A 72,089-nucleotide genomic window follows, 5' to 3' on the forward strand; every position below is an offset into this window, starting at 1 on the left:
CATGTAACCAAAATGTATCACCCAGTGAACCAGTAAGTTTCCCTGTCTGTTAAATTAGACTTTCATTCCTTTTTCTTGAAGCCAAGTATCTTGATTAATAAAATTATGGATGCAGAAATGTATAAAATAAAGTTTTAGCCCTTGAATAATTTTGTCTGATTAGAAAGACTTATAAAACAATAGTGCCAACATAATATGAACGCATTATTTGTGGTGTATGCATGGTGAAATGGGACCAAAGAGAAGAAGGAAACTTGACTCAAAGGCACTGATGAGGGCTTGAAAGAGTGATATTTGAGCTGGGTGTTGAACTATGTGAGGGTTGTCACCAAGACAAGATGAGACAAGAGAGATTGGTTATACCAAATTAATTGCTATTTTCAAATCATAGAGATCATAAAATCTTGGTGTATTCAGAAACTGTAAGAAGTTCTGTATTTCTGATATTGTAAAAGCTAAAAAGAAATAGATGGTAGATGCATGATTGTTGGATTGTATGAGTTTGGGTGCAATTTAAAAGCATTGTACCTGTAGAAAAAACCACCCATTCATGAACATAAAAAAAAAAAATCCATGGAATTAAAAAATTCTGAAAAAATATATATAATAAAATAAGAATTCTGGAGAGCCATTTCTGAGCTATTTGAGAAGTCTTTACTTGGCCTTGAGCCAAGGAGATTTTGGTTTGACATTGCAAACTATTTTGTGACTCTTCCCCACTTAATGAATTGCACTATGCACCTGACCCCTGTCTTTACTCAGATAGGAAGACTGACCTTGTAGCTCCGGAGTTGGGTGTGACCCATTGGGAACTGAACAGCCTACTTCCTATCTTATTTGGTGAAGAACATTCTGCAGAAAGCCTTTGAAGTTCCCTAAGTTCAAAGAACCTGCCTGTCCTTGCTTTCTAAAATTACTTTCTGTGTCATGTGTGTGTGTGTGTGTGTGTGTGTGTGTGTGTTTTCACTCTCAGCCAGACTGCTTCACACAGAACCACCCCAAATTCCATCACCCACAGGGGGGCGAGATAGGATTTTTAAACGACGTTAACCTACAAATAAATATAAAGACCTTCCACCACTTCCCTGCCATCCATGTATATACCAGCAGAGCTCCTAGAACTTTTATATGCTGGCTTAAGTAATGGAGGAATGAAATTGGAAGGCAAAAAATAATAAGTTATAAGAGTAGAGACCTCATTGAGGAACCAAAGGCTACATCTGAAAAGTGTAAAGATGAGAAGAAAAAGAGGAAAAAAGAAAAGCTAGTGAAAACTGAGTTCTAGGGATTTTAAGAATGTTAAATACATGAGCTTAGAAGCTAGAGACCAGAAACTGAGAATAGCTATGATATTGTGTGAGATAAGAGAAAAAAAGATGGGGAAAGTATATTTAAAATCATGGCTGTGTGTTTTGAATATAGTTTCCTCTGCTTCTGGAGCTATTAATAAATGTTTTCAATGAGTTTCTCATTGTTATTAAATGTTTCTTTTGGATAGGACTCCTAAAAAGAGTGCTCAGTTTTTATTAGCTTATATGAAAGTAAAGCACTTCTCTATATCATCAGTTTAGAAAGCTTATAAAGTGTGTATTTCAAATCCTTAGGTTAGTGAGGCTAATATCTATATATAGAAGAGTATGACAGTCATTTTGTATGTCAGCTTGATTTTGCCATATTGCTTATAAATTTCATCAAATATTGTCTAGATGTCACCATGGAGGTATTTTTTTAAGATAAGTTTAACATTTAAACCAGTAGATTCTGAGTAAAGCAGATTACTTCCATAGCATGAGTGATGGGTGGGTCTTGTCTAATAAGTTGAAGATTTTAAGAGATTAAAAGGATAAAAGTCCCTAGAGGAAGAGGAAATTCTGCTGAAAGATTCAATATATATATTTTTTGCTTTCCTACAAATTTCATAATAATAAGGTTTCTTTTGATCTACAACGAATTTTTGTGCATTTCCTTTGATTCATCTTAACAACACTGACAATAAATAATGGTTGAGAGAGAATGTCATTAATTTAGTTTTAGGAAAAAACACTGAGTGTACTTCCTGAATTTACTGAAGAGCCTAAAAATGTTTTTAAAGACTGTCTCGGGTCTTCTATAAGACTCAAATCAATAAGCCAATCTCGTCAAATATCTTTGAGAAAGTTGGAGAGTGTGTAGACATTAAAAACACAAACTCAGTTGGGTGTGATGGTGCTGTCTGTAGTCCCAGCTGCTTGAGTGGCCTCGTTGTAGATCACTTGAGCCAACTACTAGGCTACTAGGCAGTAGTAGACCATGCCTCAAATGAAACAACCACTAACCAACCCCCAAATTCACACAAATACACAACAATATGAAAAACTCTATGTCATTTTGTAGCTAACTAATTTAAATTCAGCTTCAAACAATGGGTGGGACTTACAGGAAAAGAGAGGTAGGCTTCCAGAAATTCTCCTTGTGCATCCTTATATCTTCCAGTGCACTTAGGACAATCTTAAAAAGTCCTACAAACACAGAATCTTACAATCTACTTTTTAATAAAATAAAAGATAATTTCTGCACTTTCTAATGACATCAACAACCAATGCATATTTGCTGGTCCTAACACTTTAGTAGCATCTACTCTGCCAGCTGGGAATGAGTGGTTTTGTTTAGTAAAGTTCCTGAAGCAATGTTGAACCTTTATGACCTTCTCATGAGACAGGAACAGCAAATCTCTCTGGTGTTATTATTAGGGAAAAATACTGGTGAAACAGTGCCAGAGACTTTCTTTTCAAAGAACAAAATAGACTCATAATTGGAAAAGCATTTTTGGTGCTGCTGACCCTACAAAAGATTAAAATTAAACTCTAGAATAACAAGGAGTAAAATCAGTTAACACTTTAAAATATTTTAGTTTTCCCTTATGTAATCCATGTCCTCATCAGCGTGCGATGAATGCCACAAGATAATTACATAACATGTGACAACAATAAATATCATTTAAATATGTGAAAAAATTAAAGCAGATATAATAATCACTATTGTTTCTGAATGCAGAGTACATGCAAGGAACTATGTTAGTGTTTTAATACACACAATCTTATTTATTGCCTTGAATAAGAATATAAAGCAAATTTTACTATCCACATTTTAAAAATGAGCAACTGAGGTGTGGTGAACGTAAGTAACTTGCCTAGAAAAAATAGAGCTGGTATGTTTGTAGGTCTGAAAATTTGAACCAGTTCTGTGTTTCCAAAGACTGTACTTTTATTCAACAGCTATTTATCCTCATCACCATTTTTGGTGACATAAAAATAAATAAAATAATACAACAATAGTAAAAACAATCTATATGAAAAATGATGGATGCATTTTTGTCTATCAAGTAAAAGAAAGTAAGTTTTTCTTAAAGGAAAATTTACTGGATTTATCAGTATAAAAATTTAAAAAGCATAAATTACGTAAGCCTAAGCTTTGACTTTGGCTATATTGAGAACCTGGGCAACACAAACAAAAGATCACTGAACTTTACTTTTAGAAATCTAAAGCATGGATATTATTACTAAGAATATGTGGCTAATGACTTTTTCCCATGTTTACTTGATTCTTTGATCTTTCAAAGGAGTGTTTTCTAGAAATATGAGAGTCTACTTTTATTATCACATAGTCATCTTCTGAATAGGATGAGATGTTGTATATTGTTACTGAATTTGAAGTTCATGCTGGAATTTACTTAAGGCTAAGCTTGTTATGCAGTTGGATCCATGTACAATTGGGCATGCTATATGACAACTCTACTGTAGATGGGAATAAATATAGACTTCCTTCCATCTGGGTATATTTTAGATTTCAGAACAAATAGAAACCATACCACAGCAGGAAGAATACTGATGAGTAGATGTTTTAGGCTTGCAGAAGCTTCAATTAATTTACTCCTTCATTGTGATGCACTCATTCATTTAATATTTATTCAGCATCTACTAGGTACTAGTGCACTGCTGTAGGCACTAAGATATAGCAATGAATAAAATAGACTAAAATTAAAATCTCTGCCTTAGAGAAGTGTATTCACTCCTAGTAAGATAGGTCATAAACATTGCAAACTCATAACACACCCCTTTACAGCAACATTTTTCTGTAAAGGACCAGATAATAAATGATCAGTGATCCTAGATTACACATGATCTTGCCCAGGTCTTTGATTCAATAACTTGAAAAGAGCAGGAACAAATAGTTAAACTATTTAAGGAAAGACTTTGTGAGTGAACCGAGACAACTTCATTTTGCAGATGAATTCTATGAGATCCTGGGTCAAGATAACAAACTGATAGCAGAACCAGGATTGGAACCTGTTATTTCTATCTCCTGATACAGTCCCTTCTGCTTATGTATTTTACCTCTACTGTGCTGGGAGTCACGGAACTGACTGTAATCTTGTGCCATGTGTAATAGAACATTTTTCTTTGGTTTCTTGGGGTCCAGATACTAGTAGTTTTAAGAACTCATCCATTCTATTACCACCACCTCACCAGCACTACTGTCACCATTGCCCCCATTGCCAGTGTCACTGCCACCACAACCACCACCACTAGCAGCATCATTAATGTTGTTACCACCACCATCACCACCAGCCGTCTCCAACACAGGAAATAACTAAGGGTCATTACAGACAGTCTGGAGGTCACAAAGTTGGGTTTATTGGCTTGGTGTGGCAGATTCTGGGAAGAGGGTTTGTGAGGAACTTCTTGTAGGTTTTGATTCATGCTGGGAACGCTGAGGAAGAATCACAAAGCAGAAATCCATTCTGGATTGCATGCCATCAAGAAATGGGCAACTTAATGATTGTCTTTTTTTTTTTTCCCATCCATTTTATCCATTGGTGAGAAGCTTATTAGCAGGGCTATTGTTATTTGGTAAAGAAGTGGCAATCACTTATGTTAGCACAAAGAGAGCAGGGTAATGATTTTTTTTTTTTAATTGTGAATGGCCTGGTTATAGTCTTGTTTTCAGCAATTGTTTTTTCATTTGTTCGGTTTACCTGCATTTTCTTATTTCAATAGCAATACATGTCCACTATTAGAAATGCTAAAATTCAGAGAGGACAAAGAAGAAATTAACATCATCTATCCAGAGATAACCATAACTAACAATTTAGCATGCATCACTTTTTCTGCATATAAATGCACATACATGAGGTTACAATATATATTTTAACTGGAACTAAATTTTTCATTTATTAAATGACAAGTTTCCAGAAAAGAAATCAACATTTTTAATGATCTCAAAGGCATTTACTGTGTGATTTAGCTATACTTTATTTAACCTATTAGTTACTTACGTAAAAGAGGGTTTCTTTGCTTTTCTTCATCTCTTTTTTTTCTGTTTTAAGAACATACACAAATCTTTGTGTACATCCTAATACTTTTCTTGAGATTAATTTCTAGAAATAAGAATATTAGATTAAAGTACATGCATTTGTGATGCTTTAAGCTCTTTTGTAAATTTCCATCAGAAAATTTGTATGAATTTTTACTCACACATGAAGTGGATAAGAATATTTGCAGCTGTAGTACAACATCTGAAAATCTAATGTTTTTTTTTTTTTTTTTTTTTTTTTTTTTTTTTACATAGAATTCATCCACACTTCCCATCAGATTCAATTAATTTTTTTGAATATCTCATGTGGGATAGTCACTGTACCAGGTCCCAAATATACAAGGAATAATCTGTCCTTTTTCATAAACCAGCATCTTTATTTGTCAAAATCTAGATATATGGCCATCAACTGCTTTTGCATGAAAAGGTGAGAAGGTAGGTAAATCTTGTTAGATGAATTTTATTGAAGAAAAATTCTATTTCTACTGTGGCCTTGACCATAATAAATGCATTACAAATAATCTATCATCATCTTCAATGTGTGACATAATTCACATTTTCTCCAAATATTTATGGCCCATATTTTAAATAAGGCAATGTGCTAAATTTTGTCAAATCCATTCATATTGCAAATATCTATTGGACTACTAAGAAAATTGTAGTAATCATCATAAAATATATTACTGGATCACAGGCAATCTCTGAACTATTATTCTCGACCACTTCCCTTCCAAAAAAAGTTGTTGAATGGTAAGTCCCATATTCTCCTTGCTATACTGTTGAACTAGTGGCATCTGTCAAGTTGTTACTGAAAGCAATAGCAGTATGACCACCTAAAGGTTGCATTAGATAACTTTGAAACAAAGCTACATGTTGGAAATCAAAATGAAAATTAGGGTAGATAATTGCAAAGCAAGATAATTTTTATCTTAAATTTTATTTTCTGCTACATTCTCTGAGATTGGGGACTGGCTTTATTATTAATCAGATTCTTCCTACAAAACCTGTGTAACCTTGAGCAATCTACACTGTCTTGAAATTCAATCAAATGTGTGCACTTTTCATTTCACTTTAATATCTTTTTTCCAATTCAGTGCATGTCAGTAAACACTATTAGACGTTTGTACTAACAGCTGTAGCTAATGTTTTAAATTAAAAGGATCTTATAAAAGTTTATACTTTAAAAAGATAATTCCATTTGATATTTATCTATGTTTATAAGTGAAATATATCCACTAATGTCAAACTTAGGTTGTTTTCTCAATACTTTCTTTTGCTTTTTGCATCGTGCTAAATTTCTTTTGCATGAAACTTACTTAAGCTATAATCTATTTTTTGAAAGAAATCATTATAATGACCATAATTTGTATTTTTTTACAGGCAGTTTAATTTTTAGAGTAGTACTGAATCATTCTAAAAATTTTGGATCAAAAGCAGAATATAAAATGCACTTAGCATGTGAAATATTATATCTTTGATATACTATCATTGTGTCCACATTGTTCTAAAGTAATTTTTAAAAAATATTCCTTTTTTTTTAGTTGTAGTTGGACACAATACCTTTATTTTATTTTATTTTTATGTGGTGCTGAGGCTCGGATCCAGTGTCTCCCACTTGCTAGGTGAGCACTCTACCGCTGAGCCCCAACCCCAGCCCCCTAAAGTATTTTTTTATATTATATATTTATCAGTTATAATAATGATAAATATATATAATAGATGAATTTTAGTAGGTCTAGAGAGCCATAACCATACATAACATGCATAAATCTTTGTCTGCTCTATTTTGATTTTTAAATTGCTACATTGTAAGTTAAAGTGACAACTAAAATCATCTTTGGCATCATAAATTTTAAATGTGCTAATAAATTAGTTGAGTAAAATTTGTTGCTTTTATGTAATTTTCTGAGTTTTTGTGCATACAGAAGTATCAGTTCAAAGATTTTGATGTAACTTATTACTGAGACAATTTTGAATGGCACTAATTGTTTGGTATATATATTTTGTAAATGAAGTGAATTTGAAGTAACTCTCACACTTTGCTATACTTTTAGTTATTCATAAAAGATACAAAGTTTGACAAAATCTCTCTACACACATAGTTCATTGTGTCAAAAATGTATATATGTATATACACACACACACACACACACACACACACACACATATATGGAGAGAGAATTTTTAAAGGTTTTTCTTTATTTTGAAGTTAATTTATAGTAAACTTCTTTTTTGGTATATGTGATACATATTTTGCTAAAACATAGATTCTAAGATACAAAATGTTTGATCAAACACACACACACACACACACACACTCTCACATGCACACAAATTCGCTCATGTTGCCTCAATGTAACCAGCTTCTCCTCCACTTCAGGCCTTAGCAACCATTGATCTGATCTCTGCCCAATAGTGCTTGCCTTTTCCAGAATGTCTTGTCAATGAAACCATACAGTGTATAGTCTTTGGGCCTGACTGCTTTCACTTGGAGTAATGCATCTGCAGTCCATTTGGATTACTGCATCCATTGGAAGCTCATTTTTGTAATTGTGCAATATTACATTGAACACACAACTTTTTTTTCACTAATGAAGAGATATTTTGTATACAACTTTTAGTGATTATGAATAAAGTGCTTTAAAACATGAGTTTACCACTGTTAGCGTGAATAAAAGTGTTCCTTTCTCTTATATAAATAGCTATGAGTAGGATTGCTGGATCATATCCTAAGCTATGTTTAACTTTTTTAAAAAAATTTTAAGATGTTGATGGATCTTTATATAATTCATTTATTTATATGTGGTGCTGAGAATCAAACCCAGTGCCTTGCACATGTTAGGCAAGCTCTCTACCACTGAGCCACAACCCCAGCCTCTTATGTTTAACTTTTTAAGAAACAGCCAGCCAAACTCTTTTCCAAAAGGCTGTGCCACTTTGCATGCCCACCATCAATGTATGAGAGTCCCAGCAGCACTGTGTCCTCACTGGACTTAATTTTGTCCATCTGTTAAATTAACGTGTAGTGGCATCTCATTGTGTTTTTTATGTAAATTTTTTTAAAATTTATATGTAACAGCAGAATGCATTACAATTCTTATTACATATATAGAACACAATTTTTCATATCTCTGGTTGTATACATAGTATACTCACACCAGTTTGTGTCTTCCCATACATGTACTTTGGATAGTAATGATCATCACATTCAATCATCATTAATTACCCCATACCCCCTCCCTTCCCCTCCAACCCCTCTGCCCTATCTGGAGTTCGTCTATACCTCCCATGCTCCCGCTCCCTATCCCACTATGAATCAGCCTCCTTATATCAAAGAAAACATTCAGCATTTATTTTTTTGGGATTGGCTAATTTCACTTAGCATTATCTTCTCTAACTCCATCCATTTACCTGCAAATGCCATGATTTTTATTCTCTTTTATTGCTGAGTAATGTTCCATTGAGTATATATGCCACATTTTTTTTATCCATTCATCTATTGAAGGGCATTTAGGTTGCTTTCACAGTTGATCTATTGTGAATTGTGCTGCTATGAACATTGATATGGCTGTGTCCCTGTAGTATGCTGGTTTTAAGTCCTTTGGGTATAGACCAAGGAGAGGGATAGCTGGGTCAAATGGTGGTTCCATTTCCAATTTTCCAAAAAATCTCCATACTGTTTTCCATACTGGCTGTACCAATTTGCAGTCCCACCAGCAGTGTATGAGTGTACCTTTTTCCTCACATCCTCACCAACACTTATTGTTATTTGTATGCATAATAGTTGCCATTCTGACTGGAGTGAGATGAAATCTTACAGTGGTTTTAACTTGCATTTCTCTAATTGCTAGAGATGATGAACTTTTTTTCATGTATTTGTTGATTGATTGTATATCATCTTCTGAGAAGTGTCTCTTTAGGTCCTTGGACCATTTATTGATTGGATTATTTTTTGGGTGTTCATTTTCCTAATGGCTAATGATATTGAGCTTATTTTACATCTCTATATCTTCTTGCCCATTTTTTTTTTAAATTCTGAAATTTTAACACTGAACAGTGTCTTTCATCAACTAAGAGGGTTTTTTTTTAATAAAGTCCAATTTATCAATTTTTAAAAATTTTATGGCTCACATTTTTGGTATCATATATAAAAACTCACTTTTCCTAATTAAAAGCCTCAGGATTTTTGTCTTGTGTATTCTTCTACATGTTTTCTTTGGGTGACTTAATATTCAAGTCATCCTAGTAGAACCTTGCTGATTCTGTTAGGTTCTTGAACAATTTTATCTCAATTCTGAGACCACTCCAAATGAAAGTGTTTTATAAATACTAGAGGGCTATGGACTTTAAAAAGTATTTCCTTCTGTGTAAATCACGTAAGTACAAACTACTATACAAATATATGGTGATTACAACCTTGCTCCTCATTCCTGGAACTCCCTGTACTTCTGCTCTAGCATGGTAGAATAAAGCATCATGCTTAAGAATTCTGGATCCTATCTTTAAATTTCATGGAATATTTTGAGAAGGACTGGTGTTAGTCTTCTGTAGAGGTCTGGTAGAACTCAGCTGAAAATCTATCAGGTCCTGGACTTTTCTGATTTGGAAGGCTTTTAATTGCTGTTTCAAGTTCATTACTTGATATTGTTATGTTTAGGTTTTCTGTATCTTCCTGATTCAATTTGAGAAGTTGATAGTGTCTAGAAATCTGTCAGTGTCTTCTGGATTTTTCCAATTTATGAAGTATAAATTTTCAAAATAGGTTATGATAAACCACTGGATATCAGAAGTGTCTGGTGATATTTCTTTTTCAGCTTGGATCCTATTTGTTTCTTCTCACTCTTTTCTTTGGTTAGTTTGGGTAAAGGTTTGTTAATCTTATTTATCTATTCAAAGAACCAACTCCTTGTTGCATTGATCCTGTGCATTATTTACTTATTCTCAATTTCATTGATTTCAGTTCTGATCTTAGTTATTTTTGGTCTTCTGCTAGTTTTGGGGTAAGTTTATTATTTTTCTAAGGCTGTGAGATGGAGCATATAAATTTATTTATTTGGGATCTCCCTAATTTTTTAAATGCAAAGACTCAGGATTATAATTTTCCTTTTAGAACTGCTTCAAGATTCACACTGTCTCAGATTTTTACATGTTGTATCACTGTGTCATTTTGTTTCTAAAAATTTCTTGATTTCTATTCTCATTTATTCTTTGATCCATTCTTCATTTAAGAGAGTATTGTTCAATCTTTATGTGGTTTGTATTATTTTTCTTGCTATTGATTTCTAGATTTATTCCATTATGATATGATAGGATACATGGGATTATATCAATTTTTTTGTATTTGCTAAGATTTGTTTTGTGGCCTAGAATATGATCTATTTTGGAAAAAGTTCCAGGTGCAGCTGAGAAGAAAGTAAATTCAGCTTTTTTAGGGGTCAAATATTCTGTAGATGCTCATTTGGTTCATTTGATTTATAGTATTGTTTGAATTGGAGATACCTTTTTAAATTTTATGTTTTGATATATTGTCTATTGGTGATAAGGGTGTGTTGAAATCACCCAGTTGTAATGTGTTGGGGGTCTATGTGGGATTTAATGTCATAAAGTATTTTTTCCATGCAAATGAGTTCAGTGACTGTTTTAGTCAATTTTTTTTTTTGATGCGACTAAAAGACCTGACAAGAGCAATTTTAGAGGAGAACAAGTTTATTTGGGGATTCATGGTTTTAGAAGTTTCACTTCATAGGAGGCTGGCTCCACTGCTTGGGACTCAAGGTGAGGCAGAACATCATGGCAGAAGAGTGTGGTGGGGGGAAGTGGCTCACATGATTAGGAAGAAGAAAGAGGGTCCACTAGCCAGATGCAAAATATATATGTTAAAGATACTCCCGCAATGACCCACCTCCTCCAGCCATAACCTATCTGCCTTCAGTTACCACTCAGATAATTGCATTGGGGGGATTTATTCACTGATTTGATTAAGGCTCACATAACCCAATCATCTCTGCTCTAAACTTTTTTGAATTGTCTCACACATGATCCTTTGGGGAATACTTAATATCAAAACCATAACATTGACATTTGGGCCATAAAAGTCTAGTATCATTATTATCTTCTTTTTGGATTGTTCCCTTTACTAGAATGTAATGGCCTCTTTGTTGCTTCTGAAACGGAGAATATCAAGCCAAACTCAGAAACTCAAAGTTCAAATATTTTCTCTCACATGTGGAAGCCAGAGTAAAATAAAGGAAAGGGGAGGGGAGGATAGGATAATATAAAGAACCAATAGAATATAAATTAATAGATGAGTGAAAAGGCAGTGGAGTAGAGGAAGGAGAATGGAAGACAGGAGGGAAGATAGGAGAGAAAAGGGGGGTGTCATAAACTGAAATTGATTTCCAAGCACGTATGGATTTGTCAGGATGAACTCAACTGCTATGTCTAACTAAAAAGCTCAAATTAAAAGAAAAAAATAAGAAAAAACAATAAAAATTCTGGATCCTACTTGGCTTTGGATAAATCTGGTTCTGGTACTTGCTAGCTGAGGAATTTGGGGAAGCCTATATACTTCAAGTACCAGTTTCCTCACCTGTAAATTGAGGTTCTTGCTTCATGAATAACGTGATTCTCATAAGATGCTAAGCACAAAGCCCAGTTCTCCATTCTCTTGGCAAATCATTGCTGGTGGTGCTGATAACAGTTGTCATATCTTATGTAAACCATCGATTATGGAATCACATGTCAGTCCAGGATCTGAGGTCATTTTCTTCTTGCTGGTCTTGCCTGCTGGTGACCAGAATGCCGGACCCCCCTACCTGTAGGCACTGTTCTTGCTAGTTCCTTCTGATGATAGTCATCTCAGGGTGGGCCACAAGACACCATATCTACAGACACTAGACTCCACCTGCCCCATCTGTCCTTCTCCACCTCTCACTCTTCCTTAGGTTTCCTTCAAGTTGATGCTAATGTCTAGAATCCAGGTCCTGTGGTGACCTCGACTCCTCTCACCAACTCTCAAACTCTCCAGCAGGTATGTTTTCACTACTTTAATTTATTTTTTTAAAGTTGTCCACTTTTTCTTTAAGATTAAAAAAAAAAGCTAAACTAAACAAAAAAAAAAATAGAACTCATCATTAATGCATTGTTGGTTTCTAGAATAAAATAATCTCTCAATGAAGTCTAGGAAATGCATACCAAGTCATTTATGTAAACTTTTAACTCATTTTGATTAAATGGCTGTTATGAGGGGATTTAGGTTACTTTACATAGTTTACCTTCACTTTCAATTTTCCATGGGATGGTGTTGAGGAAATTACAGGCTGGTGATAATTTGGTCACAATGGGTGTTGAAAAGTTTTATTTTCTAGACTGGTGGGTGTGTAAAAAGCCTGACTATTTTGTCTATAAAACCAACTGCTGAACTGTACAGAGGTTTATTGTCTCAGGTCACATAGATTTCTTTTGTGAGAGTCTTTGTTTGGGAGTTGGAGATACTGCTTACATCCATCTGTGGTGTTTTTGAATATCACCATTTTCTTCCTTTGTAAAGACAGGAGATTTTTTGTGTGTTTTGAAGTCTGTTTTCATCTTCTTTCATCTCTTCTCACTCTCAAAACTAAACTAAGGATGTGAAGGATGTACCATCTCCTTTTGCCTCCCACCAGAGAGCTGCGATTTTTTTTCAGAGAAAGAGATGGAAGTGTGCTTTGATTGCTGCGAAGGGGCAATTGTGACATCTACCTGCAAAGTTAAGCACAAGGAGAGATCAAATGCTCTGATTTGAAGTCCGTTGTGTGTGTTCATAGCACATGTGAGAAAAATGTAAAATCAAGCATTCAGTTCTAGAAGCAAACTAAAACCCAGATGACAATGTGGTTAGAGCAAAATGCTATAGGAACTTGAGAAAATGACATGTCCTAAACTGCTAGAAGATGAATGCTAATCATTTATCATCAAGTGTATTGATGTGTTAAAAGGTGCAAGCAGGAATCCACTTCTTAGGCTCTTGAGCCTCCAAGCCCTTAGCTCCTGCCTGCAGTTTCATGGAAAGTATCTGGGAACCGTGTGCTACTTCATAGTTGGAAGCAGAGTCAGAGTGGGCGCCAACTGTCTACCTTATTGAATGAACACTGACAAGTGTCAGAGAATCATGTTATTAGTCTAAATTCACTCATTCAACTCCTACCCTGAAGAGGGTTAAGGAGTGAGAGTTTTAAACAAAAGTGTATTTAACTTGTTTAATCTTTGTGCAGTCCAATACGGCCTGGGTTGCCTTCTGTTATTCTCCTGCACAGAGCTCTTACTGCCCTTCATATATTGCCGTCTCTTTCATTTTGGGGTACTTTAATGATTATAATATGGTTTGAAGTGTGATTTTTATGATTCGTGATATCACTCTGATATGTATCAAAGCTGTGTGCTGAAAGGAGGTGAGATCTTGAAGGCAGGATAAGCAGAGCACCTAGTCCTGTCAGGGAGGTTTTGACATGGAATTCTGTGTTACAAGATTAGGAGGATGCACTATGAGTTCCAGCTCAGAGTTAGACTCAGCACACCATTGGATAAACATCTTAAAATTGAAGGGCAGATCATAGATGTTAGTTCCTGCACTATTCTTTAGGAGAGATGGTTACATGTTAAGGTATTGGGACACACTTAGGATTATGGATGGTGTGCTTTAAATTCATTTTTTCTTTTAACATGAGTGCTCACTGTGTACTAGGAACCTGCTGTCTGAATGTTTTACACATACTAACCCTTATCATCTTCCTTAGAAATCTATGGGGGCTGGTGTTGTAGCTCAGTGGTAGAGTGCTTGCCTCACACATGGAAGGCACTGAGTTTGATCGTCAGCACCACGTAAAAATAAAATAAAGGTATTGTGTCCATCTAGAACAAAAAAAAAGTAAAATTAGAAAAATATGTGAAGTAAGCGATATCCCCATTTTATAGATAAAAATAACTTGAGATATTATATAATTTAGCTCATAAGACAAAACAGTCATTATAGTTTCCAACGGTTCTAAAAAGTCACATGGGCTTAATTTTCCCAATTCAGCTTAGCTGTGCAGGGAAACCACGTCTCATGAAATGGGTCTCAGTATTAATAACAACTACCCTTACTAGTCCCTTCTTAGAATCTGATAAGGTGGCAAAACTGTCAGCTAAGATGTATAATGACCATGTGCCCAGAAGGACCAACAGGATGTGGATGGTGCTAAAGGCTGAAAGTGCCAAGGTAACATCACTTATCCCTGGAACAACAACAACAAAAACACCTCACTTATTCTTTCACAATTATCAGAGAAGGGACTGTATAGTGAAATGCATTAGAACAGGACATCCTATTGTCTGCCTGCTGCTCCTTCTCCCCATGTATTTCACTCCTGACTACCACAGTTTGTTTTACCTTCTGGCCCTCATCCTTTCTTGGGATCTACTCTTGTCTCTGGTCTAGGAGTGATTACTGACTCCACTGGCCTTCAAATTAGCATGGCCCCTTGGCTTTGGTTCGGCCTCCAACCAAGTAGTGTCTTTGGCTCCTTGTCAGCTGATTGCTCTCAGCTGGTCCTTGTCATGTGATTGCTCTCTGCTTCTCTGTGAGGCAGCCCTGGGAATGTGGGTCAAGCCTGGTGTCTGTCTAACCCTGTGCTTCTAATACTAGCCTGGTAGGCATGGTGTTGTTATGAGGTTTTCCACTAAAATTTGCTTATTACTATTAAACTGGTTTCCATGATATGAGCTCTACATATGAACTCTACAGGTCATACACCTCCCTAGGGAAGAGGAAATAGGGCTATGAGGATGAGAATGGTGGTCAGCAAGTGAGATCATAGCTATCTTTCTGTTTGACTCCAGTTGGACTCCTGACCTACTCTTGTTAGGTCTTCATCATCATTTCACAGAGATTTTATGCAGCATCTAGAAATGCATGCCCCTCAGGAATTTATATTTAATTAGGGAAGCAAGGATATCCTTGTTTTACACAGATCAAGATCAAATTAACTCATTCAGTAACTGATTTTAGGCCTCTGTCACAGAATGCGTGACTTTAAGTCAATTAATTAACTCTTCAATTTAGACAAGTATGTAAGTATCCTCGGGTGGGGGGACACTGATAGCAACTATTATTACATTTTATGGAGCAAGGTAGAGAAATGGGAAGCCCCAGCCATGAGTGGAATTGTGGAATAGTGCAAAGCTCTCAGGCAGGAAAACAAGTGGATTTGGGTTTAAATAATGACTCAAATTCTTGGTAGCTGCAAGGCCTTTTGAAGTCACTTCCTATGGTTTTAATGTTGCTGTTTGTGGGGTGTTGCTACCAGTGTTGCCCCATTTTGGTAAACATTGGAAAGCTAAGATATGTGAAGCACCTGGCTTATGGCTTAGCGTACAGCACGTGCTCAGTAAATAACTAGATGCTGTAATTACGGAAAGTAACAGCCTCTCCAGGGATGTTGTGTTTTATCTTGAGAGCTCTGGAGAAGCACTGAAAGTGTTTGAGAAGTAGCAGGATATAACCGTATCTATGTCTTTGGGAGGACTCTAACTGCAGTTTAAGAATAAATCGAGGGAAGCAGAGATATTATATATAATAAGATGAAGGCCTTTTGCGGTAATACCAGAAGCCTTGGCAGTGCAGATGGAGAAGAGATTGATTTAAGAGTTGTTTTAAGGTGGGATAATAGGATTATAGTTTCCTGATTGAAGAACGTTCAGCTTTATTGAGAAAAAGCTAGTATGGGCTAGGGGTAGGTTAGAAATTACAGGACAAGTATGACTCACAGAGAGTGGGCTAACTAGTTAACAGGCACCGTGTCCTTCAACTGTCTGCAGAGGGCTGTCATCAGCTGGGGACCATCGTCCCCCCCAGTGGGGCCAACTCTCAAGAAGGGGCTCTAACTCCTGTTGTTCCTTGTTTTTACTAGCCTGGGTAAGCAATTGATACACAGTTAAAATTTGAATGCCAAAATACTTAGGGGAGTCACAGAAAGATATTTTGCAGCTTTCTATCAACTGTCCTGGGTATCAAATTCCTGGTCTGATAGGACTTGACACCCTGTGGAAAGTTGAAAACAGTAGAACCATCTCCCACAGAAAATGAGGAGATACTATTCTCAGGTACTGTGTTGTCCGGCAATGGGGAGGGAGCCTCCAAGATCAAGGAGAAACTCTCATTCATCTTTCTGAATGAGGACACAATGGAGTGGAAGAATACATGTTGCATTTTCGCAATTATGGCAAGAGGAAAAAAGGAGAAAACATGGGTGTGCGCCGAAGCTGTTAATTTCACAATGAAGTTTTCTATTTTCCTGAAGAGTAGGTCAGGGCATTTGCCAGGAGGCAGGCGAATAGTATCCGGTTCAGAGAATTGAGGAAGGTGGAAAAGTTAAAATTAGTCATTATGGAGGACAGGAGAGAGCTTTGCCTAAGGAAAAACTTTAGGACTGCTGGACAGTTCAAGGTCATGAATTTTTAATGGAAGCAACCTAAGTAAATCTGATTTTTTTTCCTAGCAGTGTTGGATCAACAGTTCAAGTATAAATATGTAGAAGGCAGACTTTGGGTGAATCAGGGTTGAAATTTTATCAGATAGCATTGTGGTCAGGGTTATTACACTTAATATTTTGGATAGAGGATAGTTGTGATGATAAGAGTACTTAGAGTGTGGCTACAGGGCTTGAAGTCTGCAGTGGAATGACTAAAAAAAGGGTAATGGAAAGGAGACAGTGAGAAACTAAGAGCCAAAGAACTGTGTCTTAGATACCAAAGGCGGATTAAGTACCAAGGATACAGGAAAGTACTTTTTGCTGGAGAATGAATCATCCATGGGTAGAATCTAGGACATATGAAGGAACATCGCCACAAGGTAGGGGGGTATTTCATGGTTCCTCCTTTTACTTGTACCTCAAGGGGGCCTCTTCTTTCCTTTAGCTTGAACTATTCAGGGATAGATGGGAATCTGGAGTTATCATGGCTACAAATATAGTTGTCCCTTGGTACACATGGGGGGTTGGTTTCAGGTCCCCTGTGGATACCAAAGACTGAGGATACTCAAATTTCTTGTATAAAATGGTATTGTATTTGCATATAACCTAGGTACATCCTCCCCCGTACTTTAAATCATCTCTAAATTACTTACAATACATAATACAATGTAAACACAATGCAATTAGTTGCTATGCTGCATTATTTAGGGAATAATGATAAAAAAATTTCTACATGGTCATCAGGGAGGCATTTTTTTTTCCTCCTGAATATTTTCAATCTTGGTTGAACCCAAGAATGTGGAACCCATGGATACATTGGGTAACTTTCATAAGCATATTAAGTGTGATTCAAAGGATTCAAAACCTTACATGTGAATAGTTTTCTTACAAAGAGGATGACTTAAAAACGTAACTCAAAGTTAAGGGAAGAGAGGCTGGGCTCTCAATGACAGGAGACAGTAAAATGAAGAAATAGAAGTACTTGAAGAGGAACATGGCCTCTGATGGGGCAAACACAGGGCCATGGTGGGTCTCCACACAGCTGCTTAGCTTTCCTCTATCTATGGTTATAATCAGATCCCTCCTCCCTGCAGATCCATCCTTCCTGGAGAGTGCTCCACCTGGATGCAAAGTACATTCATTTGCTTTCCTAACTCTCCACCCTAGAATGGAGGGCAGAGCACCTAGAGAGATGATGGTGGATGGGAAAGTTTGGCTTTTGACCAGGGTTGGATCATAGAAAACTGGCTTTAAATCTGCTTCTGAAATGTGGAGAACAGAAACTCACAAAACTTCTGCAATTAGAATTTTTTCTGAAGGTAATTTTGAGAAAGATAGCTTGGAACCACACTATGGAAAGCTTTAAATTTCAAGACAGGGAACTGTCTTTGAATTTTAGAATTCTAGAATTTCAGAATAAGATTCTCTCCCTTGGGAACAGACAGGTAATATATGGGAAGAAGCGCTTTTAGAAGGTTCCCTAGATATTGGTGAGTGGGTAGATTGTATATTTATGTCACCCAAATCCACAGGAAAATTGTCTTTTGTCTTTTATATCTTCATTATCAATATATCTTGTGCTTTCTTCTTAAATAATGTCTTAAATATACTTCTATTTTTTTCTTATTCTTATTCAATTTTCTTGTTCCACTATCATTTTGTTTTTCTCTTTATTTGCTTTTGGACCCCCAACTTTCTATTCATTTTAAAATCCCTAAATTATTTTTTTCATCTCAGTAACTTTTGTTGATAAAGGTCATTCATTGACCTACTCAAAAGACTTTATCAATGGTCTCATTTCAATTGAAATCTCCAATTATGAATTCAAGGTTCTTCTGTCCCTGTCCCAATTTAATATCTTAGGGCATCTCTTTTACTGTGTGTTCCCAAGTGAGATGAAGTTTGGGGCCATTCCCTTCAGCAAATTTCTGCTTTTCATATTACCAAGCAACTTAGGCATCTTCTGTAGTGTTCTTCCCATGGTGAAGCCTCAGCGGTGCACTAGCAGGCCAGGATTAGCAATCAGCCAAATGGATGCATGCCCACTCATCCACACTGGCAAAGCAAGAGCTGCACATCTCTGTGACCACAAAATACTCCATCTTGAAGTACTTTTTTTTTATAAGTCTACTCCCACATGTTTTAGAATAACTAAATGGAATTGAGGACTTATCTTCAACTTTCACATCTTACCTACTGAGGTAAGGGTTGAATATATATGCCTATATTTGAATATACATGCCCAGATGGGGTTCAAGACCTGACCTATTGGGAGTAGATTCTGAGTGGACTTGGACAAATCTGCAATCTCCTAAAACTTAAATGTGAAAAATTTGTTTATGTGTACTTATGGCACATGTTTTTCCATAAAGAGATATTCTATAGTTTTTTTTAAAAGCTATTTTGCTTTCTTTATTGTCATAAAGGTAAATGAGCTGATTTGGTTATAGAGGCTCTTTTGGCTGGGAATGCCAGTAGCTAATGAGGTTCAATATGGTGAGTCTCACTATCAGGTTGAAAAGAAAGAAATCTCAGATCAAGCTCTTACTCACATATCAATCTTTATTAAACAATCAAACATTAACAAGCAGGCAGAAAACAGATTATGTAACAGGATCTGTCAGCTTGAAGAAGGCCCTGTTTGCTGTCCTTTTATCACTTCAACCTCTACATTAGATAAAAGGTTCACTGAGGACAACTTACAGCATTTCTGGAGGCTGAGTTTTGGTACTTTCCTAGTTGTGTTGATTGACCTTGGCTTCACACAGGAATCCTTGCTGATTAAGCTCTGCAACCTCTCCTGAGAACTCAGGCTACACACCACTGGGTTCTTATGTCTTATTCCTGTGCGGTGTGGGAGGGAGGGTGGAACTCACAGTACTGCAGCCGGTGAATACATATTGAGTATCTTTAGCTTTACCAATGGCAGCCCACTTCTAACACTTGCCATGCTAATTAATGATTAGTAATTTCACAAATAAAATCCCTTTTCTGATAGCTTCTATATTCAGATGATAATCAAGCTATGGAGAGAAGAAGCACATGTTATGATCATTTCTGATTTGTGGATTTCAGATAAATGTATATAACCTCCACGGAGTATAGATATGTCATTAGGGATACTATCCCTAGAGTGGAATCATAAATTGCATTGTACATACATCATATTATATCATCAATGCTGAAACATTTAAAAACAATTGATATTTATGCATATAACACACATAAATTTTGTATAAATGCAGATGTATCATATATTTCATTTTTAATTTAATTTTTTTCTTTGGCATCTAATAAACAATAATCATGCTATGCCTATTTATCTGTAATCTTCCTTTAAAAATTTATTTTAAAAATCTAAGCAACTAAAATTTCATGTAAGTACCACAAATTCACCCATTTTAAGTGCACATTTCAATGACTTTTAATAACTTTATTGGGTTGTGCCATCGCTATCGTCTGTTTTAAACATTTTCATCATCTCAGTATGCTCTTTCCGTGATTCACAGTTAATTCCTATTCCCACACTTAACCTGAAATACCGTTGTTCTACTTTCTGTGTCTGTAGATTTTCATATCTTTCATTTCTTAATAATGTGCAACAGAAATCCCTCCAGATCAAATGGTAAGCCTTTAACACATTGTTTTGAAATTCTGCACATTTTTTCATGATGCAGGTATGTCATGATTTATTCGGTTCTTTCCCTTTTGATACTAATTAGTGAATGTGAGCATACTTTCCATGGTTTTAGGCTTTTGGATTTTTTTTCTGTGTATTTTCATTCAGAATCTTTGCCATTTTTTTTTCCTGTTAGAATGTTTGCCTTTCAGTTGACTTTATAAGAATCATTATATGATATGGATATTGGTCTTTTGTCTATTGTCTGTATTAAATTTTTTATAAACCTATTAATTTCTAATTGCCTTGTATTATGTTCAGAGAGTGTCACCTATACATTTTATTTTAAAAAACTCGTTAAGGTTGTCTTTTTGACCAATATGAGTAATTTTTGTAAATATTCCATGGATAATACATTTACTGAAACTTTTGATTCTATTGAAGTGTATGGGGTTTTTTGTACTTATATGTAATGTATTATTCAATTCTTATACAACCCAAATTATGTCCCCTAGATGGGTCCAGCTGACAAAAGCATATTGACGAGTTTCACAATATTGCCTTTTTATTCTCTTTATGTTATCTTGGCACTTCAGAAAATGTTTTGGCTTTGTGAGTTAGCACTGATGTTGGTTCTTCTACACCCGTTTAAGGTAGTTACAACCTCAGACTGACTTTTCCACTCTCATGTAGTAACTACTTATACTTCATAATTATATGATGTCCATTTTATCTGAATAATATATTTAATGGTAAATCCTTTTTGATTGAGATTGCTGTCTTCCTTCCACCTCACTTTCTATTTTGTGTTCCTGTTTCTATTTTGTATTTATATGATATCCTTTTCCCTGCCCTTTCATTTTACATTTAAACAAATGCTTATTTTACAAAAGTCTGTAGCTGGCTTTTCCCCTCTGCCTCCCTTCACTGCTAGAGACTCTTAAAATTTATTTCGTCTCACTTTCTCTTCTTGATTTAGACTTTACTTTTATTTCCATATTTCCTTTTTCTTTATTGTTTCTGCTGTGCTCCTGCTTCTATTCAATCTGCCCACCTTCTCTCTTGTTAATTTAGAAATACTTTTCCATCTTATCTTTTATTATATTGGATTGGGTTTACTTTTCCCTCTCCTACCTAATTTCTTTGTTTTTGGTGGTACACTTTAGCAACAATACTACTGATAACTCATCTTTATTTTTTCCTTGATTAAGAAATGTTCTGAAGTGTTCCTAGAGATAGTATAAAGGTAATATGTTCTCTGAAGTCTTATATATCCTAAAATATTTTTTCACCTCAATCAGAAATTGAGATACCATTTGGGTGTATGATTCTTGGATTATAATTGTTTCCTAGCTGTGATTTTTGTAGATGCTGCTCCCCTGGCTACTAGTTACTCCACTCCTATGATGGAATGTCTGATACTAGTCTGACTTTAATTTTCACTTTAGCTTAGTTAGTCTTTCAGTTGTAAAGTCTAAAACATTTTTAAGAACCCTTCAGAGTTCCAGAAATTACCAGGGTATGGTTAGTTATCTTTTTCATTAAGCCAGTCCTTAGTGAGCCCTTGGAATTTGCAGACTCAGGTCTATTACCACTGTTAGGAAATTTTCCTTCTAATATTTGTTTATTTGATTTTCTTCTACCTGTTCTTATTTCTCCTCTAATGATATTCTCCTTTATGTTTTCTGAACTTGTCCTTTAATTTTCTTAACTTATTTTTCCCCTGGTGATTTTCATCTCTGTAGCTTGCTCTGTTTTTTAAAATGATGTGAGATTTTTCACACTTGATCTTCTAAGTCACTAATTTGGGCATCAGTAGTGCATTATTCTCTAACTCATGTGTGGAATTTTCAAGTTGGAAAATTATATCTGTTAGCCCAGAAATCTTTATGCTTCACTCAAAAAAATTTTTTTCAAGTGCATGTATTTTTATTCAGCTCTTAATTTATCTCCTCTAGCAATTCTTATCACCAGATACTTGATTGTCTTTCTTGATCATCAACCCTAGCATTCCAGCCCTTTTCATAGAATGAATGCTTTTCTTAGATTTGCCAGGCTCAGGTCTGTCAATTTCAGTGTGTTAAACAGGAATTGTGTATTAAAGATATTTAAGATTGTGCATAGTTGTGTAGGTTATTTAGCCCTGTTGAGTTGCTGGCAGATATTCCCTGGTTTCTGGTCTCTCTGCTCGCTTCTAACTTCTTGGGTTATCTGATTCATCTCTCAGCTTTCTGGAGTAAGAAACCTGGCTCATTGTTTGGAAACATCTGATCTATGAGAAACACGTCTCTTCACAGGCCACAACACTTTGTCCTTGGTTCTAACCTCTGAAGCTATTTTTCAGGCACTTGTCCAGACATAGGGAATGAAGTTTCTCTCCAATTCTTTCTAGGATGACCACAACAGAGTTCAAATCTTACTTAAACAAAGCTACCATAAGTCTCAGCAGGCCAGAAACCCAGCATGATTTGGGACTTCTAAGGGACCAATAAATATAGCATCATTATTTATGGAACATAAAGTAATTGCTCCATGTGCTCTAAGACTTTAAAAATACATCTTGTGTGAATGATGTAGTGGTGGGAAAGGATGAGAAAGGAGTCACTGTCATGTTGTCCTGTATTCATCATCCCTTGTCCATTGCTTTGATTGGAATTTCAAAGTGGTCTGTGACCCAGAAAGTAACTGCTTCTCAGATGTAACTTATATTCCAAAGCTATGCCTTCTCCATGCCTTTAGTGCATTTATCTCAGAATGACTTCATAGATGGATGACAATAACTATTAGGATTCATAAGACTGTTAACTAACCATCTAATATACCAGACAGTTGGCTATGGTTTCTACCTATTACAACTGATTTTTTTTTTAACTAGGGAAAAACATCATAAATACAGCTTACTATATGGGTTCTGAGAGATACCTATTCCTTTTAATAAAAAAAGAAGTACATCTCAAACCCTCTGCTGTCTTTGATCTTTAAAGTGTCTAAATGCCTTAATATTATAAAATTATTTTTAAAGCGTTTCTTTCAGTTAACACATCTGAAAGACACTGATTAGGAAAAATAAGTTCAGAAATCTTGACTGGGTGTTAACACTTCACACTTCATGATGCAAAAAAAACTTTAAAGTTCTTTCAGTTCAATTTGTCATTAATGCCAAGTGGTTAGTTAGATTCTACCTTAATTCCCTGGAGTGCCTAACCCAATACCCCATGGACATCCAATCCATTTATTGTAAAACTCTGTTTAAAAGGTCTTGATATATTGGTCTTGGACCTATCTCTTTGCAACTCTGACCATTGATCCAAGTTCTACCTTTGGAATGTCAATTTTGCAGAATATCACTCTTGTAAAAATACTTTATCATCTCAACAAAAGCATAGGTCCTTAGAGTGTAATCTAAAGAGGTGTATATATTTAAATTCTATATTAAATGAAAACATATGAAAGTTTGAATTTTCATGTAGTATTAAATTTGAACATTTTGAACCAGTTAGGCAAGACATGGAGACTGAATCTGATTTCAGGAAATTTTATTATAGAGCCCAAGATTTTAATGCTAGAAAGAAATTTATACATTACCACCTAACCCATTAAAATATTTTCCTTAGAGGGACACAGAAGTTTGATAGAAGTAGTTTCTCTTAAAGATGAATGCCTTTTCTACTTGAAATTATGATCTTCTTATACCTTATGCCTTAGTTGAAAAGACCACTTATGAATAATTACAGATTACCATCCCTGTTGGAATGCTTTTACTAAAAAGACAAAAACAAAAACAAATGAGGATGTGGAGAAAGGGAGCTCTCAGACACTGTTGGCAGAAATGTAAATCAGTATAGTCATCATGGAAAATGGTATGGAGTTTTCCCCAAAAAACTGGAAATAGAACTACCATATTATCCAGCAGTCCCACTCCTAAATACGTATCAAATCAAATGAAATCAGTATGTTAAAGAGACATCCACACTTCCATGTTTATTGCAGCACAGTTCACAGTAGTCAAGAAATGGAATCATCCCACGTGTTCGTCAACAGATGAATGAAGAAAATGTGTCATATGTGAACAATGGAGAATTATTCAGATATAAAATTATGACATTTGGTCATTTGCATACCATTGTGGTTAATGGGTATAAGATGCAGTTTGTTAGAAGGAATAATTTCTAATCTCTAATACAGAAAGATGGTTAGGGTTGACAGCAATTAATTGAATACTTTAAAGCAGCTAATAGAATTTTGAATGTTTCCAACAGAAAGAAATGAAATGTACCTGAGATGATAGATAAGCCAATCACTCAGATCTTATCATGGCACTTTTTTTGTGTGTGTGTATATATATATAAATGTTTTATATCTATATCTCTCTCTATATATAAATGTGTATATATATATACATATATATATAAATGTTACATATATATAAATGTTACACCCCACAAATATGTTCAATTACTATATATCAAGTTAAAATAACAATATACATTTAAAAGAATAACTAGAGATTAAAGAAGGATTGAATAGATGTTGAAAGATATCCAAGAGTAACGGAATAATTTATAAATGTTGGAAACTGACATAGATTTTAGATGTTAAAGAAACATACATGATATCATTTTTATAATTTATTTTAGTTGTTGATAGACCTTTAGTTAATTAATTGATTAATTAATATGCAGTGCTAAGAATCAACCAGTGCCTCACATATGCTAGGGGGAGCGCTCTACCACCAAGCCACAACCCCAGCCCCATAATATATTTATGGAAGAAAAATTCATTCCTGCCAGGTGCTATTGCTGTAGTATTTTAAAAATAAATCCATTCTTAATAGATCTTGTCCATAAGAAACTTGCAAACTTCTTAGAGAGATAAAACTTAAATAATTACCTAATATTCAGTGTTATGTAAACCTGGCCCAATATGAAAAATGATAGAGAAAATAATTTCTAAAATTCTTGATAGCTTGCAAGCTAATAACAGTGCTAAAATGCCTAACTTGATGTTATTATTTTTTTGACAAGAAAGAAAATCTAATGCTAAAAATTAAAAATACCTAATAAAAGTTTCTGTTATTAAAGAGTAGGTAAGAACATTGTAAAAAATGTATCTTAATTAGCGTCTCTAGATGACATGTGCCTGTGCTATTACAATAAGGAATTTACCTGTTGAATTATTTACAGGTGAAAAAATAGGAAGAACCAGAAAAGATTTCAAAGGAGATTGGAAAAAAACAGCACAAAATAAAACTCTTCTTTAGCTTCTGGAAGTGCTCAGGGAAGATGACTCAAAATCCACTTACTTCCCTCGGTGGAGGTGTTCCTCCTTTTAAGGTGTTTAAAAGGCTGCTCTCCTCCTCCTGGTTGGAGGCGCACACGTGGAACTCTCATTGCTTCATCAACCTTATCATTTATCATGGACTGAGCTATGCCTGGCCTGTCTGCTCACATATGGTGGTGTACAATAATATGAACTCAAAGCTGTTAAAACAGAAACACACCTGGACATTTCTACCAAAACAATTCTTTATTTTTATTACTTGTGTCATCACTGTAGAATACAAAAACCTCTGGTTCCCAGCTCCTTAAGGGCTGGATCTATGATCCATTTGTCTTCGGGTTCTTACTGAGGCCACACTTTAGCTTCACTGTCCTTCTTTCCTTGAGCATTTGAAGAATCTCTGGCCAGGAGGTTCAATATTTATTGAACAAAACCAAAAGAAATCAAAATGAGCAAAATAGTTGTATATGGCATCATCCCACTCAGTACATAAACAATCTTCCTCCCTTAGTGAACACAATATTTTAACTGTGAAGAGGTGACCAATTGCAAGACTATTTCTCAGTTATACTAGTGGGTATAAAAATACCATGTGATTTCACTTCATCAATGCAGTGGACAAAGAAGAATTATTGTTTCTTTTACTTTGTGGCTCTGGTGAGTCCTCAGGAAGTGTAGTTGAAAAATCAATTTTCCAGGCTGAAGTCTTTGCTGGTCACAGTTCAGGGATTAGAGAAATCCAATTTGAGGAAAATATTGGTCTGCCTGAAGGCTCCCTTGTAGCTTATCTCTTTGAAGTGCTAAGATAACTTCCCTTCTGGGTGAATATACCAGCTAGGATTTTTACCTGCTAATATAGAACTTCCCACCTTGCCCCTTATATAGTAAATGGCCAAACCTCTGGATTTTTACCTTCATCAGAAAGAAAGCATGTCTTTGCTTCACAAAAGGGCTTAAATGTGTAACAATTGCTATCTTGATGCTGTGAAAGCCTCCTGATATGGGCGTTATTTGAGGAACCTGGGTCTAAAGGACATGCTCTCCATTCAGTTGTCTGGAAAGACTGATCTACACCCTTGTAGTGTAATACTAAATGTAGGATGTTTGGTCATAGATAAGTCTTGGTAAAACCAAATTCCATAAGGAGTTCATAGTTAAGGTTGACTAGCTAGTTTTTATATTCTGGGTATCAAAATCTTGACTCTCTAGATGAGACCCCCCTCATGGAAGATTCTGTAGGCAAATGCATAGAGGAAACCAGCTGACCTAACAGCCGACACTCTCAATTCAAATTATAAGTAGCTTATTCCTAATATAAACTCTGCTGTTTTTGTTAAGGAACTGAAAATTGTCCAGTTTCTCTCTTGGGTAAGTGGGGCTTGTTATGGTTTGGATGTGAGGCGTCCCCCAAAAGCTCATTTGTGAAACAATGCAAGAAGGTTCAGAGGAGGAATGATTGGGTTATGAGAGTCAACCCAATTAGAGAATTATTCCCTTGATGGGACTAATTGAGTAGTAACTGAAGGCTGGTAGGGTGTGGTTGGAGGAGGTGGGGCATTGCCAACGTGGCTGTGGGGTATATATTTTGTATTTGGCTAGTGGAGTCTCTTCCTGCTTTCTGATCATCGTGTGAGCTGTTTCCCTCCAATAAACTCTTCTGCCACGATGTTTTGCTTCATATCCAGCTCGGGGAATGAAGCCAGCTGCCTATGGACCAAACCTCTGAAACCGTGAGCCCCTAAATAAACTTTTCCTTCTCTACAATTTGTGATGGTTGCCTCTTTTAGTCACAGGGGTGAAAAGGCTGACGGCAACAGGGCTCCTGGTAGTAGCATACTCGGATCTATATGAAGAGTATATTGTCAGCACTTACTTGTGGGGAAAAAGTTGTTCAATAATTATTTGTTGGAAAACTATATATCCTAGCATTAGTACTATAATTGTCTTTGCATATTCTGTATCCCTAAGGAGAAACTGCCTTGTGGTTCTATCTATCATAGGACACTTGATTCAAGTGTCTCATGCAAGAACAACTTTAGAAACCAGTGAGTTGGAAAGACAATGGCATCTTAGCATAGTTTTTCTCATAACCATGGGTTTGTTGAACTGACCTGGATGTTAGCATACAGAATTGTTCTGTTTAAAATTAAAAATACTTATTCCTAAAATGAAAGTTCAAGTTTTTAGGCACGAATGATAAAGCCAAGAGGTTTTTTTCCTGCATTCTGGATTTTATGTTGATCTGTCTCCTATCATCTGCAAGGTAAATATTTTAAGATCCAAACCAGACAGAAAACTTCTTGATTTTACTCACTCTGTGTCAGCTGCTAAGAACTTGATATTTCTTACACTGAAAATGCTTTGTTTAGTCCATAAAGATTTGATGTTTCCATTAAACCATTCACATTTGAAGTTCTCCTCCTTTTGATGTTGGAGGAATTTAACAGGAGTCATAGTTGTTGCTGTGTAGCAACAGCAGGGGGTGCCTCTGGGAGCTGGAGATGCATTCTATAGTTGGCCATGGCTGTAGGAGGCAGTGTGAGTATCTGCTGGCTACACACTCTCTAGAAGGCTTTCTTCCATTGCTCAAATGATTAACTTTTTCTTCAAATCCTTCTTGCTTATCTTTCATCATGGCTTCACCAACAAAGAAAGATGGTATGATTCTTAGGAGGGTGGCTTAAACAGGTATGTAGTGAACTTTTTAACTCTTTTATATCCACATGGTCAGTTTGTATGTATGCCTTCTTCTTTGTGTGTGTCTATGAGAAATAGTTATACTGCCTGTAATCTATTAAGAGGATGAAATCAATAATCATCACAAATCTGCCCTAGAACCAGACATGATGCCATAGTTCTCAATAACTCAGTGATTGATAAAGTGCCTGCCTTAAAAGTAATGGCAATCTCTTTAAGATCTTCCAGGTGAGAACCATAGGGAGATCTGTCTTAGGGACTGTATCTACCCACCTTTATTTCCTTTGATCTTCCATTTCTGAGAGTTTGTCTTCTCTGCCCTTGCCTCTGCAAGAAAAGCCTTAGAACCAATCTTAATCTCACCCACAGTTGTTTTTTTTTTTTTTTCTATAGAAACTCTGAATTGCATATCAGGGCCAGAGAATTGTTCTAGAAACTCAGTTGCCCCTATTTACATGGAGGACACCCAATAGCAACTTGGCCCCTTATACAGTGAGATGCCGATTCTCATCAGGAACTTTAGACATCACTCCTGATCTGGTCAACATCTTGATTCTCAAGAGAAGATTGGGGTTCCTTCTTCAAAGAAGCATTCTATGTTCCTTAGAGCCTTACAAGGTGCACTGATTTATTATCCTGGATCACTGGACAAAAAAGTCAAATCACCTGGGTGTATATTGAAAAATGCTTTTATTTCTTCTGCTTCTGGTGAAGCTGTATCCATAGAAGTTTGTACAACCCCTAGGTTTCCACCTGCTTTCAATTCTCTAGAATAATTTTGCTCTATACCAGACTACCCAGGGACTCGCAACTGTCTATTAGCAAAGGAAGAACTTGAACCCAGCTCTCTTATCAGTTCATAGCTCTTTCCTTTGACTCTGGCAACACAATTTATTTAATACATCTGTAAGTCATAAAATAGGAAAATGATGGAAAGCATTGGGTATATTATGTTTCTTTATTTTTCAGTTTCACTGAGGAGTTTCGGTTTTGGAAAAAGAAGTGTAGAGAATTCACAATGAAGAGATAATTTTGTTTTGTGTTTTGATTGAGCTGAAATATTCATCTACTTTGATTTTCAGCTCAAAAGCTCCTAAAGTGATCAGCAGCAGTTCATTCAAGAGTGTACTACCTCTTTGAAGACAGAATAAAATATATTTGTCTTTGAAATACAGCAAGGGACTAGTAGAAATGATGGCTTCTTTATGACGAAACAAACACACTCTGGTATGAGAAGCCTGATCAGTACAGCTTGCTGAGTTGTCTTGATAATCAGTATGCCACACTGCATAAATGATAGGGCTCCTACAATGTATTTGGTAAATTGTACTCACTTCGACTTCTGACCAATTTTATCACAATGCTTTGTAGGTACTAATATTGACTTGAAAATTGTTTTAAAATATAGAGAAAAATCTAGTATGACATTTGCACTATCATAATGTGCAAATACAACTGGATTCTTTTCTTCCTTTGTCTTTGCCCACAAGAAAATTATTTGCTAAAAGGGAAAAATTAATTATCTGCTAAGTAGAACAAGGATTGTTGAAAACTGTTATTCAAAATGATTGTCTTCTACACAATTGCTATTTCTAAATCATTGAATGTTAAAGATAGGAGTTTCAAACAATAGCCAATGAGCCAAACCTAGTCCAATGCTTATTTTGAAAAAAATGTTCAGTTAGAACAAAGCCATACACATTCAGTTATACGTTTTCTATGGCTGTTATCATATACATTGGCTAAGTTGAGTAGCTGCAATACAGGATGTATGGCACACAAAGTCTAATGTGTTTATTATCTGGAAATTTACAGGAAAAGTTTGCTAATCTCTCCATTAGAATAGTGATTTTTTTAAATTGCAATTTCATTGCCATCAGTTTATTCTACTTATAATTCTTTTAACCATCATCTTTTTTTGAGCTGTTAATTTATTTCCTAATTAGAAATGACATCATAGCCATTTCCAGCTGTAAAGATGCCTATTTTATATTCTTTTGATCAAAAATAGAGAATTATGTAGTCTCAACAACAAGGAACAGGCTGTCTTTATTGAACAGAATAAGTAAAAATCTCTGGATACCATGAAGGTAATGCTAAGAGGAAAGTTCATTGCATTAAGCTCATTAATTAAAAGAAGAAAAAGTCAACCAATAAATGACTTGACATTACATCTCAAAGCTCTAGAAAAAGAACAAACCAACACCAAAAGTAGAAGAAGACAGGAAATAATTAAAATTAGGGCTGAAATCAATGAAACTGAAGTAAAAGACACAATGCAAAAAAACTGATAAAACAGAAAGCTGGTTATTTTAAAAAATAAATGGAATCAACAAACCCTTAGCCACTCTGATGAAAAGAAGAGAGAAAAAACTCAATTACCAAAATTTGTGATGACAAAGGAAATATCATGATAGACACTATTTAAATCCATAATATAATTAGACACTATTTTGAAAATTTATACTCCAGTAAAATAGAAAACCTCAAAGACACTGACACATTTCTAGAGGCATACAATCAACCCAAACTGAGTCAAGAGGACATATACATTGGCTAATCTGTTTTTCAATTTAAACAGATCAATTTCAAGCAAGGAAATAGAAGATGCCATCAAAAGCCTACCAACCTAGAAAAGCCCAGGACCAGATGGATTCACAGCTGAGTTGTACAAGACCTACAAGTCAAGAGGACATATACATTGGCTAATCTGTTTTTCAATTTAAACAGATCAATTTCAAGCAAGGAAATAGAAGATGCCATCAAAAGCCTACCAACCTAGAAAAGCCCAGGACCAGATGGATTCACAGCTGAGTTGTACAAGACCTACAAGGAAGAATTGATACCAATACTTCTTAAATTATTCCATCAAATACTAAAGGTGAGAAGCTTTCCAAACTCATTCTATGAGGCTAGTATTATCCTGATACCAAAACCAGACAGACACATATGAAGAAAAGAAAAATTTAGACCAATATTCCTGATGAACATAGATGCAAAAATTCTCAATAAAATTCTGGCAAATTGTATATAAAAGCATATTTTTAAAAATGTGCACCATGTGGGCTGGGGATGTGGCTCAAGCGGTAGCGTGCTCGCCTGGCATGCGTGCAGCCTGGGTTCAATCCTCAGCACCACATACAAAACAAAGATGTTGTGTCCGCTGAAAACTATAAATAAATAAATAAATATTAAAATTCTCAAAAAAAATGTGCACCATGATCAAGTGGGGTTCATCCTAGGGATGCAAGGTCGGTTCAACATACAGAAATCAATAAATGTATCATGACATCAATAGACTTAAGGATAAGCATCAAATAATTATATCAATTGATGCAGAGAAAGCATTGACAAAATATAGCACTCTTTTATGTTCAAAACACTATAAAAAGTAGGGATAGTAGGAACAAACTTCAACATTGTAAAAACTTTCTTTTGCTAAATCTAAGGCCAACATGATTCCGAATGGAAAAAAATGGAGAAAAATTTTGACTTGTACCACTAAAGACTGGTACAAGTCAAAAATGTCCTCTTTCACCACTTCTATTCAACATAGTCCTTAAACTCTAACCATAGCAATTAGACAGATGAAAGAAATTAAAGGTATGTGAATAGGAAAAGAAATCAAACTATTCTTATTTGCCAACAACATGATTCTATATTTAGAGGATCCAAAAATTTCCACCAGAAAACTCCTAGAATTAATAAACAAATTCATCAAAGTAGCAGGATATAAAATCAATACCCATAAATCAAATGAATTTCTATACATCACTGATGAATCCTCTGAAAGAGAAATTAGGAAAACTACCCCATTCACAATAGTCTCAAAAACAAAAACAAAAAACACACTTGGGAATCAATTTAACAAAAAAGGTCAAAGACCTCTACAATGAAAACTACAGAACACTGAAGAAAGAAATTGAAGAAGACCTTTGAAGATGGAAAGATCTCCCATGCTCCTGGATAAGAAGAATTAATATTGTCAAAATGGCCATAGTACCCAAAGCACTATACAGATTCAATGCAATTCCAATTAAAATCCCAACATCATTATTATAAATATAGAAAAAGCCATCATAAATTAATTTGGAAAAATAAGAGACCAAGAATAGCAAAAGCAATCCTTAGCAAGAAGAGTGAAGCAGGAAGCATCACAATACCAGACCTTAAAGTATTTACTACCAAGCTAGAGTAACAAAAACGGCATTGTATTGGCACCAAAATAGACATGTAGACCAATGGTACAGAAAAGAAGACATAGAGACAAACCCACATAAATACAGTTACCTCATACTAGACAAAGGCACCAAAACACACATTGGAGAAATGGTAGCCTTTTAACAAATGGTGCTGGGAAAACAAAATGAAACTAAACTCCTATCTCTCACCATGCCCAAAACTCAACTCAACGTGGATCAAGGACCTAGGAATTAGACCAGAGACCTTATGACTAATAGAAGAAAGTAGGCCCAAACCTTCATCATGTCAGATTAGGCCTTGATTTTCTTAACAATATTCCTAAAGTGCAAGAAATAAAATCAAGACTCAATAAATGGGATGGATCCAAACTAAAAAGTTTCTTCTCAGCAAAAGAAACAATCAATGAGGTGAAAAGAGAGCCTACATTTTGGGAGAAAATTTTTGCCACATGCATGTCAGATACAGCACTAATATTCAGGATATATAAAGAACTCAAAAAACTTAACACCAAAACAAACAAACAAACAACAACCCAATCTATAAATGTGCTAAGGAGCTAAACAGACAATTTGTAGAAGATATACAATCGATCAACAAATATCTGAAAAAATGTTCAACATCTCTAGTAATTAGAGAAATGAAAATCAAAACTACTCTAAGATTTCATCTCACTTCAGTCAGAATGGCAGTTGTCAAGAATACAAACAACAGTAAGTGTTGGTGAGGATGTGGGGGCAAAAGGTACACACAAACATTCCTTTGGGACTGCAAATTGGTGCAGTCGATCTGGAAAGCAGATTCCTCAGAAAACTTGGAATGGAACTACCATTTGACCTAGCTATCCCACTCATTGGTCTATACCCAAAGGACAGAAAAACAGCATACTACAGTAATGCAACCACATCAATATTCATAGTAGCACAATTCACAATAGCCAAATTGTGGAACCAACCTAAATACCCTTCAATAATGAATGAATAAAGAAACTGTGGTGTGTATATATACACAATGGAATATCCACAATAAAAAAAGAATAAAATTATGGCATTTTCAGGTCAATGGATGGAGTTAGAGAATATCATGCTAAGCAAAGTAAGCCAATCTCCCCAAACCAAAGATCAAATATTTTCTCTGATAAGTGGGTGCTAATCTATAATGGGGTGAAAGCATGGGATGAGTGGAGGAACTTTGGATGGGGTGAAGGGGAGGAAGAAGAGGCATGGGGGTAGAAAAGATGGTGAAATGAGACAGACATCATTACCTTAGGTACATGTATGATTGCATTAATGGTGTGAACCTACTTTAGGTATAACCAGAGAAGCAAAAAACTGTGCTCTATTTGTGTGTAATGGATTGAAGAGCATTCTGCTGTCATGTATAAATGATTAGAACAAATAAATTAATTAAAATTTATAAAAAAGAAGGTCCAGAAGAGAAATAATTGGATTATGAGAGCCTTAACCCAATTAGTGAATTAATCCCTTGATGGGGATTAACTGAGTGGTAACTGAAGGTGGGTGGGGTGTGGCTGGAAGAGGTGGGTCATTGGGTGTATGCTTTTGGAGGTATATATTTTGTAACTGGGGAGTGGAGTCTTTCTCTCTGCTGCCTGATGATTATGTGAGATGCTTCCCTCTGCTACACTAGTCTGCCATAATATTCTGCCACACCTGGAGCCCCTAGGAACGGAGCTGGCCTTCTATGGACTGAGACCTTTAAAACCATGAGCCCCTAAACAAACTTCTCCTCTTCGAAAATTCCTCTTGTCAGGTCTTTTAGTCACAGCAGTGAAAAAGCTGCCTAAAACAAGGCTGTATGGAAAGCATCTTAGAAATATGGAAAGTTTATTGAGAATGTTACTGTAGGTTTTGAAACAGGCCCATTATTCATTCTGCGGTATTCTATGCCACTAGGACTCAGAGGACACTGTTGGAACAGTTGTTTTCCATGGTTGTTCACATTAGTGTTTGGGTATTTGTGGTGCATGTTGAATATTTACTTTCTTTTTTTTCAACAAAATTTTTAGTGTAGCCAATATACTGGCTTTGTAGGTCTTAAATTTTCCAGAGAGCATTTAGATATATAGGACATCGCATAACAGCAATGTTGTTAACTAGAATGTGTCTTCCTATGACTAATATTTATTAATTAATGGATAACTAACCTGTAATTAAATTTAAGATTCCATATGGTATGCACTCAACAAAAAGCGGTGTTTGAAATCTGGAAGCAAGTTTAACTACCCAAACTCTAGATCTCATATATTCAGTGTGGTATTTTGAAATGAAGATTACATATTTCAAGACCCTTAAGCTTATTCTGTGCACTTTTTTTTTTTGTTAAAAGCAGAAATATTTTAAAAATGCATTCGAGAACTGAGAAAAGTACTTACTGATTTAAATATGAGGTCTGAATACCTAACACTGGTACCTTTGTGATCTAGGAAAACTTAAAGTAGAAATGAAGTGAAGAAACCAGAAAAAAAAAATGCATAGGTGGGAAAAAAAAAACCACAAATAAAAGTTGAGGATAATGATATCAACTCCAAGTCTTGCTTTTGAATATATTTTTCATTTACAGTATATCTTAATTCATACTATACACATTTCAAGTGTTCAATAACCACATGTGGCTAGTAGCTACCATATTGGATAGATTATTCACCCTAATTACTGTGATGTTAACTCTATATGCATATTTAATCTCTTTTGATAGAGAATTAGGATATTTCCAATTGTTTTGCTATTATAAATATCACTTTTTAAAAATTTCTACTACATGTCTTATAAGCACACACAAACATCCTCTATATTGTTTTTATACTGGTGAAATTACTGGGTTACGGAAATACTTAATTTCAACTTTACTAGAAGGCATAAAAATAGTCTCCGGCATAGTTGGAACAATTTGAATTTATTTGAAAGTCCCCATGGCTCAATATCTATGCATAATTTGGAACTCTGATGCTTTACAAATATGCTCAATCTGATAGACATGAAATGTCATTCACTTGTGATTAAAAAATTCTATATATCATTACAACAATATGGCCACACATCTCGTATTTGCTTTCTGGCTATCCAAGTTTTCTGCTCTGTGAATTATCTCTCAGATTTTGACTAATTGTTATCAACTTGTTCCTTTTTGCTTTTTGATTTGTGTAAGTTCTTTAAATGTTGTGGATGCTAATCTTTTATCTCAGAAGCTGCAAACATCTTCCGATTTAAGCCTTTCCTTTACTTTTGCTTTGAGTGCAGTTATTGTTGTTGCTGCTTTTTAGAAGTTTTAAAAGCAACAAAGATAAATGTATGAGTAGTTTTCCTTCTAGGGTATGTTTTTCATCTTGCTTAACAGTTAATTTTTCATTTTAGATTTCAGTATTTTCCTCTAAGGGTTTTAAAGTTTGGCTTTTGCTATATTTGTGAGCTAGAGATTTGATGTATTCCATCCCTTTTCCACTGATCTATCTTATTTAAAATTTCCAAGTATGTATGTTTTCTTTCAGGTTCTTTATTCTGTTTTTGCAGGATGTAGTCACAACTAATGTGGTCTGATAACTAATTTTATGATCTGGCAGGTTGAAGCCATTCACCCTGTTTTTTAGTAGAGGCTTAATCAGTTTTGAGCCTTTAGTCAAACACATACATTTTTGAATCCACCTATCAAGTTCAATGGAGAACCTTATTAAGATTTTGATTGTAATTGTATTGACCTTTTCATTTTAGTAAAAATGATATTTTAATGGTCTAGTGATACATTCTTATCTATGAATAAGGTACATATCACCATTTAGATAATGAAAAATGTGTTGCAACTAGATTTTCTAGGTTTAGTAAGGGTCATAGAAATATTTATTAGATTTATATTAGCTACATAATTTTAGTACATATAATATACTTTAAAATACATTTTCTAAACGTATATAAGTAAATGAAGTTTTAACTTCGATAATAATGAAATTTTTCAGTAATTGAGAAATTAAACAGAACACTAACATGCATGTATATGTTTTAACATAAAAAATTAATCTAAAGAATGTGTGTTGAACCCTGTTTTAACAGTTAAAGATTATATTCTTCTGAGAACATATTAGAAGTTCATGGAACTGATCTATTTTCTACTTCTCTAACTTTCTCTTTTTATTTTAAATCTTTTAACTCATATGTTATATACTGTTCATGATAATATTACTTTGTATTTATAGATTTTCATTTTTCCTCTTAAGACTTCCTGGGTATTGTTTTTTTGGTATGGCCTTATTTCATTCTAATCTTAATGATCTAATCATGTATTACTTTAAATGTACTTATTTTATATTCTTTATCTGATAATTCTGTTATTTATTATCCCTTTTCCTCAAGAAAGCTTCTCAGAGCAGTGGGATCAGAAAGAAAATGGTAGACACATAGTAAAGAACGCAAAACGAACGTTTCTGTGTCCTTGATGGAGTTTTGGAACTAAAAAAATATTAGACATTAAAAAAAAACTTTCAAAGATTATATAATCCACTCACTGCCATTTGATGGATTGAATAGGTTTAAGAGAAAGAAGGAAAGAAGGAAGAAGGAAGGAAGGAAGAAAGTTAGAAATAAGAAAGTTAGAAAGAGAAAGGAAGAAAGGAAGGTCAGTCTACATAATTAAATTACAGAGATTAACTATTGGACATTAACTATTGTTTTATGGACATTAACTCTTAATAGTCCTTACCTAATAGGTATACAAACAAGTACACTTATACATATTGACACATGTATAGAAAGACATATGCATATTTAAAGGACAAAGTTCATAATGGCCCATGCTTTCTTTGTGGGTAGGGTGTAGTGGGGATTGAACCCACTGAACTACATCTCTAGCCCCTTTATGTTTCATGTTGAGGCAGGGTCTCACTAGGTTTCTTAGGGCATTGCTAAATTGCTGAGACTGGTCTTGATCTTGCAATCCTCCTGCTTCCGCCTACTAAGTTGTGACCTATTTCTTATTTTATAAATGTAGAGGCAAAACCAAAGATTGATTCTCTCTTGTGGATAAAATAATGAAGATATAGGTAGTGAAGATTTTTTTTTAGACAATGATGAGAGAAGTAATTCTAACTAAAACAGATGAAAAAGATGGAAAATATGGACCTTGAGAGTTATGGAACAACTGGTTTAGACCTAAATTCTGATACTTAACATGTATTAACAAATATTTATTTGTTATTAGATAAATATCTAATATTTAACATGTGTTACTAAATAAGGCATAATAGGTGATGGGCTGGAAGTTATTATATGGGTTGATGGAATTCTCATCTCCCCAAGGTCATAGAATATTTTTGTTGCTGTAGGTCAAAGGTCAGGATATTCTGTGATTGATCTCTTAAATCTAATTCCTGCCCTTGACTTTTCCTCTAGGTAACAATATCTTATATTTCCATGGTGTAACACATTCAAAGAGACAATAATGATAATTAATTGATCTGGTATCGAAAGTTTATAGCCATACACAGATAAGTCATTTTGTATGGGAGCAGAAAGGAAGACAGAATACATTTAATGAGCACATTAGCTCCATAAAGACTGGTGGCTTTGTGTGTTTTATTCAGGGTGTACTCCCGCTCCCCACAATAATGCCAGGTACATCACAGATTATTATTTGTTATTTCTTTTGTTTTTAAATCGGGGACAGTATGACATTTTTTTTTCTTGATTCGCATAAGAGGATTTTGATACAATAGTGATGATTTAAAACATGAAGTCACAGATTTTTAGGACCATGTAGGACAGATCATCATTGTGTTCTACATGAAAGGATCATGCAGTCATAACTTCAATATGATTTTAGGGAAATTGAAGCCAAGAGTGTTCAGTAGCTTGGTATAGATAAGTCAATTATAGAACTGGCACCAAAACTCAAGACTACTACCTACCCCTCCAGTGCCTGTTCCCACTCTTCATGTGACAGAATTTAGGCACATATACTGACTTGTTTTTATTTATTTGTATATTTTTATGGAGATATTCACCTACTATAAAATTCATCTTTTTGATGATTTTTTTTTATATTGTTATCCAGAGAAAAAGTCGATGGCAGGGGTTAGATTTAAGAGGTCAATCACAGAACATACCTTTGACCTATGATTCCATAATTTTTCAGTATAGTCAAAGTATTGTACAACCATCTGTACTATTTAGAACATTTCACCATCCCAAAATAAATAAATCCTATATCCATCAGCAATCACACTCAACTCTCTTCAGTTGCCAACCCCTGGCTACCATTAAGCTACTTTCAGTCTCTGTCTTTGGTTTTGATCTTTTTGTGTTAATAGAATCGTGTAATATGCAGCAGTTTGAATCTAGCTTCTGCTACTTAACATAATATTTTCAAGGGCTACCCATGTTGTAGTATACATCAGTACCTTATTGTTTCAAAGGGCTGAATAATATTCCATTATATAGATATATCACAATTTTTATATGTTAACCAATAGATGGACATTTTGTTTTGTTTTGTTTTCACTTTTTGATTATTATGAGCATTCATGCCCAGTTTTGTATGAACATGTGTTTTTAACTCCTTTTTTGGTATATGCACAGGAGTAGAATTCCTACCTGTATGATAATTCTGAGGTTGACCATTTGAGTTAACTGCCCAGTTGTTTTTCAGAGTGGCTGTACCATTTTACACGTCCACCAGCAAGGTGTGAGGGTTCCAATTTCTCCACGTTCTCGCCACACTCTTTCCCAGCTTTTTCTTTTAAATTTCTTGATTCCCTTGTTTGTGTCAACGGCTCTCAGCACCTCAGCGAAGCTCATGTCAAAAATGCCACTGATTGTTTTTGACAAATGCCCCCATGAAAAAGGCTATTTTCACCTGGTGAGCTTCTGAGGTCAATGAAGATAATACTGAGAGGCAAGGCTCCTAGGGAACTTTCAGACAGGTGAAATAATAACTGTCCTCACAGGGTGAAGCTTTGAAAGAGCTCCAACCCCATTGGACTTATCCAGCGCTGTTAGGCTGCTGGGTTGCCCTGGAATTTGGAGCTGTTGGTTTTCAAGGAGGTCACAGAGTTAGCAGAGGGGGAAGGGACTAGGGCAGATAGAGAATGGCTCACAGTTCACCTCACAGTTCTTTCCAAGGTCCCAGCAGCTTTTTTTGAATAATAGTTCCCTGAATTGTTGTAAGGTTTTGGTTAATTCCCAAAGTTCTAAAAAAAAAAAAATGGTTATCAACTTTTGTTTTTGTTTTTGTTTTTGATGAGTGGTCTAGTTGTTTTGATGAGGGACAGGATTTTTTTTGGAGGTCCTTGCTCTATCATTTCCTAACTTGTTTTCTAATTACCAAGAGGTTAAAAATAGGGGAAAGAGCAGCAGAAAGGGGTTAGAGAAGAGATACAGAGGAAGAAAAGAGCTTATTTAGAAAATCTGAGAAAAGTAACAGTATGTGCATATTTTGTTTATGGAAGACTCTGAGTATGCACTCTTTTGTGGATCTTTGCCTGAAGGAATGCTAAGAAATACAAATGGCATTTTTGATGAATCTCTAGCAAATTCATACTCTCAGGGCAAATCTTCCTATAACAGCATATGTTGAGTGGAAAGAAAATATAGCCAATGTTTTTCTTTCTCTCTCTATCTCTCTTTTTTTACAGTTATTAAGTAAGAATTTAAAAAAGCAAATAAAATATAGACCATATATATAGTTTTCTATAAAATAAAATCTTAGCAAATGGAACAAACTGAATACAAAACTATGATATAATGACAATTATTTTAGAGAAAGTACCTGTAAAATCCAGACTTGACCAGAATTTATAACTTCCACCTTTTTAAAAATACTTGGACTAAAACGGTATTGTTCCCTCAATGACAACAATTCATAACCTCATTCCATCTTAGATCTCAGCTTATTTCCATCTTAAAAAGTGATCTAATAAACCAATTCCTAGTAGGTTTTTAATTACCGATGATTATCTGACGCAAAACCATTCCAGGCATAACTCTTGTGTCAGTGTATCCTTATGTGAATCATACAGGAGGAAATTAACTTCAAGGAATATTGCTTTTGATGACATTTCTACCCTCTACCCACCCTGTCCTCCCATAGCGTTTGAAATATGGGACAAGCTCTATTGAAACTTGTTAGCATTTTTATCACAAAGTTATCAGAGGAGAACAATTAACAGGACATAAAATACAGCAAAAGTAGTGTGGCTCATGGAAAGAGAGGGCTTTGAATTTACATTTGTGTTTCAGACCTGATGCTTACCAGCTTTGTGACTTTCAGAAAATTTGTTAACCTCTCTGAACTCATTTCCTTGCATTTGAATTAGAGATAACAATATCTACTTTATGTGGCTTTGAGGAAGACAGAGTATGAGGAGGTAGTTAACTGAAGACAGAGCAGTTATTTAGAGGACTGGGAGTAAGAGCTGAAATTTCCCCCATGGAAACAAATGGTCTTAATGTCCTTCACTTGGGGAGTTAAAGAGACAGGCTGTTTTCAAGATTCCTGTATCATAGGGGCTTTGGTTGTACATATCTCTTCCAAATTCAGTCCTTTCTAGTTGTCTCCAGAAAAGTGAATGAGAGGAACTCACATAGTACTAGGAGCCTTCAGTGAATCTTTCAGCTCTGGATCTCCAGATAGGGCAGGGTTTGTGGCTCAGTGGTAGAGTGCTCGCCTAGCATGTGTGAGGTGCTTGGGTGCGATCCTTAGCATCATATAAAAATAAATAAATAAAAAAGTGTCCAACTTTATTTTTTAATTTTTTTAAAAAAATTGTGTCCAACTACAACTAAAAAAAAAAAAGTCTCCAGATGATGAGATGCAGGTGGTCTATGATGGCTAGGGCGCGAAGTTCAAGTTCTTTAGCAGAGGTTCATAGGCTGCCTTCAAGCTCCAGTTTCCATGACTGGCCTCACCATTCCTTTCTACTTTCTACCTCTTCATCCTCCATCACAGACTCTCTGCTCTAGGCTTGCTAGAATCACAAAGTGGACTGGAGGAGTCTTTCCTAGTAAAGAGACCTAAAGGGACCAGTCTGTGCAAACGGATCAAGGTGAGATAGCATGGGGTGTGAGAAAATCATGAACAGTCCAGTTCTGAATGATTGCAATGTGCACACAGAAATGATCTGTATTAAAGATGGAGCCAGACTGTGAAGGCCCAGATGTCAGATTGGGGAACTTATCATTGTTCTGCAATAACTATGAACTCTCACTGTAAGTTGTAAACTACTGCAGTGCTTGGCTCTCTCATGCTTTGTTCAACTTTTTCTCTCCTGGATTTAGGCATTCACTTTTTCTGACTATTATCGAAACTGTGTTTTTACTGCTGAGTTCAAACTTCTATAAAGAGATATACAAAGATGAAAAAACTGAACCTTAATGGAGGCAAAATTTAAATTCTGGAATGATTAAAGGATCCTGAGTTATCCGGACTTAAATTTAATCACAGTTGAAAGGCAATTAATTGATTTTCAATTTCCCTAAGCCTGGTTAAGAGGCAGGTAAGCCACTGTGACTGTGCGCTTAACCTTTGTGGAAGAAAAAAGCAAGTGTAGCTCAAGTAGCATGAGCTCTGACTCATCACCATAAAACTGAACACCATGTATTTTCTCTCCCAGGCAAGATTTCAACCCAGCCGGGTCCAAGAGAACATACGAGCACCTTATGCTGAATATACACTTAGAGAACTGGATGGTTTTTGCCATCTGCTAAGCCTCACATAGCCTGCAGTTTGAAGTTGAAGTGATGTCAGAAGCTGATTTAAGCAGCTTACATATGTTGCACTGCAGGAAAAAACATTGGACGTTTGGGACTCTGAAAAACAATGCTAGGCGTTTTGGGTCCATAAACATTTAGTGTTTGTGATAAATATGCTCAGTAGCCATAGGGCAATATTTTTCCCCATTAGATTTAAGGGCAGAGTTTTCTCCTTTGCTCAGTAAAAGAATTTTCACATTTTCTTGAGTACAGCTGAAACTCTCATGATCATTCATTGCAGCAGGTAAAGTTATTTTCGTTAATCACCCCCCTTCTTTGGTTGCCTCAAGTCTGATGGAAAATGCCAGTACCCACAGCATACTTTGGAAAATTATTTTTGTAAGTTTGCCATTATCAATAATGTTTTTGGAAATTTTAGATGCCTAATAAATGGATAAATTCACAGTTGCTGACCTTTAAAATTCTTTTAAGGGTTCTTCCCACACAGTGGGCATTGTACAAATCACTCAACTTGTCCTCCGGGGCTTTCTGTAGTGAGACCATCCCCACCTTCCTAGCCTTATTTCCCCTCCTTTCTCATATTTGCCTCTCTAATGAATATGTACAATTATAAGTCTTCAATAACATTAGATTAAAAAAAAATCTTGAACTGCATTTTCTAAGGTAGATTCTTTTGCCTATATTTCCCTTAATGTTTCTTCCCCATCCTCTCATCCTGTTGATAATTTACCAACCTACAAAGGGCCAGTTCTAGAAACATTCCCCCTTGGAAGCTTCCCTTTTGTAATTTTCTCATAGCACTTTGCATGGTCTGCCTTATTTCATAGTTATAATATGAATATTTTTAAGTTCTGCTTTTAATGGATCACTCTTTCCTTTATTATCAACAAACAATTCACAATTCCATCCCATGTACTTCAGGTTCCTGTTCTGTGCATCTTGAAAAATCATGAAAATCCCCAAGCCATGAAAACTGAGAGGTTGCAATAAAGGAAGAAATTATTTTTCTATTGTTTTGCAGTTTTTAAGAAACGAATGATTTCCCGTTTAATCTCAAACTTCAGAACTCTCCTGGGAAAGTTGTAGATCTGATCCCTTTTTCCACAGGACAGCAACTGACTAGTGATGAGTACTGGCTGAACCTCTAGAGAGGCACTAGTGCTCCAGGTTCTGCTCACCTAGGGGCTTGTGTTTTCTGCCTGAGTCCCTGTGGGCCTTTAGTTGTGATTCATAGTCTTCAACATTCCTCACGTTTGGTATTGTTTTTCTTGCACACCTTTTGCTGGTGACCTTTGTCACCTCATTTTGCTACTCCATTCTCCTGAAGGTATTTACCCATCTCTGTCATCCTACGGGTGGACATGGATTCCTCCTGTAATTCTTCAAAGCACAGCTAACATTAGGCTGCATAAAATATGACTAAAGAATGCAGTGGGAGATTTTGAAACCAGATTTCTGACACTGCAGTTCTTGGAATGCATCGTTTATATCCCTTATTAGCAATTTATCTCCAGAGTTCCAGACCTGCCGACAGCTTATCCTTCTTCTACTGTAGAATCTTCTTTCTCTATTTCCTCCCTAGAGCCCATTCCTAACACAGGTAGTAGAAAAAAGTTGACAGAATAATCTCCATAGGATCTCACGCTTTTCCCAATGATGTTAGCATTTTCATTATAAAATGGAAGGCCTGAGAATTTCTTCCTCAATTGAAGGGTTGCAAAGAACAATGGACAAAAACTTGCATTGTTAATGACTAAAATTTTCACTAAATTGGTGAACAAAGATTACAGACCAGTCTTTTCAAGGTCAAATTTTAGTTCTCACCTTTGAATATAGCAGCTGCTTAGAATAGGTGGAGGTATGTTCCAAAGAGTGAGGATGAATATTTTACCATGGGCATTCTTTAGAATTCCCAGTGCATAGTGACAATAAAAAAAAGAGCTGACTTTCTTTAAAATTGGTTTTATTATTTTAAAATTCTCTACAGGTAATATATGCACCTCTTACTACCTGCATACGCAGAAGAAGGGTGTGGTGAGGGAGATTGTTCCCATTTCTTCTCTTTTCCAATGCCACTGCTTGGAATCTCCCAAAACAAAAACTCCTCCTGATTTAATAACTTTAAGAGGTGGATTCCACCTGAAGAAAGAGGGGACAAAATACTATCAACACCATTGGGATAAAAGAAAACAAAGAAATAATTGTTTATATACTTTCCTGGTTCCTACAAATATCTGTTTTGTGTCTTCAAAATATAAATTCTTATGCATCTAGAGAACATTTGACCAATGTGTTTTAGTCAGCTTTTTTCGTTGCTGGGACTTAAAGACCCAACAAGCACAACTGTAGAGAAGTAAAGGTTTATTTAGGGGTTCACAGATTCAGAGGTCTCAATCTATAGAGAGCAGACTCCATTCCTCAGGGCTCATGGCAGAAGAGTGTAGCAGAGGGAAGCAGCTCACATGTAGATCAGGAAGCAGAGAGAGAGACTCCACTGGCCAGATACAAATATATACCCCAAAGCTATGCCCCAATGAACCATTTCCTCCAGCCATACCCCACCTGCCTCCAGTTACCACCCAGTTAATCCCATCAGGAATCAATTCACTGATTAGGTTAAGGCTATAGCTCGATCATTTCTCCTCCAAATTTTCTTGCATTGTCTCACAGATGAGTGTTTGGGGGACATTATATCTAAATTATAACATTTGTGATAATAGGAGATTATAGTATTGTCTTAAATATTCATCCTCTTTGTTCAAATTTTTTGCCTAGTTAAGGGTCATGAAATTCCTTCTCCAAATTTCTTGGACAATCGACCTTTGTTTGCCTAGTTTCTGTTAAGAGAATATGGAGTGGAAATGTTTGAGGTAGAGACTGTGGGTTGAAAAACTTGTTCCTCCCACCCAGTCTTGTCCGGGCCAAGGTTTTATATGCACTATAACAATAAAAAGAAGCTTTGGAAACAGACCATCTGGATTTGACCCTGTCTCCACCATTGCCAGTCACATGAAATTGGGAAGATTACTTAGTTCTTTATGTCCCAATTTTCTCTTTCATAAATAGTTAGAATAGTATGTTTTTCCTTAGAGTTATTGTGCAGACTAAGTAAGATAAGTAAAGCACTTAGGATCTAGGGAGCAGGAACTCTTGTGCATTGTTTGTGGGTGTTGAGTCTGGTACAAGCAAACTTGGAAAATAAATTTGTAGTGTTTTATCAGGTGAACTATTGAGAAACTCATGTGGGAATAACCTAGTGATTCTGCTTCTTGGACTAGACCTCAGAGAAATTTTACATAGCACTTATCAGAAGACAAGTTTCCCTAAATAAGTGGAAATTTAAGTTCCTACCATGTGCCAGAGACTCTACAGAGGTGGTCTCCTATTCACAAGTTTACAAGAAAGCATTTTTACATGATTATTATCTTATCAGTTTAATAACTGAGAGAAATGATTCTCAGTGAGGCTATGTAATCTGTTCAAGGACATTCAGCTAATAATGGGCCAAGCTGAGATTCAAACTCAGGAGTTTTCTTTTCCCTCTTCTTTGTAATATCCCAGATATCTGCAAAAGGTAAGCATTACTCTTTCCCTCAGACTTGTGCAGTTGAGTTTTATGTCACATGACTTTCCAACTCGGTCTCCCTGTCATCTTCTTTTTTTTCTTATTTTACATATTATGTTTTTCATCCTCCTCCCACCCCGTATTCTTTGTACCTTTTGCTTTTTTCTCATTTTGTTGATGATATTCAAAATCCCTCTTAATATTTTTAAATAGCAGATTGAAGGATAAGAAAAATTGTTGTACTAATAGTTACAAATTAAAGAGATGAGAACATCAGCTATTATTTTAAAATAGAACAAATCAACTGCCTTTTCAGATGTCAGCCAGGTCAAACTATTCATTTCCTCCTTTTTTAAGTTGACTCAGCTGAACAGTGTTCTGGTTTTTAATGAGAGGGCTTTAGGACAAGGTCCAAGTTCATTGATTCCTGTTGTATCCATCCATTTTCTCACTTACTTTCTTAAAGAACAAACTGTGTCTCTTTAACTTTGAAAGTGGAATTTAATTTTTCACTCTTGTTAATAATTTCTACCCTTAGGTAAAGGACATTTGTCAAACATGGATTGGTCAGTCTGTATTAGGAGTTCCCAGGTGACATTAACTCTTTGAACATTGGTCACATTTAATCTGATGGTGTTTCCAAACCCCCGTGACTGTTTATGAACAAACATCCCATCTCCAAATATGATAAGTTGCATAAAGATAAATTAGGCATTTCATAATTTGCAGGTAATGGCACAGGGGAGAACAGAAAGTAGTTTACAAAGGTTTCATTATGAGGGACTAACACGCTAGCTAACAAAAGAGGGATGGATTAATAACAACTGCTCTTCATTTGTATTTGGTGCTGGGCTCCATGAATTATTTATGTTTCTGGGCAAGGCCTGGGAAGTATTTCAATGAAGCCTAATTTGTCAAGGTTACTTATACTTTACCATATTTTTCCTAACTATATCTTTCTGGATAGTACCACACATAAATATTTTCATTGTGTTATGCATTTATTTGCAATATTGATGGCACTGTAAAATGTGGGGTATTAGCACCTCTTTAACTAATGTCAGAATAAGAATTAAGATCGGAAACAACAATGTCTTCATTTTAGAAATATGGAGGTTAACTTTGATTATTATTCAGTTTTTGTGGCTGATGAGCCAGCTATAAGTCATACTGTGGAAAATTTATTGTCTAGAAATCATGCCACTGAATATTTTATCTTACTGGAAATGTTCTATAAAGGGGCTGCAGCTTTAATCAAATACATGATGATGTTGCAATCTCGGTCATCCTGTCATATTACCAAGTTGAGGTTAAGCAAAGCTCGCGGCACAGCTTCCGGGAGCAGCGATTGGGTATGTGGATGTGGATGCTATTCCTCAAAGACACTGTCTTACCTTGCCTTTTATTTGAAACCATTAAATATTCGAAAGGTACTGTTTAGATCCCAAGCAGAGAATCATCAGTGGTGCTCATCTGGGGGGTTGGGAGAAGAAGAAGAATACAAATCAAATAATGGCTACTCCAGTGTTTTCTCTTTGGTAGGTGCTTTAAGTCTCACAAACCAAACCAAACCAACCAAACAACAACAACAACAACAAAAAAAAAAAAAAAAAAAAAAAAGGAGATTTCATGTTTAAAGAAAAACAACTGTTTAAGAGCAAAGATAAATGCCTGCTGTGTGCTCAGAGGCACCCTGAGTACCCTTTGTGTTCTACCTGCTTGGTTGCAAGTGGTCACCTTCTAACACCCCATGTATGGAGGCTTCTAGGTTCTTCTGTATGCATTGTGCTTTGCTTAGGCTTTGGAAAGAGGAAATCGTTCATTGTTAGATTTGACTTTCCATTCAATCCTCTTTACAACTGTTGGACACACTGTATCCGGATGTTTTTATTCCTTTCTGTGATATAAAAACATAAAAAAAGGATACCTTAGTACCCCTTTTGTTGTTTTCAAAACAAAAGACAAATTTGAAAAGACCCAAGCTGAGAAAAGATGAATAGGGAGGATAAAAACATGACTGAAATACTATCAAACAGCATCCTGCTTGTCTTGATCTTGATTAGTTACTTCTAGTGTCAATCTCATTGTTCTTTTATAATTTTTTCCCAAAGCTATTATCTTTCAAAAATCTTTCTCCCTCTACCCCTCATAGCCTGGGGGAGACTAATTTTTTAATGAACAAGATTTAATACCACTTTACTAAGCCTTACAGCTGCTAGATCACTCTAAGTAGTGGATATGCAAGCCAATATTATTCAATAGAACATTTTCCATGATGGAAATATTCTATACCTGTACTAACATTTTCCATGATGGAAATATTATATATCTGTACTATATGATACAACCAAATTAGCCACATGTGGAAACTGGGCATTTAAAATGTAGTTATCTTGCCATAGAAACTAAAATTTTATTTAAATTTAAATAGCCATGTGTAACTAGTGGCTACCACATTGCAGAGCATAGATACATACCAATATTCTGAGTACCATTGGTATCAGGTGTTTGAGCAAAGGACTGTGGGTGTAACTCAGTGGCAGAGTTCTTTCCTAGATGAATTGAAGCAGACCAGGTACCCACCCAAAAGACCCTCCCCATAATTAAGCTTTACCTCTTGTCAGAAAGATATTTACAAAGAGTGTCAATAAGATTTCATAGGAATTCTGCAGAGAGCTCAATGTAGTTTGAAGCTTCCTCTTGTAAATGCCAGGTTTGCAAACAAAATGTGTGAAACCTCTCTCTAGCCTAAGAATATGGAACAAAGAGTAACTGTTATGTTTTTGCCCACTCCTACTATGAGGTAACCACCCCACTGAGTATAAATCTAAAAAAATTTCCGGACCTAGGGTCCAGAGATTTTTAGGCATTGGCACCTATGGACCTCTGCAGATTAAATAAACCTGCTTCCTGAAAATTCCTCAGGTGTCCAGCCTCATCTGTCCTACATCAGAATTGGACCCTGGGTTCTATCCCTAGCACTGAATAATAATAATAACAACAACAACAACAACAACAACAATAGTAATAATAACAACAAAAATCCTTTAAAATTATTTCTAAATTTAATTTCATGGCTTATTTTATTAAAAGTTAATCTAAATATATTCATTTTTATTTATTTGTATTTTTTATTGCCAGGAGAAATGAGTAGTAGAAGGGATAGTGACAACTGTATTTCTGTTTATATATATTATAATTAAGAAAAATTATATGACAAGCTCTTTTAATGGGGATTGTGTTTTACCATTAGGATTGTGGGGATTTATTATTAATGAGGCCAGGTGTTGTGCTATTTCAGAAAAAAAGGAACTACAGTGACATATCTGGTGGTCAGTATCCTGTTAACTTTGCTTATGGTAAGGGAAACTAAGAAACCAGGATTAAATGAAAGAGACCTCTGAGTGGCCCCTGAGAATGGCAGGATGACCCAGATGTCAAAGACTACCTTAATCTTCTTACTCCCTTGTATCATGTGCACCTTAGGGAGTCAACTGGATTCACTTTTATATATATATATATATATATATATATATATATATCACAGAATTTTCCATTCTGTGTTGTGAAGAACTAGATTGTTCTTCAGACTCTTTCTTCCTGCTGAAATCCCTTCCACTCTGAAGGCCAAGCCCATGCCCTTTGGCCAACCTGGAGCTCTTCAACATTGTACCTCTGATTCTTTTCCTGTAGCTAAAACATAATGAAACATGATTGGACAGGTTTAAAATGTACCAGAGCCACGCACATTGATTCATGCCTATAATCCCAGCAGTTTGGGAAGTTGAGCAGGAGGAGTGCAAGTTTGAAGTCAGCCTCAGCAACTTAGGGAGGTCCTAAAGAACTTAGCTAGGCTCTGTCTCAAAATAAAAAGAATGAAAAAGGGCTGGAGATGTGGCTCAGTGGTTAAGCACCCTGGGTTCAATCCCCTGTACCAATAAATAAATAGTATTAGAAAGTTCATCTCAGTTCCAAACTTGATTTCCAATTAACAGCATCATTTTCTTGGACAGGCATGAAGTATATAGGGGAAGGTCTTTGAAGGGACAATAAAGATCGGGCTTCCCATAAGCTCCCAGCTCTTGTCTCTCTGCACTTCTCTTCCAGTATTAACAACATCTTAATGTGCTTCCAACCTTCAGAGCATGATGAAATGTTTTCTTCTGTTACTCATGTTTTCATATATGATTATCTGATTGGCACTGATGTCAAATAACTAGTTACAAAACATTTCCTTTAACAAACCTATTTCTTCAAAAGATATTATTCCTTCATCCAAAAGACAACCAGTGATGGTCTAGTCTTGATTGCTTTCATGGACCAGTTGAAATGGCACTTTCTTTCTTAGTGAAGTAACATACTTAATCTCATGAATTAGCCAACATTCTTCAGTCTCCTTAAATTTGGGACTCTTGTCCTCAGTTGCTCTAGATTTTCTGAGTACATAGTCTGCATCCAAAAGACAATCAGTGATAATTTAAGCAACTGCTTTGTGGCTATGTAGCAAGGACTGCCATCTGCTCTGTTCAGGATCTTGAGATTCTCACTATTCTATTTTCCCAAGACGCTATCCAATCTGTCACTTGCAACATCTCTTGCCTGAGAGTGTATGTATGAGTTAGGATTGTTTGTATTTCCGGTGGCAACATCTTAAAGGAACTGGCTTAAGAAAAAGAGGATATTTATTCAAAATACACTGAACACAGAACAACAATACTGTGGGGAGCACCACAAAGCAGTTAGGTTGCATAAAAACATAAGTTTCTAGAATTAACTAACTTCAAAATTCTCTTTTCTCTGTTGGTATCATTCTCATTCTATCTGAAGGTACATTCTTCATTGTGAAAAATAAGGCTCCAAACCACCCAATTTTGCTTTCTGATGCACACATCCAAATATCCTGGGAAAGGCTCTGGTTGGTCCAACTTAGGTTAGCCCATCCCAGTATCAATTTATGGCTTGCTCCTCACTGCTCTATGACTTTGACTTCATCTTCCTCCCGGTGACTTTGAAGAGATAAGAGGTAAATTGGGACTTGATTTTAGAACTTTAAGATTCATCTAGTAAAGGAGAATTTCATATGACTTTAAGAACAAGAAATCAAATGTAGCAATTTAGAATTGTAAAATGGAAGCTTGTGCAGACGAGGCACAAGCAGAAAAATTGGTGGTTGTGTTAGGTAGCTTTTCATCACTGTGACCGAAATAGCTGACCAGAACAACTTAGAGAAGGAAAAGATTATTTTGGACTCAGAGTCCGTGATCAGCTGACTCCCTCATTCTTGTGCTTGAGGCAGAATGTCAAGCCAGGAGGGCGTGGTAGAGGAAGACTGCTGAGATCATAGCATGAAACAGTGAGGGGGGGGGGAGGGAAGTGTAAAGATGCCAGAGACAAGGGCACCCCCCCCCCACAGTGAGCCAGTGACCTGCTTTCCTCGCTATGCCCTACTTGTGTACAGTTACCATCCAGTAGTCCAGATTTTTAAACCATCACATGGATTAATCCACTGATGTGTTTATAACTCTCATTATTGCCTAAAAGCCTCACCTCTGAACCTTTTTGCATTGAGGACCATGCTTTCAAAACATGAGCTTTTCGGGGGACATTTCTAGATCCAAACCAAAAACAGCAGTTGAGGACACCATCAGAACAATGATCAGCCTGGGAAGATCTAATTGGATAGGGAGAAGGAAGCTCCAGAGTGTGCAGAAAGTCATCAGCAGACAGTGGGCTGGTGGTAAGACGGCCGCATTTTTGCCTCATATTTTAGGTCTCACATTGTTCTTCTACCTTTGTGTTCTGTACTTAATATCTGCTTTCTGTTAACCAAGCAATGGCCATTTCCCACTCTAAACTCTAGAGCTTTGTACTTGCTTTTCTTTTTACTAGTTACCTTAAATTATTTTTCAAATCTCACATAGAGTTTTTAGAGAGAAGATAGTGAATTAAATAAAATTGAGAAAATTTGGGATAGGAAAAAATGGAAATATCTTTATAACAGATTACTGGAAAACTGGAACAGGAGATACAGATTTGATTCAATGAAAATTTTTAGTGTCTACCAATTTAAAGGCTACTTTAGTCAAAAAGACTACAATATTTTTAGGTTTGCAAAATGAAATCCGTTTCAGGGATTCAGATTAAGGAATTAGGGCAGTACACTTTTTTGGGGTGGTAAATCATATGAAATTCATAGTACTCATTGGGAAATGAGAAGAGAAATATATTGTTATACTAAATTTACAGGAAACAAATGTGCAAATTTTTCCTTAATAAGATATCATCCAGTGCTAGATTTTAGCTCATGTAATCTCTTAACACTTGTCAAAGATTTTGAAAATAATTATAGGACAGAATATCAAATAAAATAGATTTCAAGCCCAAGTTAATCAAAAGGGATAAAGAGGGACACTACACACTGCTCAAGGGAACCATACACCAACAAGACATAACAATCATAAATATTTATGCCCCAAACAATGGTGCAGCTATGTTCATCAAACAAACGCTTCTCAAGTTCAAGAGTCTAATAGACCACCATACAATAATCATGGGAGACTTCAACACACCTCTCTCACCAATGGACAGATCTTCCAAACAAAAGTTGAATAAGGAAACTATAGAACTCAATAACACAATTAATAACCTAGACTTAATTGACATATATAGAATATACTACCCAACATCAAGCAGTTACACTTTTTTCTCAGCAGAACATGGATCCTTCTCAAAAATAGATCATATATTATGTCACAGGGCAACTCTTAGACAATATAAAGGAGTAGAGATAATACCATGCATCTTATCTGATCATAATGGAATGAAACTGGAAATCAACGATAAAAGAAGGAAGGAAAAATCATGCATCATTTGGAGAATGAACAATAGGTTACTGAATGATCAATGGGTTATAGAAGACATCAAGGAGGAAATTAAAAAATTCTTAGAGATAAATGAAAACACAGACACAATATATCGGAATCTATGGGACACATTGAAAGCAGTTCTAAGAGGAAAATTCATTGCTTGGAGTTCATTCCTTAAAAAAGGAAAAACCAACAAATAAATGATCTCATACTTCATCTCAAAATCCTAGAAAAAGAAGAGCAAAACAACAGCAAAAGAAGTAGAAGGCAAGAAATAATTAAAATCAGAGCTGAAATTAATGAAATCGAAACAAAAGAAACAATTGAAAAAATTGACAAAACTAAAAGTTGGTTCTTTGAAAAAATAAACAAAATCGACAGACCCTTAGCCATGCTAATGAAGAGAAGAAGAGAGAGAACTCAAATTACTAGCATACGAGATGAAAAAGGCAATATCACAACAGACACTTCAGAAATACAGAAGATAATCAGAAATTATTTTGAATCCTTATACTCCAATAAATTAGAAGATAGTGAAGGCATCGATAAATTTCTTAAGTCATATGATCTGCCCAGATTGAGTCAGGAGGATATAGACAACCTAAACAGACCAATATCAATTGAGGAAATAGAAGAAACCATCAAAAGACTACCAACTAAGAAAAGCCCAGGACTGGATGGGTATACAGCAGAGTTTTACAAAACCTTTAAAGAGGAACTAATACCAATACTTTTCAAGCTACTTCAGGAAATAGAAAAAGAGGGAGAACTTCCAAATTCATTCTACGAGGCCAACATCACCCTGATTCCTAAACCAGACAAAGACACTTCAAAGAAAGAAAACTACAGACCAATATCTCTAATGAATCTAGATGCAAAAATCCTCAATAAAATTCTGGCGAATTGGATACAAAAACATATCAAAAAAATTGTGCACCATGATCAAGTAGGATTCATCCCTGGGATGCAAGGCTGGTTCAATATACAGAAATCAACAAATGTTATTCACCACATCAATAGACTTAAAAATAAGAACCATATGATCATCTCAATAGATGTGGAAAAAGCATTCGACAAAGTACAGCATCCCTTTATGTTCAAAACTCTAGAAAAACTAGGGATAACAGGAACATACCTCAATATTGTAAAAGCAATCTATGCTAAGCCTCAGGCTAGCATCATTCTGAATGGAGAAAAATTGAAGGCATTCCCTCTAAAATCTGGAACAAGACAGGGATGCCCTCTCTCACCACTTCTGTTCAACATAGGTCTCAAAACACTGGCCAGAGCAATTAGACAGACAAAAGAAATTAAAGGCATAAAAATGGGAAAAGAAGAACTTAAATTATCACTATTTGCAGATGACATGATTCTATACCTAGCAGACCCAAAAGGGTCTACAAAGAAACTATTAGAGCTAATAAATGAATTCAGCAAAGTGGCAGGATATAAAATCAACACGCATAAATCAAAGGCATTCCTGTATATCAGCGACAAATCCTCTGAAATGGAAATGAGGACAACCACTCCATTCACAGTATCCTCAAAAAAAATAAAATACTTGGGAATCAACCTAACAAAAGAGGTGAAAGACTTATACAATGAAAACTACAGAACCCTAAAGAGAGAAATAGAAGAAGATCTTAGAAGATGGAAAAATATACCCTGTTCATGGATAGGCAGAACTAATATCATCAAAATGGCGATATTACCAAAAGTTCTCTATAGGTTTAATGCAATGCCAATCAAAATCCCAACGGCATTTCTTGTAGAAATAGAGAAAGCAATCATAAAATTCATATGGAAAAATAAAAGACCCAGAATAGCAAAAACAATGCTAAGCAGGAAGTGTGAATCAGGCGGTATAGCGATACCAGACTTCAAACTATACAACAGAGCAATAGTAACAAAAACAGCATGGTACTGGTACCCAAACAGGCGGGTGGACCAATGGTACAGAATAGAGGACACAGATACCAATCCACACAACTACAACTATCTTATATTTGATAAAGGGGCTAAAAGCATGCAATGGAGGAAGGATAGCATCTTCAACAAATGGTGCTGGGAAAACTGGAAATCCATATGCAACAAAATGAAACTGAATCCCTTTCTCTCGCCATGCACAAAAGTTAATTCAAAATGGATCAAGGAGCTTGATATCAAATCAGAGACACGCCGTCTGATAGAAGAAAAAGTTGGCTACGATCTACATACTGTGGGGTCGGGCTCCAAATTCCTCAATAGGACACCCATAGCACAAAAGTTAATAACTAGAATCAACAAATGGGACTTACTCAAACTAAAAAGTTTTTTCTCAGCAAAAGAAACAATAAGAGAGGTAAATAGGGAGCCTACATCCTGGGAACAAATATTTACTCCTCACACTTCAGATAGAGCCCTAATATCTAGAGTATACAAAGAACTCAAAAAATTAGACAATAAGATAACAAATAACCCAATCAACAAATGGGCCAAGGACCTGAACAGACACTTCTCAGAGGGGGACATACAATCAATCAACAAGTACATGAAAAAATGCTCACCATCTCTAGCAGTCAGAGAAATGCAAATCAAAACCACCCTAAGATACCATCTCACTCCAGTAAGATTGGCAGCCATTATGAAGTCAAACAACAAGTGCTGGCGAGGATGTGGGGAAAAGGTTACACTTGTACATTGCTGGTGGGACTGCAAATTGGTGCAGCCAATTTGGAAAGCAGTATGGAGATTTCTTGGAAAGCTGGGAATGGAACTACCATTTGACCCAGCTATTCCCCTTCTAGGTCTATTCCCTAAAGACCTAAAAAGAGCATGCTACAGGGACACTGCTACATCGATGTTCATAGCAGCACAATTCACAATAGCAAGACTGTGGAACCAACCTAGATGCCCTTCAATAGATGAATGGATAAAAATAATGTGGCATTTATGCACAATGGAGTATTACTCTGCATTAAAAAATGACAAAATCATAGAATTTGCATGGAAATGGATGGCATTAGAGCAGATTATGCTAAGTGAAGCTAGCCAATCCCTAAAAAACAAATGCCAAATGTCTTCTTTGATATAAGGAGTGTAACTAAGAACAGAGTAGGGACGAAGAGCATGAGAACAAGATTAACATTAAACTGGGATGAGAGGTGGGAGGGAAAGGGAGAGAGAAGGGAAATTGCATGGAAATGGAAGGAGACCCTCAGGGTTATACAAAATTTCATACAAGAGGAAGTGAGGGGAAAGGGGAAAATAATACAAAGGGGAGAAATGAATGACAGTAGAGGGGGTAGAGAGAGAAGAGGGGAGGGGAGGGGGGATAGTAGAGGATAGGAAAGGCAGCAGAATACAACAGACACTAGTATGGCAATATGTAAATCAATGGATGTGTAACTGATGTGATTCTGCAATTTGTATACGGGGTAAAAATGGGAGTTCATAACCCACTTGAATCAAAGTGTGAAATATGATATATCAAGAACTATGTAATGTTTTGAACAACCAACAATAAAAAATTAAAAAAAAATAATTATAGGAGAGAAAACTTTAAATGAGAATATACTATTTAGTTGGCCAATAGTGTTCTCTGAGTGGCAGAAGAAAGGGCAAATTGATTTCAGTGATATTATTTTGGTGGAGCTCAGAAAAAGCATGGTCTGAAAACCAGTCAATTAGTGGTCAGACTTCAAGTATGTTCTCCAAGGGGGCAATGATGTGAACTTCGTCCTTGTTCCCTGCCTCCCATGCAAAGTTCCATGGAGTTAAGGGTCAATAGTCCACCACTATATACAGAATGAGATTGTAGGTTCTCACCTCTGATGAGAGCGAATATAGATTACAAAGGCCACCACAGGTTAATTGAACTAGAGTCCGTAGGGTGATAAGTGCATATGGCTATTTTAAAAATACTCCTCTGTTGATCTTAATGTGCAGCATGTGTTGAGAATCACTGAGAAAATGATGAAAAACAATCATAAATGTTATCATCCAGCAATCAGGAATCCTGAGCTATCACTCACGCTTTGGGTAGTGCATGTGTCTATCCTCCATCTCAATTTCCTTAGCTGGGAAATGAAGGAATGAGACTAAATGATCTCATGTATTTTTCTAGATGTATGATTCTTTATATGTATTCCTGGAGACTTGTGTATAAATAAAATTTTATGTAAATAGACCCAATATAGTTAAATGAATTCTATGATGAATCTGTCAGTAATGCAAATAATGTATGTTTAATGTACATAATAATGTTTTTATATATAGTTCCATCGAGATCACATTCAGGATTTAAATCTCTTGGTGTTTCCCTGCTGAGGATGCTGTAGTAAATTAAAAAATAAAATCACCCAGTAGATCAGACTTTCCCTGGTTGTCATCATGATCATCTAGAGAGGATTTTAGAAAATTCTTTCTTCCAATTCTCCTTTTGTCAAAATTTCTCTATTAATTCTTCAGTATTTTCCTTGAGGATATTAACATCGTTATCACAATGGCTTTTAGGGCCATGCAAACAGTGTGTTCCACTAGCCAAAGACCAGGAAGTCTTTAAAAATGATTTACCTATCCTTTTCATCTATGTAACAGACAAGCATCTATGGGTTCAGCTGTTATTATTTTATAACATTGTCTGTGGGCATAATTTCAAAAGGTGAGATAGTGATCAGAATCATTGCATTACTAGGAATTGTCATTTCTCTCTCATTCCCTCCCTTTGTCATGGCTGACTTCTGATTTAATCCAACTACTGTTCCCATTTCCAGAGGAAGAAACTGAGAACTGTAGAGCTTTGCTGTTTGTCTAGATTACACAGCAAGTACAAAAGGAAATTGATATCAGGACTATTTTAGTCCAAACTGCAGTTTTGTGGCAGCTCCTAAGTATTAAATGAAAATTTCGATCAGTAAACATTTTTTTTTTTAAAAATTATCTGTATGCATGGAATTGTGATTGATAAAGATTCATTAGAATTCCTTCTAAGAGGGATGAACTTAAGAGATTATATATATGTTTGGTGACAATTTTATTATTACTCAAAGTATAAACTGAGACCTGAGAAGGTTCCAGATTTAGATGGAGCTATATTGGGTAAGAGGGAGGATTTTACTTATTGCTCTTAAGCAAGAGGGGCAAAGACCCACATGTAAAACCCAAAAGACGTGAGAAGACCATGAACTATCAAAACCCGAATCAGATCTAGAAGTTCTTAATATTCAATGTGAGTCAGTTTCTTATGGAAAGTGGTAAAGCATCTTGGTTATTCCTTCAGAGTATTTCAGGACAATCATAGATCTACATGGTGGACTGTGAGTCATGCAGATTCACAGGGAGGGAAGCAGTCAAGCACTCATTGTTCATACCATGGAACTGGGCTCAGGATAGGCTTAAAGTGATGTCTGTGGGACTGCAAGTGTGTGTAGAAGAGTGAACCATCAATAGATGATAGGCATTATCTCATGAAGATGTTATGATGACCTACCTCAGCAAAGGTATGGGACAGTGAATAATTTTAGAGACAATAGCAATGTGAAAATGATTTGCTTATACTCCATTAAAAAGTCATCACCAATGGCACAGTAGTCCAGAATGTTTTGAGATTATCAAAATAGAAAAATGTACAGGTGTAATAATTAATAGTGATATCCCTCATTATTTCCTTAGCTGAGCAACACAGATGTACAGAGGGAAAGACCTGATAGAGGTTAACATTGGTACAGTTGTAAAAGATTTAAAATTCAAGAATTTAATTAAATCATTTCTTCTTTTTCCCCCCTTTAGAAATAGTGTTTCATTTTGGTAGCTTGTGAGGTTGTGGTTTGAAAAAAATTGAATATGCCTGATTTTCAAACTTGAAATTAATTGTTCTCAGTGTAGAATTGTTCAAATGGGCTTTATTGCATTCACAGTATTTGTAATAAGTACTATTGTATGCTTCATTATTTTTGGTGATGAAATACTGTTAAATTTGTCATAATGCACCAAAACAATGATTTGGGCAAGTGAGGCATACATTTACAAGATGTCGTTCTTTTGTTTTACTGTGAAGGGTAATCTTAAATTATTTTAACAGAACATATGCCTCTGTAATAAGTCAGTCTCTGAAATATAATTGTTTACAATGAATATGCCAGGCCTTTAGAAGATATATTGTTCTACTGGTTAAAAATATTAAGCAATTTCAAGAGCATTTAAATCCAATTCAGTTTGACTACTTCATTACAGTTTTTCATTTAAGCACTGATACGAGTCTTCAGAACAATGATATCAACCCCCAAACTTTATTTCTAAATTTAGGCCAGGTAATTAGTGTGTGTACCCCACAAGAAAGAGGTAATTATAATGTTAAGTGCCCATTGGTTGAATCTACCTGAAATCATAGATGTCTTATTTGTGTGTTTTAACCACATTGGAGTAATTCTTGAAACCAAGATTTTAACTACAACTTACATGCTTTCAAAATCTGGCATTTTCTACTTATAAAATATTTTCAACCTTCCTACTGAAATAGCACCTGAGCTAAATGTGACTTGCATTCACCTGGTATGTAATATGGCATGAAAGTATAACACCATACTTAATCACATTTCTGACTAAGGAATACAGACAGCAAAGATAGTTTCAGCATCCGTCAGTGAGCACCCTGCTTAAGGAACTTGTGTTCTGCTGGGTCAGGAGTTGTGTAACCACTGGGGATCTGATTAGCCATGTGCATCCTTTCTCATTTATCACAGAACTTAGAGATCCATATACAAATGAGCATTAATAGGGGCATGATGTGAATGTTGTCTTTCTCTCTTAGAGATGTTGCCTTCCTGCCACCCACAGAAATGAAGTGATCAATTCTTTATGATAGGAGGTACATTTTCTCCATTTAGTTTTCTGGATTCCTTTTTAAAAACAAATTTTACATATTATCTTCTTTTATGAGTCATTGAAGATGAATTGGTGAAATACAGAGGTCATTTTCAGCCAAACAACAACAACAAAAAAGATTATTTGGTGTGGCACAAAAGTCTCAGAGAACTCTCATGGACAATAAGTATGCAATGGGTTTCCAAATTTATAGTGCTTTGGGCCAGACCCTGGACTTGGGTGAATTCCCTGAGTAAATGATTTTTAGGAACTAATTCTTTGAAGATGAGCATGTGGTTCATTCTGGTGCCCATTATCTGCAGCATCACATGTCATTACAACATTTTTAAAAAATCTGCATAATTTGTTTCAGCTTACCTTTGTCAGAATTATTCAGCTGTGAACAAATACATATTATATGAATCTATTATCATATGAAACATCATTTACCTCTTATATAGAATGACTACCTTGCATTTTCACATTCAGCTAATTTGATTTTGTAGGAATGTTCTATATTGGTTAAAACTTAGATCCAAAGTGGAAAGCAAAGATACCTTAAGGCATAAACTCATTTATTGTTGAAATGTTTCTATCCCTTTTTTTAACACTAAAATAAAATCTGCAAATGAATTTCTGCTGCCAAATCCAGAGGTAAGATTTCTCATGAAAGGACAAAGTTGGCTGGAATTTGTTCGAGAGCAGTGCTATAAAATCCAAGTTATTGATTCAGTTAGGGATTTTCTCCAAAGATCATGTACAATATGACCCTTGTTTCTCTCCTTTTCAACTGAACTATCTTCAGAGGATGTTTGTTCCAGAGTTCTACTCATGATAGATCCTTGATGAGGCACATAAAGAACTGATGTAGGTAGACTGATAAGACAGATGCCATCAATAAATGCCTTCACAAAAATACTTGCCTGTCACAAGTTAATTTGATGTAGTATTTTCTGTCATGAGGGTGGATTAATTTTGTCCATTTTCTCCTCTTGTCGTAATTCTTGTCATGTGAATAAGAATGTATTATAAAGAAGAACATACTAGACATTATAATTCTGTGATAACTCATTTTTGTGACAAAGAATATAATGAGACCAGACAATAGTGCAAATTCATCATATTCTTACAGTGAACTTAATATTGACTTCCTGGCTTCTCTTCATGATTTCAAAGGCATGTCACTTATGGTTTTATACCAACCAAATGATTAAAGGAACCACCATCGAAAGGCTTGTGCTGATTACAAAAGCCTTTTCAACAGGGAAATAATAGAACCATTTTGATTTTCTTTCCTTTCCAGCTTAAACACGTATTTAATGTATATCTGTGATTTCATTTTGATGAAGAAAGACTCCTTGATTTGATAAAGCTACTCAGAAAATGTTATAAACTGGAAGATTGGACAGCATTTATCATTGAGGAAAGAGTGAATTTTCTCAATAAATCACTATTATAAGTCATAAAGGAAAAAACAAAGTTTTATAATAAAGAACCTTTCGAAATGCACCCCATATTTTGTCCCAGTAGCTAGAGCAAAGCAATCACTTTTAATATGGTCTGTAGCTACAGCCAAGGAAGCCCTGGCTGAGGAAATGCCTCCCCTGTGAACAGATTATTTTCTAAGATTGCTCGCATTTGTATCACTCTCACCCTAACACCATGAATGCTTCTTCCATTTCTTTTTTTCACGTTGGAACAAAGAGAGGAATTATTCGTAAACAAAGGAGTGGTATAATTGCTTTCTTTCTCTCTCTCTCCATATATATATTCCATGTATATATATATATATATATATATATATACACATATGTGTGTGTATATATATGTGTGTGTGTTATATATAAATAACAGGTTTGTTACCATTTCTATACCCATTATGGTCAGTGAAAAATCATGCACAATCACTCTTTTATTTTTGAACTCAGAATTCTTATTAAGCTCTAGAAATGATTGCTTATCATTGATTTTGTCTAAAAATTTGAAGTCTATTTATCATTCATGCTATAAGATTCACTAGCTATATGCCTGATGCATAGATAGCTTTAAACATGTGCTCAAGAGTGGGTGATCAAATGTTCCAAATGTATAAAGGAAAAAATAAAACTACGCCTACATAGCTGGGGGCTTATTTTCCCTTTGGCATAAAAGAAGAGTGCTTTCATCAATGAAGTCCTTTGCCATTGGACTTTTGTAATCACAGGAGGTGAGGATTGCTCACTAAAAAACTCATGTGAAGACCTACTCTGAGATCACTGCTTATCACATGATCTCTATGCATATAGGATGCATATACATAGATATAAGTTCACTCAGAGTAGTGTAAGAGTAAAGGAAAGAACTGGTAGGTTTTTGTTCAGCTTCCCCTTCTAAATGACCTTCAGTCTCAATTTTCTCAGCTATAAAATTTAAGCTCTGGACTTTTAATTCTAGTCTTCTATATTTCTATACACAAGTACAAAGTCAATTATAAATTGAACCAATGAATTTTGTTTGACCTGATTTCATGAATTTATTTTTATCTAAGAAGGAAAAAAAATTTAGACATTTCACTTGAATTTTTGGCCCAGAGACTTTGATGAAAATATCAAACCCAATGTTTGATTCTTTTTTTCTTTTCCTAATTACAATCACCTGTAGCAAAAATGTATAATAGTATTCTTTTCTTGTTAGAACCTGGGGATTTTATTCCAGTGTTGAAATTGGAGCATCTCCAGCCTTCTGTGAAGAAAAGTACAAAGAATACATTTCCCGGCTGAGACAGAATGTATCCAGATAGAGAGCCACTCTCCAGTCTCCTGGAAGATCAGCTGCCTTCTGAGAACAAAAGGCTCAATCTGATGTGGATCCTTGCAAATGGTGTTCACAGAGGAAGCCCAAGTCACCCAATAGGGGAGCAGCTAATTGGCCAGACAGTCTTGGAATGAATTTAGCTGCTGGTTGGCAGGTGGGATACATTGTAAAGCACCACATCCAGGCTGCACTGTAATTTGTTTTTAATTACTGTGTTTGCCTGGGAAAGGCTGTAAGGTCTACTCATTGCTCATATTGGTATGCTAATTGACTGTTTGGAGATTTACAAACTGGGTTTTACAAAGTGTCCTTTCCATCGCCTGTGGCGATGGGAATAGCATGCTATTTATTTATTTCTTCTAAAACTTTGTTTTAATATCTCCAGTTAAGGTAGAAAACTTATCGCTCATTAAATCTCTCAATTTCAACTAGTAGAGACTGTAAAAATGTATTGCTCTTTAAGCATATCTGTGATTCCATTTTGTTTTCTGGCATAGAATGTTTTTGTGTGAAATGTCCATGGGTGTCAACAAATAAATACTGATTTATGTGCATACTCTATAGCCCAGGGAGGTGGGAGGTGAGGTGGGTGTGAGAAGAGCAGCCAGGCTGCAAGAGAAGCCAAGCAAATGGTGAGCCAGGTGCCTGCCCAGCAGGAAGGATGCCCAGGAGCAGAGCCTGGGAGCTCAAAATGGGTCAGATGGGGTTCAGAGGAGCACAGGTGCTGGGCAAATCCAGCCTGCAGCCTGGGAGCAGTCTTGGTTCAAGCTGAGATGATGGGAATAGGCACATAGATGACCTACACGAATTACGAGGAGATTAGTTAGAATTAGGTCAATCAGAGGATGCACGGAAGGCAGGTGAATGAGAAGATGTGCCTATCAACAGAAAGGGCCTTGTGAAAATCTCCAGATGTCAAACAGGAGAAGAGAGATTGTGTTGCTTTCTAATTGTGTCTCTGTGGCCTCTGAGCTGTTGGGGTGGTGGTGAGGGACTGATAAAAATGCTCAGAAAGCTAAGAAAGTGTACTGTTGTGTTTGTTGAATTTTTCAGTGATGTAAAATCCCCAATATAAATTTTAAATATAAAAACCTTGTGTTAAATATTTAGCCTGTCTATACTCCCTGCAGTTGGAGGTGTATTTATTTATTTATTTTTTTCAAACCTGGTACACTCCACTTCAGTCCTTCAGGGTCTCCTATGGCTCAGGGCATATAATTAGTTCCTAATGAGTTTCATCTAATATTTACTGTGAAAAAAAAAAAAAAGAATGATTTTTCTTTCTGCGGTGTTTTGGTTCCATATCTTAAAAATGTACATTGTAGCTCTCTGCTCACAAGAACTTAACACAAGCAGTACCAAGTGGGTTTTAGAACTTTTCGGTGGAATTCAGTGCTTTTTCAGTCATGTTTTTCACCACTGTGACCAAAAGACCTGACAAAAACAACGCAGAGGAGAGAAAGTTTATTTGGAGCTCATGATTTTAGAGGTCTCACTCCACAGATGGCTACCTCCTTTGCTCGGGGCCTGAGGCAATGGCAGAATATCAAGGTAGAAGCTTGCAGAAGAGGAAAGCATCTCAGCAAGTGGCAATCAGGAAGCAGCGAGAGCTTTACTCACCAGAGACAAAATATAATGCCCAAAGTCATATCTCTAGTGACCCATTTCCCCCATTCACACTTTACCTACCTACAGTTACCATCCAGTTAATCCCTGTGTTGACGAATCCACTGATTAGGTCACAACTCTCATAATCTGATTATTTCAGCCCTGAACATTCTTGCCTTGTCTCACACTTGAGCTTTTGGGGGATACATCATATGTACATTATAACAGGTACCAAGCCATCTTGACTTGACTTCTGAATATTTTTGCTTTTCCCTACTTTGACATGTGTGTGGGTTACATTATCTGTATAATTGTTTGAATTTTCTATTTTTTTTAGTCATTGTGAATACTGTTAGGGGTTGTTGTTGTGCTGGCATTCTAGTATGCAATATTATAAGGCAGGGACACAGGAAACATTTTAGTTTCTGAAAAAAGGTCTTGCTGTGTCACCCAGGTTGACTTCAAGTGCTCCTTTTAAGTTACTGACTATAGGTGTGTGCACCATTCCTGGCTAAGGACCCAGGAATTCTGACCTTAACCCAAAGTATCCACTTTAAAGAGAGAGATGAATGTACATACCCATGTAGTGTTTCTCTCTTCTATAATTTTTTTTTTTCCTAAACACATGACCAAATCACTGCTTCTCAAACTGGAGTCATAGGTAGAATGGCAGAAAGCTGTGGGACTGTTACACAGAGAGAAGAACAGCAGATGGTATATCTCTGGTTACAGTTCACAGCTCTACCAACTACTAGTGTTATGACTGGTTCAAGTTGTCTCATCTATAAAATGGGAATAATAACAGTACTTCCTAGTTTTTATGTGAAGATACAATAGGTTAATATATGTCATGCACTTAGATCAGTACTAGATTCACAGTAACATGAAATAAGTGTTTATTATTCTTAATATAATTTTGATTATAATTATTGTTATTAATTTTGATTCATACTTAAGAGGAAGAAGTATGAATAGAGGATAATAAGAGAAGCTTTTTTCCTAAAGGCCAATAAATATAAGAATGGGATGGAAATAGAAACATTCATTCTGAGCAATTTTCTCACTCCCTACACATTTAACAGAGTTTTTGTTTTCTGTCCAGGTGGTGGAAAAGTGAAAAAAAAAAATCTACACAGTCATAGACAGCACAAGCAAAAGTTTGTTTATATATGAATTGATTAATTCCCTGAGAATTTTGTAAATTGCGGGGATAATAATTAGACTGTACTTTCATGACAAGTGTAATTATGAAACAGTATTGACTGAGAATTCAAGACTTCTGCAATTAATACAAAATGATAATAACCAAGTATATTGTAATATGCTGACAGCCATAAAGCAAGTTTATTCCACTAAAACAAGAAAGTAGATCATATGTGAAAGTTTCCAAGGGGGAACCTTAGTGGTAGAGCAAAATTTGAATGGAGAAGAGACCACAGCTGATCCCTTGGTATTATCAGTATATCTTTGCAGAGGGATGTTAACCCTAAACCCAGCTGTGACCTCATAATCAACATATTCACCTGTATAATTTCTTTCCGAGATTGCCTTCTATTGTTTGAAATCACGTTTAATCCTTCCACAACAGGAGGCTGATATGCAATTGTGAATGCCTGAATCACACTGCTTTACTCCTTAATTTCATCTGAGAAAACCATTTTATAAACTAATATCTTGATTCCATGCAGAAAAGAGATGGAATACACAATAAAGTGTCCACAGGGGGTTTAAGCATTTCATTTGGGGTGTCATATTGAACATTAAAATGCAATGTAATAAAAAGATGTGTAGAGGAGATGAAATGATGGTGTCCTGCTGAATAACTTAGAGAAAAAATAAAGACTGCTTCAGCTCAGAGTGCTACATTTTATTTATAGTTTCCACTGATATCTTGGCTTCAATCACAGTTAGTTTGCAAAGATGGTTTTATAAGCCTCTTGGGTGAAGGGAAGTGGTTGACTCTGATTGGTCCACCAATAGGAGGCTAGCTCAAAGAAGCAAAGGCGGTAGATGAAGAAAACTAGTCAGCAATGCGAGAGGTGGAACGGAAGTTTCCCAGAGGAAATGTGTGTGAGTGGAAGATCCCTTTCAAAAACTAAGAACTTGGAGGACAATAGAAGGGCAAGATAATAAGCTGAGCATACGTAAGAAAAATAGGAAGGAAACTGCTACATTGTGGGAAAATAGCTGGCTTAACTGGATACATATTATTTCTAATTTCATAGACCAAATAGGGGAATATAGCAATACAATATATTCATTTGTTAATAACTGTGCTAAAAGAATATGGAGTATTTGCAGAAAACCATGCTTTAGAATAAACAAAACAGCATTTAGTTAAATAATTGTGAAATTGTTCCCACCTGGCATATAATATGCTTGCATTTAGAACTGGTGTCAATTATATATTTTGTTGCATAGGTGAACAGATTATATTTATTAATTTCTTTTAGTTATATACTGTAATGTTATCCCAGGCTCCTCCTCTTCTCATGCCCCATCTCACTCAAAGCCCTATTCACTGTTTGACAAGCAACTACAGAAATAGCAACCTGTAGAAAAATCCAGGAATGCAAGATTCTGGCATCCATGATAAAGCCATTGTACCTATATGATAGTCAAAGCACTTCTTTTTTGCTGCTGAATTTACTTCCCAGAGACTGCAAGTCACCATTTTTCTTTCCAAGTTCCACATCCCTAGACCCCATTTCTGGCACTGCATTCACTATGCCCCAATTCTATTACAATACAACCAGTTGAGGGTTTTGATTGGAGTTTGTCATAATTGGTTTCTCCTCTAATACTTATTATGGTTTGAACCATGGTTTAATGATTTTTTTAACCCAGATCTGTTGCTACTTCAGGGTTAATAGATGCAAACTGACTTTTAAGAAATATGAAATAAATTTTGAAATGGTAATTTTGAGAATGGAAAATTCGAGAAGGACCTATTTGCCTATAGGAATTTAATTTTTTTTAAATTATAGCAAAATGTCTGTTTAACTTAGATTGATAGGAGTAGCTTAAAATAGAGGGGAAGGCTTTGGCTGAGCTAATACTTTTAAGATGCTTTCAAGTAAAGGGGAGGAGTAACCAGTATCATCAATGACAATCCAGAATCATATAGAAATTAAAAACTTTTGCCCAGAAATAGTGTTTCTCAAACTTAGTTTTCATTGTTAAAATGCAGATTTGAGAGCTTCCCTGAGAAATTCTGCTTTAGAGCCAGAGTGGGGTTCAAAACTACATTTATTGGAAAGTAATCTCTGTCCCTTACATTGAGAAACTCTATTAAATGTTAGAAGACAAGAGACAGCATCTTGTCTTGATAAGGTGAAGAATTGCTCTGCGGTCTTAGGTGTGTAACATTTTGTTTCTTTTCAGTTTTTCCATCTGTGATATTTTCTGTCCAGCTTTGTGTATACATTTTACAGAATATAAATATCATTCTCATGAATTGCCTAATTTAATCAAACCATTTTAAGGTAGTTATTACTACTACTGTTTTATACAGAAAATAATCTGAGACTCTTAAGGATAATCAGAAATTGGTGACACATGCCATATCAGAGACAAAAAACAAGATGACAAATCATGCTCCTTTTAACCCTATACTATGCTGTCATTGTACTTCAGAGACATAAAAGAGGGAGAAAGAGTACTTTCAAACTATATATAATTTCCTTTTTAGTTAAATTCTGTGATTTATTCAGCCAGTTTCAACAGATACAGGGCTATTTTCAGCTCACATTTCCACTACAACAGGGTTCAATTCCAAGAAGTTATTTTTTCTGGGTAAATTGATAGCTGAAATGCATTAAAGAAGGAGCTAATCTTTTTTGGGTCTAGACTATTTTGTTTCATTAATCACTGGGTTATACTGATGACCTACTTCAGTTCCATGGATTAGCACATACGTTTTCTGGAATATGAGACAATGAAAAGAACAGGAAGAGACAGAAGTGAATCCACTCTCACTCTAGGAAATTTCTGAGAAAGTTGAAGCAGGTTTCCCCTTGATCATGCATTGATATGTATGGATGATTCAGGATAAGCAACAATAGCTTCCCCCTTCCCATTTGTGTTCTGACAAAATGTGAAGTCAGGTCAAAGAGTAGGGAAGATGAGACATCAAGGACACGTGTAGTAATCGTACATCTAATCGTTGAGAATATGACATCCATCTACCCATAAACAGGCTTTCCAATGCCAAACACAGCCTTCCCTCAGGACCAAGTCCATTCAGCAGAAGCAGATGTCCTTTCTCTGTAGGAAGGCTGCTCCCAAGAGGACAGGAGGTGGAAGACATTGAATTGTGCATGGACAGTTCTGTCCACTTCACTGAATAAGTAAGCTGCTTCGTTCTCCTTGGAGGAGAGTAAAGACAGCACAAGAGGCCAGGATCTTTGGGGGGAAACTCAATTCGCTTCCAGTGATTACATTCCATCTAATAAGTTGTTTTGGTGACTTGCAATGGAAATGAAGATCTTGAGTAGATTTTGGAGGAAGATATTTGTTTTGGTGGAGGAAAAAGTCAGAAATGACTGGGTCCTTCTTGTGGTTTTTATATAGAAACTTCAGTATCTAGATTCTTTACCTACTCTGACATTCATGCATTGCATTTCTCTTTTTAGGGTCTCTTGAGGAAACCTGCCTCACTCTAGCTTGAGTTTCTAACCCATTACATCTAGCACTTTCTCCCTCCCCCAGCTTGCATGCATTGTTCCACAATAAGAAAAAAATATCTTGTGTTCTCAGCAGACAAAAATAGAGGGAATATATTTTTGAGAAGTTACTAAGTGGGAGACTTGTCTGGGAGTGTTGTTGATGTTTTATTTTCAGGGATAGAAGAACATCTAATCTGAAGGTATAGATAGTAAATGGCATCACACAAAATTGGCATCGTATTAAGCCTGTATAGTCACAACTCACTGAATGACATTGGCTACAGAGAGTTCTGTGGTAACCTAGGAAATAGGAATTTGGAGTGTCAGGCAATAGAGAAAATCAAATTATTGTCAACTTGCCATAGGAATTCTGTTCATGAAAGTGTGTCATACTGTGCATGGAAGACATTTAAAAAGCCATGCCTCTAAGCAAATATATTGCTTGGTTACTTCCCCTAAAGCATTTTCATTTTTAATCTCAACTCTAAGATCTTCTGTCCCTATTTCTGCTCCTGTTCTTTCTTACTACAGATCTCTCTTCTATCGCTGCCAAAATAGATTTTATATTCAAGAACCACAGGGGAGCTGGAGCAATGTGAACATTTCTATTCCAACAGTCTCTTTCTACAAAAGGAAACTGAGTCTCAGTGACATTGGTTGATTTGCCTGAGATAGAACTCATTTCACTAAGTTCAGCCACTAACAATAGAAGGTCACAGAATTACTTTATTGTAGCTGACTGTTCCCTGTTAGATCCCTGCTATCAATTTAACTTTGAAAAACTATGTTTTTAAAGTAATGAATGACTCTTTATAACCGCTTCTAGCGTTGCTATTTCCGGAGATCCTCAGAGAGGTCTTTACAGAAGCGAGGTGTTTAACATCGCCATCATTGTTGTTGATCACTGTGTACTTGACACTATGCTAAATGCTTCCTGGATTTAATTTCACTTAACCTACACAACTGTGTGTCAAGAATTTCATAGACATTAAGTTCTTCTGGAGATACATTGTCAGGTCTCATCAAAATCAGTTCCAGCCTTTACCTTAGTACACCAGTGAGGATGATGAGGGGCTCATAATTGCCCTTAAAGCAGGGATCTTGGCTATCAAAACCCAATCCATCAGATAATGTCAAATACAGTGCTGCTTACTCTGTGAAGTCCAGGTGATATTTAATAACTTATCCATGGGGAAAGGGTGGGAGAAGGATATTGATAAATATGGCCATAGCAAAGAGGGTCTGGAATGACAGTTGAGTCCCAGGCAAAATACTAATGAGTTTTGGGGCCTTGTGTAGTGATTGAGTCCCTGATCAGGTGCTTTACATTTTAACCCTGAATGCTAAACATGTCATGGAATAGACAAGACCTTGCAGGCACACCTTCAAACAACCCCTCATTTCACGGAGCTGCCTTACATACATAGAAAGTGCTCATCACCCTGGTTCCACATAGTCTCCCACACTAGGTGTTTTGGATGCTTATTTTTAATTCTCACTATAATGGCATTGTTGTCATTTTGTACAGAACACTGAGGCCTCTTCCAGGATGCTAGTGAGTGACCAAGTTGACATTTGCCCTTAGTGTTATTGGCTTGCAAGTCTGTTCTCTTTGCTAAGAACAGCTCAACCCCCACGTCCTTTTAGCTCTGACCCTTTCCACTCCATCCCCATAACTGTTCTGTCAATAACAGTTTGTTTGGAATCTCCTAGACACAAATTATATTGTGAAAGATAAAAATTCAGGAATTCCACAGCTGCTGGTCAAATTGATTTCCTAAGATTTCCCACTTGACTGATCTGTGACTGACATTTCTAGTCATACATACTAGTTATTTGAGTACTTTATTGCAAGAATGCTTATCAGCCATTGCTATCTGTATAATGTATTGACTGAATGTTATTGCTATAACAGCTCATGAGTTCTAAACTGCTTTTATAATCCGAGGGTTTGATGTAGCAAAGATAGATGTTACTCCTTCAAATTGTTTCTCATCAGTAATTTCTTCAGTGACTAACATTGTAACTTGGATGCATTTAGTGAGTATAATTGAAAATGGATGAAGTGAACGCAGCCATAGCAAAGGGGGTCTGGAATGACAGGCCTGGGCCCCTGTGAACTATGAACTGAGTCCTAGGCAAGACACTAATGTGTTATGGGGCCTTGTGTAGTTGTTGAGACAGATCATTCTTTTTTTTTTTTTTAACCAAAACTGGTTTGTTTTAATCATCCAGTGGTATTTATTCAGTACCCACTATGTGTGGAGCAGAATGCTAGGTGCTAAGGAAAATACAAACAAGCAGTAAATATTGTGCCCTCGGTAGGTTGTTATGGTAGATGGTGTCAAAACACACATGCAAACACACACACAGAGTCACAGCTTGATAGCTCATATGTGTTTGCTTCAGAAAAATTATCAAAGATTTCAGGTAAATATATAATACCATCCAATCCTCAGAAGAGCCCTATGAAGTAGCTCTCACCAACTCTAAGATGCAGTGAGGAGAAATAAGACCCAAGAGAGAGCACAGTAAGGGGGCACAGCCAGGATGCCAACTTGACCTCAAGTCTTCTGAGTTTACCACTGTGCTCTTTCCAGGGTTCTGCTGCATCACACAGTAAGGTGAAAGGTACTGAATTAAGTACTGCAGAGGTTCAGAAAAGTGGGAAATCCCTGTAGGCCAGCACCCTTGGTCTGGGGTGATGGGCAAGACTCAAAGCTATGAAGAAGAGGGGAAGAGTGCAATCAGAGGGGAAGATATGAGAAGAACCGTCTGAAGGAAATATGAGCAGCACGTCTTCAGGCAATTCATTAGCCAAAGTGAAAGCAGCCAAGAGCTGGTGTCAAATGGGGGTCAAAGATGATTTAGAGAGGCAGCTGGGGTCAGATTGTGCCAAACCAGGGAAACCAGTTTATCAGTCTCTGACCTTCACGATGCCTGGGAACACCCCAGGGGATAAGCACTGTCCTTTCTGCTTAGCCTCTGCTTCTCCTCATCTGAAACGAATGATTTTCTTGTTTTAAAGGTCAGCTTAAATTTTCAGGATGCTTTCACTGAGTGTTACAATTTAGATATTCTTCCTTTGAGGAACTTCTAGAACATCCATTTTTGTCATACAAAATTTATTACTTAAATAAGATTCTGCACAGTGTTTTCCCCTAATTATTTTAACCAAGTTTATCTTATGACTTCAGCCAGACAATAATTTCCAGAAAGCTAGGACTCTCTTATTTATTAGAAGCCATTGAGATTACCTTCAGAAATGCATATTATAAAACAAAGATAAAATACCTTTAGGAACAAAGAGTCAAGAGCAGGGAAAAATGTAAATGAGGATGGGGTAACGCAAATATGCACATTTTGAGTAGAATAGCATGATTTGCTATAGATG

The sequence above is a fragment of the Marmota flaviventris genome, chromosome 8 (genome assembly GCF_047511675.1).
Source record: "Marmota flaviventris isolate mMarFla1 chromosome 8, mMarFla1.hap1, whole genome shotgun sequence".
Classification (NCBI taxonomy): domain Eukaryota; kingdom Metazoa; phylum Chordata; class Mammalia; order Rodentia; family Sciuridae; genus Marmota; species Marmota flaviventris.